The 72,089-nt window shown below is 43.6% G+C and overlaps 2 protein-coding genes across 3 annotated transcripts in view; one reads left to right on the top strand and one right to left on the bottom strand.

The window, feature by feature from the left end:
- The window catches only part of LOC119176286 (clotting factor B), a 9,502-nt gene extending 4,815 nt beyond the window's left edge, over positions 1-4,687 (top strand). For both annotated transcript variants that reach the window (XM_037427493.2, XM_037427492.2), the window contains exons 5-7: positions 1,485-1,726; positions 2,789-2,949; positions 4,424-4,687. In XM_037427493.2, coding sequence (XP_037283390.1) covers positions 1,485-1,726; positions 2,789-2,949; positions 4,424-4,588 — 568 coding nt within the window. In that variant the 3' untranslated portion in view covers positions 4,589-4,687. The remainder of the gene's footprint in view (positions 1-1,484; positions 1,727-2,788; positions 2,950-4,423) is intronic.
- A 7,599-nt stretch (positions 4,688-12,286) lies between these two features.
- Positions 12,287-65,640, bottom strand: LOC119176776 (neural cell adhesion molecule 1). Its single transcript, XM_075877348.1, has 9 exons — positions 64,948-65,640; positions 32,962-33,312; positions 31,214-31,336; positions 25,876-26,061; positions 24,125-24,409; positions 22,718-23,020; positions 17,527-17,820; positions 13,391-13,519; positions 12,287-12,915 (listed from the first exon to the last, which is right to left on the bottom strand). Exons 1-9 carry the CDS (start codon positions 64,994-64,996, stop codon positions 12,836-12,838), a joined length of 1,800 nt encoding a protein of 599 aa, XP_075733463.1. The 5' UTR covers positions 64,997-65,640; the 3' UTR covers positions 12,287-12,835.
- Between the last annotated feature and the right edge of the window lie 6,449 nt (positions 65,641-72,089).

Here is a 72,089-nt window from a genome sequence, read left to right as displayed (position 1 = left end):
CAATTCTAGCGGTAGTCTTTGCTTCCAAGTACAGTGCTTTCAGTGTGGTCGGACCATAGTTTATATCAGTCCACATTAACGCTGGTAATCCACTGGTGAAGATGTGAAAGACATTTGTCAAAAAAGATGGAAAGGTGGGAAAATATTTCTCATTTTTTTAGCATCACTAAGCTGCGTAATGAATCTTACATACTGCAGTTGTTCTTTCAGAAATAATAATAATAATAATAATAATAATAATAATAATAATAATAATAATAATAATAATAATAATAATAATAATAATAATAATAATAATAATAATAATAATAATAATAATAATAATAATAATAATAATAATAATAATAATAATAATAATAATAATAATAATAATAATAATATTAATAATAATAATAATAATAATAATAATAATAATAATAAACTACACATGAACACTGAGCGTGCCGGGTGCGCTGGAAATGCCGTCGCTGTTTTACGTCAGACCTGAGTTTTCACGTGAGGTATACTTTGAAAAATGGCGCGTTGCAGCAGAACCTGGCCAGTAAAAACGGTAAGTACTCTGAAACACATGAGTGGGCCGCTTATTGATTGCGTGTGTAGTGTTGCGTGCTTATGTTATTTTTTTTTGTGGTGTACCTATGTAAGCCGCAATTTTCATTTTTTTTCTTGTCTCTACACAGCGTAAAACTAAGGAAAAGCCATCTATGGAGCTTCGAGCAGACAAACGAAAGAGTTGTTTGCGCTTATTTATAGCTCAAGAAAGAAACAGATTACCATGCACTTCATGCCGAACGCAAAAAATAAGCAGTCCACTTGTATATTTGAGATGAATTGCCGCTGTTTTTGAACACAATCTCTTGCGACATGCCTTTCTTTTTTTTTTCAAAGTTCGTCTCTGGAAGTTCGGGTCTGAAGTAACACAGCGACAGCATCTCCTGCGCGCTCAGTACGCTAATTTTAGATGTCGCCTCGATCGGGGACCTTCAATTTGAGTTATTAATAGTTGAAAGCACACGTGCATTTTAGAATTTAGAAAAATGGGTGCGCCATGAGTTGTGATGTCCTACAGATTTTAATCGTATAAAAAGCCGTCCTAGAGTAAATTATTATAAGCTTAATTGACGACTTCGTGTACATTATTCCATGGCTTAAGGTGGAGCAAAGTGACTGCGTCTCGACGTAAAGTTTGAAAGTGAAAACAAGAGGTGCTTGAATGCGATAGCATTCTTAGTAAAATAATACGTACTGTTTGAAAAAACAAACAAAAAACACAGCCAGCATACTCTAGAGGTCGCATAAGCAAATGCAATCTGAGCATGGCAATTTCAAGAACGCATGCTGAGGCTTCTGCGTCTTTCAAAGGCTGGATTCAAATTTTCATTATTAGGTGAGTGCATGTTCCCCTCCTTTGCCTTCAACGAAAGATTCAAACACTTCATTCCGGCCTTAACGGTGGTTTTAAAAAACAATTGTGCCACCCTCAGGAACCCGCGGCTGTACTCAGTTCAACTGGAGTCAGAGTCCACCGAATCCGGAGTGGAGTACAACGTGTACGACGTCGACGTGCATCCAGACTACCTGCCCGGGAGCAGCTACTACGACCTGGCTGTGATGACACTGCGCGCTAACGTGGCCAACGATACTATGCCCATTTGTCTGCCCACTCGTACTGACGCCTTCGACAAGAGGCTGTCTTACGTGCTCGAGTGGTCACCCAAGTATTACGGTAACATTGAACTTTCTCACGCGATCAGAACAATAATTAGGGGTAGCATGAATCGATTAGGATGTAAGTCAGGGCTGCTACGCTCCGAGGCGAAAATATGGGTGCATATGCGTCATAGGGGGCATTCAACAGCATCCGCTTAAACAAAAGGCAAAAACTACTCTACAATCCACAAGGCATTGTTCTGTTTGGTTATCACGCAAATATACGGGGTTCTGTCCTTGCGCCATGGTGAGTTGCATGCAAATATATCATCTCACTGTTCAAGTTCTACAGCCCTTCATTACGGCGTTTCTCACAATACTAAAGGGGCTCTGTGACGTTAAACCTCAATAATTATAATGTTTTATGACTTTTCTTGCGGGGTTCTCGCTAAGCGGAGGTTTTAACTCGAGTATAACGGTATTTTTCCTTTTCAAGTGCGTGTAAATAGAAGAAAAGCTGTTATCCGGTAACCTCTGGATTATTTTTAATGAAACATGAAACACATAAGACTGAATTTAAGAGCTAAGTTGTGACTTTTGTAGGAAGCCTAAGTGAATTTTTGTAATACTTTCTGGAGTTATTTTAAGATGATTTCCGCCTTTAAAAACAAAACAAATAAATAAGACAGATTAAGGGATTTCGTAAATCTGCCTTTAGCCCCGCCGCGATGGTCTAGTGGCTAAGGTACGTGGCTGCTGACCCGCAGGTCGCGGGATCGATTCCCGGCTGCGGTGGTTGCATTTCCGATGGAGGCGGAAATGTTGCAGGCCCGTGTGCTCACATTTGGGTGAACGTTAAAGAACCCCAGGTGATCGAAACTTCCGGAGCCCTCCACCACGGCGTCTATCAAAATCATATGGTGGTTTTGGGACGTTAAACCCCACACATCAATCAATCAAATCAGCCTTTCTATACGTTAAAAGCAAGTATGTCAGTTACGTGCATCATTTAGAGCACGTCAAGCGTATAAATTTAACGTACGAGTTCGCAGCGCACATGAAATTCTTGGAGTGTTGTTAGACGGTGTGTTACAAGGTTGTTAGACAGTGCGTAAGATGAAACCTCACCCTTTTTTAGGGAACAAGTCCCCCATGGCACTTCGTGCTCGTCGAGCCCTCGTGGCAAACAACGCAGACTGCAGCGAGTTTTTCAGCAATGTGAGGATGCGCGAACTTCCGAGGGGCATCATCGCTGGCCAGATGTGCACCGACATCCAGGAAATCCAAGGCGGTTGTGATGTAAGAGATTATACGAATAGTTCGTGCATTTCAAACAAAGCCAATATGAGTTACAGGCTTGGTTGGGGGCGGCGGCACAGTTCGAGAAAAAACCGGGGCCGGCCATGTACAGCCGTAATAGTGCACACACATAAGCGAACGCTATAAGTATGATAAATCCATGAGCACACCATACCATGCACTTCTTTCGATGAAAGTGCCGACTTCAGTGCTTTAAGTTGAGTGGTGACGTTACCTCTGGCTGTAAGCTGCTCGTTAAACACCAGTGTACTATAAATGCATGGTAAGCCCACGATGGGCCCGTACCTACTTCCTTTGCACAGACACGACACGTCGATCCACCCGGAACACTCGTCCCAAAGCTGTAGTGTGCAGCGTACGCACCTATATACTCGCTGGCTGTTTCTCATGATACCGATTCCTACAAAGCTTAGCATCTGCTGGCATTTTTTCTCGCTTCCAGTGGGATAGTTCACTTATAGATAACGCCCCTACGTCGCGGTCCCGTATTTTTTTTTAACACAGGTTCCTTACGCTGTCGCATGAAGATTTCCAAGGTCTGGCCTGATATAGATTGTGCATCGCTTGTGGCAAATACCCCCTCACCACGGGCAGGGGTGTGTCTTATTGAAAGGGCTTCATGACGTACGTAACGGGGAAGACACGTTATTCATGTAAAATGACCTGCGAATAGTGTTTTTTCGTCAGACAGTCACGCCCACTCGTGCCATTTTTGATGAATACGAAGCTAAGAAGACGACCACGACGCGCCGAGACGTAGGCGGCTAGATAAAAATAGGTAAAAAGAAATGGTCAATGTTTCTTAGGCTCGCTAAAAATAATTTGAAGCTAAAAAAACATTACGTCAGGCGCGCACACATCAAGTTTCTCCTGCCCTAATTTTTCTTACGGAAGACGGAAAACAATTCTAATTTTTTCGAGGAGCTTGTTTATTTATTATAGATACAATGAAATGAATCCAACAGACGATTAAGCCAAAGAAAGCATAGAAAACGTGGTTTGTTGTTTATTCAACTGTAGTGCAGTGATTACTACATGAACAGAAATGAATCAAAGTGGACGAATGGCTTCCTTTCCGTCATTGGTATGCGCAATTCGAATGTTGTGACCCAATATAAAAATGACAGAAAGGGCACTTTTTCATCCACTTTAGTTCATTTCAATTGAAGGGTGACCATAAAAGCGTCAGATAAAAATGTCAGTATTGGTGTACTATACATGTTATCCCTTCTAGTTAACGTTTGCAACAAAAGGTACTGATCGTATCTTTGTGACCACTTATTTGTGCATAGTAATGAAATTATATGCCTTACCTGTGTAAAACTTCTCAGGTGAACAGCAAGCTGGACTTCTATGGTGACTGTGAAGGGCGGGGTAACAAATGATTTGTAAAGACATGAAACTTAGCTTGACTATACCATGACATAGAACATTCTGTTTGCCTTCTTTGCAGCGCTACATGGGTTCGCCGATGATCGTACCGGATCGAAGTTACCGCTGGTCGGCGGTCGGAGTGGCCACATTCGGGGAGAAATGCGGCGACCACAATTTCCCTGGAGTGTACACCAAGGTCACACACTATTTGCCTTGGATACAACGCATAATGAAAAGCGCTTAATCGTTGTTTTCACTCCCCACTTGGCTCAACCATCTAAATGACTATGTATTCGCACCTTCTAGCCATTATTGCTGCAATAAAGTTGCGGTAGCAGTCGAATCACGCTGAAAGTTATAGACTTGATTGCCTAGAAGTAGCTCTCGATGATGACTTTTCCTTTCAAAAAGCAACCGAACATGATGCCGAAATTGAGGTGCTGCTTGAACGCGATATGCGATGGAGAAGCACCATACTGTTTGGCACCAGTACGTACATAATAATGGCACAAAGTTTTGATGGTGTCTCGGGTAAGCGCCGCGTTGCAGTGTTTTTTTATGTCATTGTCCCTCGCGCTAATACACTGCCACACTGATTCAGCCCTGTGCAATGACTAGGCGAATTAAAACAAAAAAAATACTGAGTGTACAAATGTACACATGAGGGATGAATTCTTCTGTTCATCTGCGTACGTACGACCAATCTGTATACGCCTTACCTGAAACCCATAGCTAGCCTGGTGCGTTGGTGATATGCAAATTTCGTGTTAGTACATGAAATCAAGCGGCCAGGATATGTATTTCATTCATGTGATTGTTGTACTTTATTTCATTTATTCATTTACATCAAACTGCAGGTTTCGTAATACAGTAGCGTCAGAAAAAAAAAGACTGAGTTGTCATATTATACAATTTTCAACTGCCCGTAAACTATGTATAATACATATGTATATATAAAGACCCACTTTCACTGATTTCACGTCAACCCAGAGGTCAGTCGTTTTCCTTCTTTAGCACTCGTTACACACCAACAAATCAACTAGTGTCGCATAGCTTCGCTAGGAGAATCATTCTGGCATTTATGTGGAGGGCAATCATTCGTTTAGCCCACACAAGATAATGAAATGATACCATCTCGGGACGTCTGGGAAACAAACTTCGTAGTCTTCAAAACAAAAACAATTCTTCGAGTATGTGCACAAATAAAGGACTGCGTGAAATAATGTTTGTTGCGCTCAGAAAATAACTTCGCATTGGTTTGAAAACTCTTCGAACTGTCGTTGCAACAGAGGATGGCAACCCAAAACAATGGGCAACCCAAAACAATGGGCAAACCATCCAAAGGCCTGAGATTGTCGCTTTTAACCGATAAATACTTTGCGACGTGTAAATGTACTATGTGGCACTTTTACGCCTAGCAGAGCCCTTCGAATATTACCTCACCGACTAATCGATAAGAAAACAAGAGGAGCCTCGGCAGGTTTTCTTCCATAAAAAATGTCTTTGGAATTAAGCAGATAAGTATTATTATGTGGATAGATGTTAGGAGCAGACAAAAAAAAAGCGGTAATAGTAAACAGCAGGGTGGTAAACTTAAACCAAGTTGCAACGAATTTATTGACCACGTATAAGGTACCGTGAAGAGGCACGTCTTATTGGCGAGGCTGTTACTTTCGCGGTACTATAAAAAAACCTTAACCAATTACGGCCTGATGTTGCGAATTCGCGACATACTGAAAAACTTTGAGCGGCTAGGCGACTCACGGAATGCTGCACCGCCTTTAATGCCAGCTGTCAAGTACTCGCGGGAAACGTAGCTTTCAGCATGAAAAATCTATCGCCATCTTGTGTACTGCATTTTATGCTAGAACCAATTGTTTTGTAGCTGATGGCTGAGAGTGCGAAGCGCGTGCAAGAGCGCTCACTTCTGCGACCTTTCTCGCCTGGTTGACTCAACTTCTATTTTTAATAATTTTGTTTATTTTGGTGTGTACACGCTGAAGACGTGGCACCCGACATGTTGCGAAGGTCTGAAGTACGTTTTTCATTGCATGGTCCTCGCATCTGTGGCACGTGGAGAATTTGTGACATACATAAATGTATGCAATGAAGGTGCATTTTTTATTGAATTGAAAGTTTATTGTAGATAATTTAACTGTGGAATCATTTAAAGGATGCTATGTGAAGCTGGCAAATGAAAACAATTTCTATTTTCTTTGGTAGTTTCATAATTCAGGCAATAAAGGGTTAAGTTATGCTTAATATGGTTACGTGAACGCTTGTACATTTATCAGCCGAACTTCTCACTCGGAAGTTCAAGATAAGTTCGCTGCTGCGTGCAGCTTCATAATATTTCACTTTTTCATATCCTGCTCACTCTTTCGTACCTCCACTAAATGTAAGAAGCTGAAGAAGTACATCTCCAATTTAAAAAAAAACAGAAAGAAACGATCATGGGTTTGATTCCCGGTTGTGGCGACCATTTTCCAAGGAATGAAATATGCACAAACGTCTGCGTACGCTTACATTGTTCAGAGTACGGCATGTCTTCAAATTTGATTAGCACTGATATGGTATTCCATAATGGTGCCTTCAATAGCTTATAGGCGCAGATTTGATAAAATTGACACCTCCAACTGATGACTCACTTTTTTCAAAAAGACGTTACCAGGCAAACAGCAAAACACATTTTTAATGGAATTCTCAAAGTACTCCTCAACGATACCAAACCACATTAATCTCTTGTGGCGCTGGAGGACACAAAGGAGCATGACAAGTTAACAGCTAAAATATCGAACACATTTTATCAAAAGAAGAAAGGGCTGCACGTTTTGGTAATTATATCTGTACCTAATGACGAGCACGTAAAGTTTGACTTGAACTGAAGGCCTCACTGTTTTCGTCTCGTTTACTAATACAGTGTCACATAGAAGTGACGGTGCTGCTGGTTTTCAATGTGCTTGCACACACACACACACACACACACACACACACACACACACACACGCACACACACACACACACACACACACACACACACACACACACACACGCACGCACACGCACACGCACACACACACACACACACACACACACACACACAGACAGACAGACAGACAGACACGCGCGCACAAAATGAAGCTGTACAACCTTACCGACTAAAATATATCTGGTGCTTTCATGTGAAACACCGCAAGAGTACATCACGCGACATTAGGTCTACACTCATCGGCTTCAAATACATGCTAGTTGTGTATAGTTAACAATTATTATGCTAACAAACCTAATACAACCTAACGATTTATAGAGACCTGGAACATATTTCGTTGTTATTTACTGTATATCAACCTGCCACGTTCTACGAATAGCGTATACACACTGACACTCTAGGCGAATATGTGTAAATGCTCCGGCCTACATGGCCGTGCGCTACCATTATATATACACTACAACTTTCGCCTGATATTTGCTACTTCGGGGGTTTCTTTTTAAAATAAATTCGAACAACATTCTCACCTTTAGAGCTCAACTGCTCGGTGAATTGGAATTCGTGCTAGTTAAGATTCATACTCTCTAAATGTTTGCTTCAAACGTATACATGCTCAATTCGACCAAAATTATTTGAGTGAGCCTCTATAGGTAGCGCAATACGAACTGCGCAGATATTCGTCGTGTCATGTGTGAGTAAAAAGTTCGGAGTTGAGTGATTTGCAGGACAATTTAACATGTAAGTACCAGAAACCTGCCGGTACCACGACTGTCATTTTTACAGCAAAACACCGTAGGCGCTTTGTTTCACTTTTTTTCCCTGAAACTTACTGCAATTGAATTTGGAGCATAGTGCTTCACATGCAGTCAAACAAGTCCGCCGGCTTTTATTTTGTGATGTAAATATCCGGAGCCCTCCACTACGGCGTCTTTCATAATCATATGGTGGTTTTGGGACGTTTAACCCCACATACAAATCAATCTATTGATCAATCAATCAATAAATCAATCAATCAATCAATTATTTTGTGATGTGTTCAAACTGTCGATAATTATATAGGCTGTATCCTTAAATGTGTTTCGCGTTTTTAGTTTACAATGGTACGTCAAAATACTGCTAACAATCATGCCATTAGGAAGTGTCCTAATAGATACTGACGAAACTAACAATACCGCTTTGAATTTTGTCATTAAGCTGAAACTAAAGAGCATACCGACAGCAGCCTTTACATTCTTCGCTATTTTTTTTTTTGTGTGTGTGTGTGTGTGTGTTCGGCGTGGCTAAATGTCATTGACTACACATTCGGATGTTAGTGTCGGGTTGAAACACGGGTTAACAAATTACTAATTGAAGAAATAAAGAAAAACAGTCCGCGACTTGGCATTGGCCAAGAAGCCGTATACAGCACGCGTTGTGCAAGTAAGGAAGTTAAGGAGTTGCGCAAGAGATCTTTAGCGTAGGACAGTGTGACGATTTATGAGTGAGACCTGCACAAGAGAGAGCTCTTACGCAACCGAGGGTCATGTAAAGCTGTCCAGAGAGCATTCTCCTGATGACTTTATACGTATGAGAACCTTGAACTGATTTGTACGTGCTGTTAAGATATCACCAAACTGGAACAGTTAACCTTTCGCATCTCCGTCTCAGTTGTAGTGGATGGCATGAAGAAGTGTCTAGTGAAACGTCTCACGCAAACTGGTGTGGGGAATTCTGCTGCAACCCGCTACGGCACTTTTATGGGACGTGGCAATTGTGAAATGAATAAATAAAATAAATAAATAAACAAATAAATAAATACCACTTCAGACAGCATCACTTTAGCTGCTAGATGGACGTTTTCCACATTGCTTCCGGGGTTGGTTGTTTTTTCTTAAACAAAGCAGAAAAAAAAATACAGATGCCAGAAAGTTGGCGAGGGAATTTGTGTAGTCACATAAATATGTGCGCATAAACGTGTATTTGCGTCGAATTATACGAAACCTGACACGTGAAAAAAAAAAAGAGTGTAGCTAGTGCGGGTAGTTCAACCCCCGCGACTTAACTTGGAGATTGTTAAGTGGAAAAATCTTTGGTGAATAACAGAAACCATGCTGTGGGCTGTCACGGGTGCACGTGACGCCAGTTTGATTCCTCTCCCAATCTTCCTTCCGTTTGTTCAGTTCTTCCCCATCTTCTAAAGTAGGGTAGCAAACCGAGAGTTCATCTCGTTAATTTACCTAATTTTCATTCCCTTGTTTTCATTTTAAAAAGTTGTCTGAAGCTACGCCGAAACATGACAGCGTTCTGTTCGTAACGTTGACCTAAGTTGAACGTTGGCGTCACCACAACTCTATTGGCAGTTCATTAAGGAGCCCTATCTTGGAGTTTTAACCATGTCATCAATTCTTGTGTCGCAGCTTCAGTAAAGTCATGAATATTTTCGTTATTGTGGTCGATGGCAGAGTGCATCAGAGACATGAAAATGAACACAATTAGTAGGAATAAAAAATCAGGACCCGAGTTAACATACCTTTCTGTTCGTAACTGAATTAGGTCATTGGCCGGCTGCCTTCACTAATAAAGTGTTCAACATCAGGATTGACTTGAATTTGCCCTTATACGAAAGAATCTAGCATGCGAGCTTTTTCCTCATACAAGCACACAAACCATATTCATAAAAGCGCATTAAACTGATATTGTTGTTTTCAGTAAATTTCAACCAATCGTGAGGCCAGACATAATATCAAAGCAGTTGGTCAGTGACGAGAGGCATTTACGAAAGAAATTCATGCGAATTGTCTCTCATAACAGTGCTTTGCAACCAGTGGTGTAAGTCAGAAACCTGGCATAGACATGTATGCGTTGAATTCGCTTTTTTTATGTGTACAAACCTAGTTTAGATCAAGGATGCTCGATACGTATATAAGTAGCTACGATGAGTGATAGCCAAGCAACAACATACTTAACTTGCGACAAGATTGTGCGATTCAACCACGTTGGGAAATTTGCGAGTACTACGCAAATCAAAAACCTTTTCGCCGCAAGTCAAAGGTTGATTTCATGCAGCCGTAACAACGACAGATCGAGCAAAGAAAACAAAAAAGATCACAGTGTAATCACACTTAATAAAGTCACCTGTGCCACATCCCCCTCCCCCCTCCATATTCGCCTCGCTCCCCACATTCCTGACGCAACAAATACAATCACCACTAACTATACACAATTTTACATGGTGAACTGAATGCTACTCGATTAATTAAATTGTCACTTCCGTATGAGTTTGATCACAAGCACTTTAGACACTTCGATAACATATTTGAGTGATGTAGACTCACGGCTCCGAAACACTGTACAATATAAAGCCCGGTGGCGTCTGGGCGTCGTGGCAAAAGCATACTCGTGGTGCCCACAAGCTTTCTAGAGTAGTTAGAGCACATGCAAAAATAATGAAATACGAGAGGTTTAAATCAGTAAAATAATTTTATTTTAAGCTAATTCAACCTATTGGGTGTACTTTTGCCTTGATTATCGTCTTCTGACAATAAAGTCGCTAACATTATTGGACATTGAGGAAGCGTAGCACCTTAGAGAATGTTTAGAAAAAAAAAACACACTTTTTCGCGTTGTTGTTGCTGAGGGACACTGTCCATAAAAGTAAAGATTATTAATCAAGATGTTTCTATCTCATGTTATATTTTTCAATCTTCTATAGAAGCACTTGAAGTGCAAGGAGAACTTGATAGTACTACAGTATCTGAAGTCTATTGATATCGATCAGTACAGGCGCACGCTTACGCGCGCTAATACGCTGATAAACGCCATGTAAAAAAACAATGTTATTACTAGAACCTTGAGGTGTAAATAAAGTGAATGTGAACTTTAGCTCATAATTAAAAAAAACAAGGGGTACTTGAACCTAGCCTGAGAAAGGCGCATCGCTGGAACTAAGAAATAAAAAAAACGCAAATCGTTAAAAACAATACGCTTACCTCAAGCTGTGGAAAGTTTAGTAACAATATAAGCTCGACACATTACCAATGGTATAACCTAATAATTTAAGTAAATCGAAATTTCTTTCAATGAGTAACGACGCCCACCACTAAAAGTTTGTACAATATTTAGTTGCCAACTAGTCTGTCCACACGTGATCGACAATGAGAAACATTAGCACGCAATGGTTAACGCGTTGATGGTAAAATATTTGCGACCACTTATATTTTCTCTTTTTGACGCTTCATATTGTTTCCGTTAACGGTCCCAGTTGAAACAGCGCTTCTCCCATCTGTTCTCTTATACGCCTCGAATGTTTCGCTGTATGCTGCGGATCCATCTATCGTGTTTCGTCATCCATCCGTAGCTTCTTTTCGTGCACCACGCTCATTCTATTTAAACTGGACGAGGTCATGCTGATATGTGATCTGTGAATATATATATATATATATATATATATATATATATATATATATATATATATATATATATATATATAAGGGAAAGAAGTGTATACCTAAGGGCTCGTTTTTCCGTGTTTTTAACACAATAATAATGAGATATAACAGACAGTAATGCCAAGGAATGTACAGGGGAAGTTATTAACATTAATGGAATGTAAATAAGAAGAAAGAAAAGTGGATGAAAAAATTACCAACTGTAAGCATATATATATATATATATATATATATATATATATATATATATATATATATAAACAAAGAGAGAAAGGAGGGAAGATGATTGCCTCTTCTGAACGGCTAAGGGAGAGTGAAAATACTATATATATATATATATATATATATATATATATATATATATATATATATATATATATATATATATATAGTATTTTCACTCTCCCTTAGCCGTTCAGAAGAGGCAATTATCTTCCCTCCTTTCTCTCTTTGTTTCTCTCGCTCGCTTCGATCTGCCGCAGCGTGTCACTTGTGTGGCTGCTCGCCATCCACACTTTTATCCACACATTGAAATATTCAGAGGAGCCATTCATCACGCTCTCCTCGTTAAGGACAAGGCGAAATTGTTTAAAGAAATGGAAATCGATTAAAACATTTCGACAAGTGTAAGTGAGAACGACGATCCACTTCATCTTGAAGTAAATATGCCTTAAACCTTTCAGATTGCCCGACCAGATGCCTTATGGCAAGTGCTGCAACCACTGCTGAACTTCTAGGTGTGATTTTCATTTAAGATACGCTCTCATTTTCTTCTAAGCGCTGATAGGCAGAAGAGTGCGATTATAAGCAACAGCATTGCCCGATACAATCGAACACGAGATCAACCTCTCCCATTCTGCATTATCCGACTTTTCTCAATGCGGAGCACTTAAGACATCTCTGCTCAGGTGAGCACGTAAACGTGAATGTTGGCAGTTACCTAATCTTTGAGCCATTAAACAGACACCTTTCACATCACGGCGTCACATACTAATATTTAGAAAACCAACGTCTGAATGCAGCTAACGAGCAAAATGCGAAATGTCACGCAGAGGCCATACATGCACACAGCAGTTCATACACTATGATCCCCGTACATGGACTTTGGCAGAGTGTGATCCTTCGGTGTCACCGCCGGTAGTGATGCATTCTGACCTGAAATGAATATGAGTTTTTTTTTTTATGAACAGAAATGAAAACGGCAACAGGCACGTGTGATCGACAAGCTTACAGCCGGTTTTCCGATTTACGAGATGATACAAATGCCAACCGTTTCACAGGAAGCAAGTTAGAACAGAACAGAGCATATAACATCAGAACAGAAAAAAAACGAGTCTCGGTCAATTGAAGGATCCGCAGCTAATGCCAAAGTGAGAATTGCAACCGCCAGTACAAGGATGAAAGATATACCTAGTATGTGGCTATTCAGTGTCTGTATGCGGTATTGCAGCTGCAACAAAGTCACTTTCTCACACAACTCTGAACAGGTGGCAATTCCCTTTTCAGAGCATACCCTATTGCTGTGTGTGCGGTGTGTTAGGACAAGCTGTACTGTTAACTGTATGTAGCATATTCAGTGACTCTTGTTGTAGCAAGAGAGCAGTGAAATGGCCCGATAATCTGTTCTTACCTTTTTTTCGTACGTCTCGCTCTCTTGTTTGCACGACGATGACAATGACAACTGGTACCAGGATAAGCACGAACAAAAATGTTATGATGACTGCAAGAAGAACGTATGATGTCATCGTGTCCTCCGGTTCTGCGAAAGTCGACATCAAAAAAAGGAAGAAGAGCAGGAAGAGTGCCTTGGTGGAGGCAATCACACGTGAAAAGAAAGAGATAGAGAGAAAGGAAATGACATGAAAATAAGAGGACTTTCATTTTTGGACATAGGCTCCATCATTATAACATCAGACGTTTACAGCCTCTGTTGAAGAGCCCGGTGTTCAACATCATGTGTGCTTTATAGGTATTGCTCCGCAATGCTCAGTGAGTGAAGAAAGTTCATACTGAAGGCTTGAGGACAGGGGAACGAAAGTGACTTATGGACAGTTAGTGTGGGAAGTGAATTATTGCAGTTCTCTCCTCACTATATCATCATCATCATCATCATCATCATCATCATCATCATCATCATCATCATCATAAGCCTGACTACGTTCACTGCAGGACAAAGGCCTCTCCCACGTTCCGCCAGTTAACCCGGTCCTGTGCTTGCTGCTGCCAATTTATACCGGCAAACTTCTTAATCTAATCTGCCCACCTAACCTTCTGTCTCCCCCTAACCCGCTTGCCTTCTCTTGGAATCCAGTTAGTTACCCTTAACGACCAGCGGTTATCCTGTCTACGCGCTACATGCCCGGCCCATGTCCATTTCTTCTTCTTGATTTCAGCTATGATATCCTTAACCCCCGTTTGTTCCCTAATCCACTCTGCTCTCTTCTTGTCTCTTAACGTTACACCTACCATTTTTCTTTCCATTGCTCGCTGCGTCGTCCTCAATTTAGCTGAACCCTCTTTGTAAGTCTCCAGGTTTCTGCTCCATAGCTAAGTACCGGCAAGATACAGCTGTTATATACCTTCCTCTTGAGGGATAGTGGCAATCTACCCGTCATAACTTGAGAGTGCTTGCCAAATGTGCTCCACCCCATTCTTATTCTTCTAGTTACTTCAATCTCGTGGTTCGGCTCCGCGGTTATTACCTGCCCTAAGTAGACAGAGTCTTTTACAACTTGAAGGTGCAGTGATGGCATAGTGGTTAGAGCATCCGCCTCGCATGCAAAAGGTCCGTGGTTCAAATCCCGGTGCCGCGCAGTTCCCAACCGGATTTAAAAAAAAAATCCGCGTGGTGATGGAACTGCATTACGAGGCCTGGGATGCGGCCTCACCGGTAACCACCGCCGGGAACGCACTCCCTCACAAGAGAAGGATTGGCCACCCTGGTGCAGTATCTGGCCACTACCTCCCACATGCATACGTCCAATAACTCATGGCCCTCAGTCCCCAGCAGCTGCGAAGCAACTGACCACGGCGGCGGTCAGATCTGCAACGCAGCAGAGGGTGTTAAGAATCTCTGGATCCGGACAGGCCGCCATTGGAACCGGAACTTGGCAACGTTTAACGCTAGAACCTTATCTAGTGAGGGAAGTCTAGCTGTACTGTTCGAGGAGCTAGAAGGTGTTAAATGGGATATAATAGGGCTCAGTGAGGTTAGGAGGACAGATGAGGCCTATACGGTGCTACAGAATGGGCATGTCCTTTGCTATCGGGGCTTGGCTGACAGAAGAGAACTGGGAGTGGGGCTCCTAATTCACAGAAACATAGCTGGCAACATAGAGGAATACTATATAATTAATGAAAGGGTGGTAGGTATCGTAATTAAACTGAATAAAAGATACAAGATGAAGGTGGTACAGGCCTACGCGCCTACATCCAGCCACGATGACGCTCCAGTTGAAAGCTTCTATGAAGACGTGGAATCGGCAATGAGTAAGGTCAAAACAGAGTATACAATACTGATGGGAGACTTTAATGCAAAGGTAGGGAAGAAGCAGGCGGCAGACTAGGCAGTAGGAGATTATGGCATCGGTACTAAAAACGCCTGAAGAGAGCTACTAGTAGAATTCGCAGAACGCAATAATTTACGGATTTTGAATACCTTCTACCGAAAACGAGGAAACCGCAAGTGGACATGGAGGAGCCCTAATGGCGAAAATAAGGACGAAGTAGACTTCATAATGAGTGCACACCCAGGCATCGTGCAGGATGAGGAAGTGGCTGGCAAGGTACGATGCAGTGACCATAGAATGGTACGGTCTCGAATTCGCCTAGATTTGAGGAAGGAACGACAGAAACTGATACGCAAGAAGCCAATCAATGAGCTAGCACTGAAAGGGAAAGTACAGGATTTAGGAGTCTTGCTTCGGAACAAGTACTCAGCTCTTATTGAGGAAATCAACCTTAGCATAGATACAATGAATGATAATCTGACGAGTATCATTACGGAGTGTGCAGTGGAAGTTGGAGGCAGGGTAGTTAGACAGGACACTGGCAAGCTTTCCCAGGAAACAAATAATCTCATTAAGAAGCGTCAAATCATAAAAGTCTCAAGCACAACAGACAAAATAGAACTGGCAGAGCTTTCGAAGTTGAATAATAGGCGTAAGGTATCCGATGTAAAAAGGTATAACATGGAGAGAATTGAGCACGCTCTGAAAAACGGAGGAAGCGTCAAAGCAGTGAAGAGGAAACTTGGGATAGGCGAAAATCGGATGTATGCACTAAGGGACAAAGAAGGCAAAATAACTACCAATATGAATAGGATAGTTAAAATAGCGGAGGAGTTTTACAGAGATCTGTACAGTAGCCAGGACAACCACGACTTTATTACTATCAGAACTAGCAGTAACCCAGATGACACCCCACCAGTAATGATAGAAGTCAGAAAAGCTTTGGAGAGCATGCGAAGAGGCAAAGCTGCTGGTGAGGATCAGGTAACATCAGATCTGCTGAAAGATGGAGGACAAATTGTGTTAGAAAAACTAACCACTCTGTTTACGAGGTGTCTCCTGACGGGAAAGGTACCAGAGTCTTGGAAGAACGCTAACATCATCCTAATACTTAAGAAAGGAGATGACAAGGACTTGAAGAATTACAGGCCGATTAGCTTGCTCTCTGTAGTATACAAGCTATTTACAAAGGTAATTGCTAACAGAGTAAAGAAAACATTAGAATTCAATCAACCAAAGGAACAAGTAGGATTTCGAACAGGCTACTCAACAATTGACCACATTCATACTATCAATCAGGTAATAGAGAAATGCTCAGAGTATAACCAACCACTATACATAGCCTTCATAGATTACGAGAAGGCGTTTGATTCAGTAAAAATATCAGCTGTCATGCAGACACTTCGGAATCAGGGCGTAGATATATAAACATTCTGGAAGAAATCTACAGGGGATCAACTGCTACCATAGTGCTTCATAAAGAAAGCAACAGAATACCAATCAAGAAGTGTGTAAGGCAGGGGGACACAATTTCCCCAGTGCTATTTACCGCGTGCTTACAGGAGGTTTTCAGAAGCCTAGAATGAGAACAGTTAGGAATAAGAGTTAATGGAGAGTACCTTAGTAACCTGCGCTTCGCCGATGACATTGCATTGCTGAGTAACTCAGGGGACGAATTGCAACTCATGATTACGGAGTTAGACAAGGAGAGCAGAAAGGTGGGTCTTAAAATGAATCTTCAGAAAATGAAAGTAATGTACAACAACCTCGGTAAAGTGCAGCGCATGGAGATAGGTAATAGTGCACCTCACTATATAGAGCGCCACTATTTGGTTTCGTCTGTATATATACTTTGATATTTGAAATAATAACAGTAAAATACTTTCTACCTGTTTTTTTTGTTGTCCTCCGTTTTGGCACTGTTTTTATGTGAAAAAATACTAAGCTTCCAATAATTATACTTTGTTCGTGACATACGATGTTCCTTTATTTTTAGGAGCAGCCTTTCTTATCTCAAGTCTCTAGTATAAAATTAGGAATTAATTTTGTTGAGTGTGAGGCGCTATTGGTTGGTTAGGAACGTAAACAAATGTTCGTTAAGCATGCGTACTGCTCTCGCCTACACAGTATACTTCGCTTATCGCAAAACGTGCAGGGGGAGGGGGGTTGGAACTAGGAAGTTCCCAGGCCCCTATCCCATGTATTTATATGAAAGTGTGGCCTGGGAACTTTTGACCAGGACGTTGCTCCTCTGTACCTTTGAGCACCACATGGAAGATGCAAGGCTTGGTCATAGGGCCGATGTCGTTCTGTGCCCAGCAGTAGACGGTGCCAAAGTCGGCAGCAACTTTGGGCTGGTAGAATAACAGACCACCACTGCCATTTCTAGGGGTGGTCAGGTTTCTGGTGGCCGTGTCGTCCAGGCTGCTTCGGAAGGACCACGAGTATGACACGTGAGAAGGGTCCGCGGCCACCCGGCACGGGATGCGGACCGTTTCGTCCAGGGCGGCCGTCACGTAGGTGTCCGTGACGCCAAGGCATTCGGGCTCATCTGCAGGCACCACATTTTGTTGGGTTCCCGTCAACGCAGCCTAACATCGCGCTCTATGGTACTGGGGGAACGACAAAAAAAAAAAGAGGGACAATACACACAAAATGCTAGAAGGAGAACCCAAAATTGCCGCTTTGTATTTCTTGAATTTCTTTTTGGCGTCGTCTCCCCTTTGCAATACAACATGATGATCACAAACCGGCAAGCCTAAGTTCCCATCTACTTAGCACAGCCTACGTAACAGCACAGTGAAGCGCAGTTACGACATGAGAGCTTGATGAAATGTACATTTCATCAGCACTTCTTTTAATGCGGCCTTAGTTCAAACAAAAATACAGACACGTTTGACAATAAAAATAAACACTAATTATAAAATGTGCAAAGCGGCAATTAGCGCAAGAGTCGCAGAGTACACGATTTCACCATATATTTAAACCAGAGGTTATAGGTATGCGCTTGGTTTCGTATAAGGAGTTTGGTGTAAGGGCGAAAGAGGAGAGGGGGAGAGTTCCGTATAGTGACGGCGATATCCTGACTCCTGGCATAACGGATATTTGGAAAATTTGGTATGTGTGTTCTTCTCAATGAAAAAAAAAACTATACCGGGTGTTTAAAATATGTCCAAAATACTCAAAAATTGAGCAAATGTGAGAATTGTTAGATCGCTTCATAATTACTTCTTATGTAGCCACAGGCATCCCAAGATGACTAAAGACATCATTTGAGACAAAAATTAAGACACTTAGAATAATTAACTCTTTAAATAGGGGAGTTGGACAGGGATGTCAAACGGGAGAATCGAAGAGCTTCGTGCGAAGAAACCATTGCAGCTTTGACATTACAAAAAAAATCCTATGGTAATAACTGCGAACTAATAGAATTCGCCCAAATTCAGGGGCTAAACCGAAACCAAAATACAGAAGAGCGCAACTGCCACATTTTTTTTTAGACGTCCAGAATGAGTGAGCACCGTTGTATCAACCATAAACCGACTTATTTTTGTTGGTGTGTTCTGCGCTTGTAGTTACAGCACGCATGCCGCACATACATTAACAAACGCGGAAGAGTCACACTCACCATTGGGCGTATTGCAGTGCAGTCTCATGGCTGCTGAGATGCAGTTGAAACGCTATACAGAGAAACTACAACAGAGCCCTTTCCTCAGCTAGTATTTATAACTTCAAAGTTTTCGAATTTATTCATTGCCGGCTGAGATGCATGAGCTTCCATCTGTTGATTGCGACATAAAAAAAGGTAACAAGGGTGACTTTGCGCTCTTCTCTGACCTATTAAAAAAATGACAAAAAAATATTTGCCGGAATTCCCTTTTGTGAGGCCCCGCCGCGGTGGTCTAGTGGCTAAGGTACTCGGCTGCTGACCCGCAGGGCGCGGGTTCGAATCCCGGCTGCGGCGGCTGCATTTCCGATGGAGGCGGAAATGTTGTAGGCCCGTGTGCTCAGATTTGGGTGCACGTTAAAGAACCCCAGGTGGCCTAAATTTCCGGAGCCCTCCACTACGGCGTCTCTCATAATCATATAGTGGTTTTGGGACGTTAAACCCCACATATCAATCAATCATCAATCCCTTTTGCGAGTAAGACTCGCGTAGTATCGTGAAGCAGTGCACAATGAACACAATGACGCACGCATAAGCAAACGCAAACACAAGCGCTGGACGGCAACTAATATTAGCTTCATTGCCGATATACCTGTCTGATATAAAGAATGCCGCGCACATGCGCAGAGGCAGCAGTGAAGTGTGTGCAAGATTACACACACAAAAATGCACAAATATGACGTGTTCTTGATCGAAATTCCGAAGTATATGTAATTACAGCCTCGTGTATTATCACGCTTTTTAGGGGCGAAGCTCCTTATGGCGTTGTTCGCTCCCTTCTCTGCAGTAGTAGAAGGAGTAGTAGAAGTAGTAGTAGTAGTAGATAGTAGTAGTGCCAGCGTTGGTGCAAGTAGTAGTATGACTAAACTAACCACCACTGGCATGAATAAGTAGTAGTAGTAGTAGTAGTAGCAGTAGAGTAGTAGTAGTAGTAGTAGTAGTTATTGTTGTTGTACTATGTAGCTACCTCTAGTTTATGAATTGCTCAATAGATGACGTTGTTTGTATATGTTCTTGGAAATAATATTACTAGACGGTGTTAGTCGTTTTCGTATAGTTCACGGACACTCTAGGGTGGGAGGCAGCTCTGTCCAGCTCGGATCCGACGACCGAAGATGCCCTCGTGAGACGAGCGAGGACAGCGGCCCGTGCCAATGGAATCCCGGACTAAGGAGCCCACTCACCGACACTCCTTCCTCGGTCGCAAATAAATGTTTTATTCTCTCTCTCTCTCAAGGACAGGCACACAGACAGACGGACGGACGGATGAACAGACAGACAGACGGACCAATGAATGGACAGACAGACAGACAGACAGACAGACAGACAGACAGACAGACAGACAGACAGACAGGCAGGCAGGCAGGCAGGCAGGCAGGCAGGCAGGCAGGCAGGCAGATAGACAGGCAGGCAGATAGGCAGGCAGGCAGATAGACAGGCAGGCAAGCAGGCAGGCAGGCAGGCAGGCAGGCAGGCAGGCAGGCAGACAGACGGACCAACTGGCGGACGCTTCGCCCCACTCATCATCTTCAGTCTGTGGATATGCTGTGATTTTTCCGACAATGATCCGGAGGGACAAGTGATACATCTTTATCCCCATTTATTGATTTCCGTTGCCTCGAGCATTTTTCTTTTCTCTTTCTTGTGCTCCTTGTGCACAACCTCCGTTCCTGCCAAAGTGGGAGCATGACCACAATCCCTGCAATGAAAGGCTAAGTGACCAGAATCCTTATAACCGAGAAGAAGAAAGAGAAAACTTTATTTGGGCAAAAGACAGCGTTGCCGCTAAAACAGGGCAACGCCGCGTGGTCGGGCCTCTATTCCAAGGCACCGCTGGCTCTCGCCATTCTTTCAGACCCCCCCCCCCCTCCGAACAACCTCAGCTGAAGGCAGGGCTGGACAACACTGCCTCCCATTTCAATGGGCTGTTATCCTTTTCCTGTTCTTCGCTGCGGAACATGCAGTCGCACGCGATGTGGTAGGGCGTCGGTGTGTTCGCATACCATGGTCTTTGTGTGCTGTGGAAAAGTACGTACGTAATCTGCGGATGTTTATATACGTGTTTGTTTCGAAGCGGCGTAACGCCGCAGAATCCACGGCCGACAGGTTCTTGTGCGGTGCTGGGTAGAGTCTCCGCAAATATCTGTAATATTGCAGGATCACTTTGTAGCTGGTATTGATGAGTATCGGTTCCTTCATGGTGTTTCCATCGGCAGCTCGGTAACTAGTAAAACCTCCAGCCAACTCATTTGCCAAGAGGTGCCCCATGTGAACGTGGTGCCGTGGATACCTGAGAAATATTAATAATTATTTTTGGGGTTTAACGTCCCGAAACAACCATATGATTATGAGAGACGCCATAGCGGAGGGCTTTAGAAATTTCGGCCACCTGGGTCTTTTTACCGTGCGCCTAAGTCTATATGTACACTGGCCTCCTAAATTTTATTCCCCATCAAAAATACGGCCGCCGCGGCCAGGATACATTCCCCCTACCTGCGGGTTGCCAGTCGACCGCCATAATCACTAGACCACCGTGGCGGGTGCTCGAGTGGTCACCTGCAGCCGAAATGTGACGGTTGTGTTCCATTGACCACGTGCCACCTACCCACCTGACCATGGTAAACCCTGTTAACCGCGGCTAACGGAACACAACCCTCACTTTACGGCTAAGGATTCTGGTCATTTAGCTTTTCATGTGCTTCCACTCTGGCACGAATGAATGTTGAACACAACGAGAACAAGAAGGAAACGAAGAATGTAATCGAGGCAATAAGAATGATGAATGGAAATGAAGTTGTATACCAATTGCCCCTGGGAGTCATTCATTAAAAAAAAACAGCCAGGCCTGCGCTGGACACGCAGCACTGCCATAGCGAAAACTAGAAGAGCGGCATTTAAAAGCTTTTATGAGCCCCAAAAAAACTCTTTGGGTAGCTGCTGCAAGCAAACTTATAGGGTTCCTACTACGCCATTAATTGTTGTGTGGTATATAGGCAGGCATTGACTATGCCATCTTTCGTCATTATTCGGACAAGCGTGGTACCTTCTGCGCACTTGCAAGGAACTTTGTGCAATTTTTGTGTGCTGTGGCTGACGACAATGAATAATTGCGCCAGAAGCTTTTGTAATCCCCACAGTCCCCCACAGTGGGTGTGCGCCGAAGTTAATAGGTGAACATGATCAAATTTTTGTAAAGGGTTAGAGCATTCGACGACCCCCTCGTTGCGCAATTCGCGTTGTCTGACACCTGGTTGTTCCTTTGCGGTTTTGTAACGCGCTATTACTCATATCAACGCGATTCCTTTCCCGACATCAAGCCTGCCTAGGGCCAATTTGCATGACATGTCCTTTTGTGCGCTGCCTCATCAAATATCGAGGCTCACCAGCTGGCCCATCAGTAAATATTGAGTAAAATTGTGTAAAAGCCAAGTTTTCCTTATGCCCCGCCGCGGTTGTCTAGTGGCTAAGGTACTCGGCTGCTGACACGCAGGTAACGCGCTCGAATCCCGGCTGCGGCGGCTGCATTTCAGATGGAGGCGGAAATGTTGTAGGCCCGTGTGCTCAGATTTGGGTGCACGTTAAAGAACCCCAGGTGGTCGAAATTTCCGGAGCCCTCCACTACGGCGTCTCATATAATCATATGGTGGTTTTGGGACGTTAAGCCCCACATATCAATCACTAAGTTTTCTTTAACATAGGCTCGGATTCGCAACTCTTGTGAGCTTGCCAATGTGCGTAGAATAGACGCACGGATGCATGAAACTTCAAAAGCTATACTTACACAGTACTCGAAGGTACACCTCGTTGCTGGTTGTGCTACCCACAGCGTTGGATCCGGAGCAGGAGTAGCTGCCACTGTGGTTACGGTTGGCGTTCACGATGTCAACCACTGTTGTGTCCCTGAAGAAGACGCCCTTCGGTGGCGATGTCTTTCGTGGTAACCGTTGTTTGTTGAGAAGCCACGTGATATTTCCAGTGCGAGGGTTCCCAGATGTCCGACACTCCAAGGAGACTGTCGCTCCTCTCGTGACGTTCACGAACTGCTTTCGCACGCCCTTGAACAGCAGCGTTATCTGTGGCTTAACTGCAGCGGAAATAAAGCAGATTAAAAAATTGTAATTGTATACGCGAACAAAACTCGTACAGTAGCTTGTGAGAACGTGCGTTTACGGGTGTTAACTTATCTCAATTAGATTACGAGAATTGAGAATTGCGCTTGACAGACCGGTATTACAAAACCGAGAAAATAATAAAAAGGAACACTTTCTATTGCTTTCTAACCTTCCAACATGCCTGAATTAACATTGCTCAGCGCCCATATTTCGAAGTGTAAAGATCAATGTCAACTACGGAAATGTGGCGTAAACAGAAGAAAATATCACGAAATATAGTTATAACATAAAGGTTTAAACTGACAAACACTTGTGCTTCCGAGTAAACTAACTTTCACACTTCGGTATTACAGTTGTTGATGCGCACTGTATTTTAAGCTGTAGTTAAGTTAAATTTATTTTTTCTTATAGTTGGCCGATCAAAGAATAACCAAAGAATTTCTCACATCTGCATATACACTAGTGCACAAAGAAATGATCGAAGGATTAAACTTGCCCTACAAATTTTAAAATAATTACGTTGTCTGGAATTACTGCCGCGATGTCTAACAGATGGTTTGAAATCACTTTTGTGTTACTTGGCTTCACCGCATGTGAAGTCGGAACAATAACGACGATTAATGTTTTCTAACATCCATAAGTTTCATTGCTGACTACGAGAAAATCAATTTTTTTAAATGTACCAGCAATTATTTACGAATACATAAGTACATAACAGATTTATTCGTAGGCGCACGTTTGAAGCTCCCACAACAATATCTCGAACCGGCGATCTATCGTTCAACAAAAGCAGAACTCATGTAGAGGGCCAACGATGTGGTAGGTTTCGTGTAATGGCTGAAAGCATCACCTTCGTGTACTGTTCAATATTTAACCCCACAGAAGTACAAAACGAAAACACGCCATCTAAACACACCAGTTTCATGGAGAAAAAAAAGAACATGAAGATATACCACATTAGCAGAAACAACAGAAAGTAGGTCACAAGAAAAATAACTTTACTGTATCAAATGCACTGTAAGCATGTACATTAGCAAGTTATGTGGGAAGCAACGTGGCACGGAAGTCAAGCTTACAATGTACATCGAGCGTCCAAATGTCCACGCAGTCATTGTCCTTTATGAGCGGGTTCCTAGATATGCATGTGAGCTTCTGACCGTTGTTTTTTATGGTTGGCTCGAAGTATAAAACGGAGAGGTCATTCTCGACGCTTCGTGAGTTGTTTACGAGCTCTTTGCCGTCCAGCCACCAGGAGAACTGAGGCGCCGGTCGGGAGCCGTAGGACTCGCACTCCACGTGAGCAAGGACGCCAGCCTTAAGCGGAGTGTCCTTGTTGCGGATGCTCACGTTCACAGGTTTCACTGTTGGAACAAGAACAGGGATGATGCTATACGTATGAGTATACCCGATAGTCCTAATGCAAGCGAGTTTGCATTAGGAGTGTACATGTACATGGTAGTCTGAGGCACTCAAAGAGAGGACGAAAGAATAGCTATTTCACTTCTATTCAGAAGTGGTCTTTTTTCAAATACCCCCCCCCCCCCCTAAAAAAAGCAAAAAAAAAAAAAACACTCGTACAATGACAAGAGTCTGAGCGCTGACAAAAACGCAATATATGTGATTAGTTAAGAAGACGCATGTTTTGACAAGTTACAGTTCTTCTGTTAATGGGCCTTGTCTTTTACGCAAAAAAAGAGATACCAATACCACGAACGCGCACAATGTACGGAATATCGACCCTTACTTATAACAGATACCCACCGTAATAAATAGTGTGTCTTCCCTAATCAACTTTGACGTTCCACTACCTTAATTTAAAGAACAAATAAGAATTTTCTTGATAATGATTCTTCACCTAATTCAACATAGGCTCATTTACACATACAACGTTGTTTTTTGCATTGCTTTATTTTTTATGCAATCGGAGTGACGTACGTTTACATTACCTGAACGTGTATTATTACTTCTTTATTGTATGTATTTTTTCATTTTCTCCGGTTTAGTATTCTCAGCTATGTTCATAATGAACTTATTATGATTGCCTTTTTATGTGACTATTCGTAACTGCGTCCCTCAACTCTCTTGAAGCTGTTTTTGACAGCTTTTTGCCTGGAGGGCACCTCTAACATTTTGTGTTGGAAATAAAGCCTTAAAGTGCAATCTGCCATTCTGCTCGTACTACCATGGGGCCTTTTCTACTAGTTGCGTCTGTTGTCTTCACGGCTTGCAACACTCAATCGCGCTTGTTCTGTCTTCAGCTCCACGCTTCACGTTGCGTCATAACCCTTTTGATCGTGAATGGAACACATTTTAGATAGCATAAATGTGAGAATGAATTCTCCTGGTACGTTACATATACTTAAACATTTAGCGAAAGCATTCATATGCAGAAACCACCACCACCAGAACGTAAAAGAAAAAAGACTGAAATAAACATCGAAATCTGGGACATTGCGTCAACGCACACTCACTGTAGTTTAAATATGAAATTAGGTGCAATTCAACTTCTGAATATGATTTACTTTCGCAGAATCTATTAATCAAGTTTTCAATCGACATCATGTCAGCCAAAACTGCCATAATGTTTCCCTTCAGCGTTTAACTAAAACACTTATACCGTGCAGAGCCCTCAAATTGTGCAAAGAAGCACTGATTGGTGCAACAAGTCGCCACCTCTGATAACAAACCCCAGAGGACCAACCGAGTACATATTGCGCCATCTCCAAGATCGGCCAACACGCCGTGCGTGATCGGCTTATGGCATTATTAGGCAAGCCAACGGTCGATTGGCTAAGCGTTGACAGAAGAAGCAGCAGCATGGACTCACGGTTCAACAGAACGGTCACCGATGTGCTCAGAGGCTCTGTAATGTTGTTGTTAGATGCCTCGCAGGTGTAGCTCGTGTTATCCAAGCGTCGCGGAACTCGAGGCAGCTTCAGCACCCTCTCGTCGCCACGCGACACGCTGTCCTTTCGGTCACTTTCGAGCCACCGAATACGAGGCTCTGGCTTACCTGCGTTAAGCGTAACCCATATGTGTTATATGTTGTTGAACCCAACGTTCAAAGCCAGCTAAAAGAACGTGCATTTAAAAACCAGCATATTATTTTAAAAAAATTTCACATCTCACCAAAGAAAACTTAAACTCAGGAAACTGCGCTTTAGAACAACGTGTAGTGGTGAGCAATAAAGAGCAATGAAGATAATAAATCGAACTTGAGAATGAACGGCCATATAACATGAATTTTGAAGAATAACGGCGTCTAGGACTCATATTCATAGCTTGATGGTGTCTAATGGGCTATGGCCGGATACAACTTTAGAAGTCCACAGGATTTCCTCCTCAAATGCGAATGCACACAATCCTGTATCAATGCGCGCGCACTTATCACTGACTTCATGAGCCAGACGGGTGGTGACTCCGCCTTCGGCAAACATTGCGGGGTGTATGGACGGCACTATTTCTTTGGTCGGGGAGGCAACTGGTTGTCACACTTCTGTCATCTGGCGCCTCTTCGGAGTTCTCAAGTTGTATCTGACTATAGATGTAAGAAGTTAGGCAACAATAGTTTGCATTTTATTCAACTGTAAGATGCGCAAATGATGAACTGAAACTTTAATGAAGAATTCCTAATTAGAGTACCTTATCTGAAGCCATTGCAGAAAAATATCTTAATTGAGGTATCATTGATACGAAAGTGTTAGTAATGTCTCAAACCCACCCACAAGTCACACCGCGCCCTCTGCTGTATTTTCCTGAGGACGCTCAAAGACAGATTTTCCGGTAAAACGAAAGCCTCTGACGTAACACATGGGCTTTTATACCACCGTGTGAACTATTCTTTATTCGTTAAAAGAAAAAGAACACAATGTAAAAAGAAGGAAATAAGAACAAGAATGTTAGCAGGAAAAAGTCCAGAAATAGGAGAGGAGCAAGGAACAACTGTATCAGGGAGGACACCTGAAGACCTCCTTGCATGGTGATTTAACCAGCCTAGAGAAAATTACGTTGCGGAGGCTTTGTGTCGGGGTTGCGCTTACCCTATTTGTGACCACCCTTTAGGCGCAAAAGTGCCACGACCCGTGTGGTACGTCTTGCCCATCTTGTGACTTAGCAATCCGCGACGTAACTGCCACAGACGTATTGTGGACTTGCACAAGTCTACATTTAAGCCATCGCCGTCACCTCTGTGTAACAGGCCTCAGGCCTGATGGCCGACTACCCTACCTCGACCGCTGAATTCGTGGACCTCACCACAACTTATTATTTGACTTTATACACGAATTTGCATGTGTATTTTGGAATAAGAAATATTATACCTAGGGGCACACTTTCGAAACAAACAAATTAGTAGTATGTCAAGCTTTAGTTCAGCAAATTAATTAATAATGACAAACAGATGACCCCTCACTGGTAGATTGCCCTAGAAGTAGTACATAGAATACACAACAAGCACGGCTACCGTGAGGGTAGCACAGTTTTTAACATGGACAAGAATAATCAGAAGAATACGACACTTGCTACGGGTGTCATGTCCTTCTTATCCCACTTTTGCATATTAAAAACTGGGCTACTTAGCCTTACGGTAAAATTATCATTTACCAGCTAACGTAGTTATAAACCTTATTGAAGCACGGCTAAGAGTCGTAAGAAAAAAAATTCTCTTGACTAGGTAGAGCCAACTACGGCATGCTTTGCAACATTTAGACCAGTAGCCATGCCATATTATTGCCGACATCACAGTTGTCACAAATAGTCAGTCTACAACAACTTTTCATTCTGTCAACGCAGTACAGTGCAAGAGATGATTTAGTCACCTATAGTCCAACATCCTTACGTCCTGGACCAGAACTTTTTCTTCCATTAAAGGAACCGACAACCGTTTTTTTACCCAGTTTTTTTCCGGTGCGACAGAAAGCTTATCTTTCGTAGTGTTCGTAGCTGCAGTAGTTAATTCCAAATCCACGTAGTTATTGTATAAGCGGTATTTTTCACCATAAAGGCCCCTAACACGAATGTCCCTTCTCGTCCAGTAACGCTGAGAATTGTTAGAGATGCCGGTAGCCCTTCTAGCGACTTGTACGTAATGTCGTTGGTCTGCTTTCGCAGCAGTTCCTGTAACTATGTTTAACCATATTTATTCTGAGCTTTACAGTTATTATTAAAAACAATAAGCCGTTTCATTGAGACGATGTGCCTTTGCACAGCTTCCCGGTATTGCTACCATGTTGCGCGCGCGCCTGCGCCTATAGGTTGTTAATTGCCCCCGTGTCGCGGAGAACTTGTCCCATCGTCGTTCTTCTTTGGACTCACAAGCCAAGCCTAGTCATCGAAAACGTCACTGCGCATATGCGCGGTCGTGCCTAGTAGCAGTACACGTCATATATGAGACAAAGTGTAGGTAGAGAAAACCACGTCGCTCAAAAATTTTGGTGACCTGGAACCTATCACGATTTCATGAGCACACATAACAGTTGCTCAAGACGTGCTAATGAACATGAGGTCATTGCGTCACGCGAAGGCAGCGCCACCTCTATGCGTGATACTAACGCAGGCCTATACGTAATTATTTATGAAGTAATATTTTTACTTCAAAAGAAGCGAACAATATTTCAATACTAACAAAGAAATTGTTGACTGCGAACACTAACCTATGGCCACGTGACAGGATACATAGAAAAATTTAAGTTTTTGCCACTAGAGGCACCACACGTCATTTTTCGCAATCCTTAATGAAAAAGCAAACGAATGTATAAATCCACTTCTCCGAGAAAAACAAGGTTGGTTTGAGTCACTATGTGGGACAGTCTTTCCATCTCTGCAGTCATCTCATTTCATGTTCTGGGCAGTTGTCGGTCCCTCTAACAACCTCGCGTCCTGAACTATATAGGATGTTAATGAAACAAAAAGTGCTGAGGCTGTCAGGCCTCAGCTGGTAAAATGTTTTCGGTAGAAACTCTACAGAATAGACTCCACGTTAAAGTGGTTAGTGCTCGCGCATAAAATAACAAAGGAAAGCACAAGTCGTACCTTCGTGCGCACCTATTAAAGTTTTTGTTTTTGTTTACTTTGGTATAATACACACATATTCTGCAATTTAAATAACGACCAGAGCATTATTTTTCGGCTGAGAACTTTGCTTTGCCGGAATTACGCAGGAATGCTCACTGAACCTCTAGCGTTCTATAGTGAAAGAAACGTGAATTTTATAAAAAGTAACAACAGTATTAATTTGTAGAGCTTCACGAGCCGAATTAACGATGTGATTATGAGGCATGTCATTCTGGGGGACTCCTGAAATAAATTTTGGTCACCCGAGGTTTTTTTTAAAATGCAACTAGATCTATAAAAACTGCTCTATTTCTAGCAGTTGTGCTGGAGAAAAATCTCTTTCTGAAGCAGACACTTTTGTGACTTATCGCAAGCAACAAGTCGTGCTGCAGGACAGCGTCGCTTACGTTGTGCTTCCGTTCATCACGCCATGAACGACTCGTTTCTCGTCACCGTCATCTCAGCTCCACGAAAACCGATCGACCTAACCGAGAGCTTAAAGTCTGAGAATATGTCTATCTTGGATGAGCATGTTCCCTTGTGGTGGCTGCAAGTGCTGAAACCGATCATTCGAACGCTCTGCACGCACCAAACGCGTCGTCCTATTCTGTTATGCATATTGATCACTCTATGCTGGCAACATTTCACAGATGTGAGGCTCGTGTCAGTGCTACAAACTTGCATTCCCAAACGCCACTATTGTATTTCTTGTACTGAAGCCTTCTCGGTGACTGATGACATCCTTTATTATTTCTCAAGTTCTTGGCTCTAAAGCCGTGCACAAATAATAACCCAATGATGTCCAAATTTCAGACACATTCGCCAGTGAACAAGTGCAAGCAAATATGCTAGATAATCAAAGCTAGTGGGTTATCGAGTGAAAACGTTAGACCCATATGCTTCCAGCTAATTTACGTTCACGTTTTAAGGCGAAGGCACCTGAAGTGACGCATGTCGATAATAAAAAATAATTTGCTGAAGAACAGCCGAAAACAAGAAGTGCCTTCTTTGCCAATGAATCCATTGTGCGATGCAGCTACTTTTTACGTTTCTAAATATAAAAAGAAAATGGAATTGTTTGTCTCGCAGAAGACCACCAGCACAAGTCTAACTTCATGTTCCACCACCTATAGCATTTTGTACCCAAAGTTGATGCGGCTGCAGTTGGTTGATTAACTTAGAGGTGGAATCCCTACAGTAATGACAACTTAGTCAGCCGTCATCAAACAGAATTACGTTTTTTACTTCAAAGCAGTCTTTCTTCTACGGTGATGGTTTATTACTTTGCTACGCAATTAAAAAGTGTTGACGCTTGCTCTTGCACACCCTCGTGGTCATCACGACAGTCTACAGTTCTGTCAAGCCATATAACAGGCACGGTGTTGAACAAACCTCTCTTTAGCCATACAATAATTTGGCCCAAGTGAATTGATTTGTAGGGTTTAACGTCCCAAAACCACTATTTGATTATGAGAGATGCCGTAGTGGAGGGCTCTGGAAATTTCGACCACCTGGGGTTCTTTAACGTGCACCCAAATCTGAGCACACGGGCCTACAACATTTCCGCCTCCATCGGAAATGCAGCCGCCGAAGCCGGGATTTGAACCCGCGACCTGCGGGTCAGCAGCCGAGCACCTTAGCCACTAGACCACCGCGGCGGGGCATGGCCCAAGTGAAGTACATTCAAATAGGTGGGCGCAAAACAGCTCCTTTGCGCAACAAAAATGCCTGGTGTTCAGTGGCGAACCGTCAGAATATAACATTGTACAAGTAACTGTTTCGTAGTAGTTCCCGTCCAAATGAACAAGCCGATTTGTCTCTGACACCGTTGACAAGCAAAAGATTTAGTAATGCGTCTAATTTGTCCTTCACTTTATGTTTTCGCAGAGTACTATAAAACGTATAATTGTGCTCATTGCATCTACAAAGTATATATACAACATGTGCACGTTATCACGCAAATATATGCACATTATTAGTATAGAACGTACAAATGTGTGCATTTTATTCAACGTGCACTGTTGCATCTTTGACTTCATATTGTATGGCTGGTTGTAATAATTCGTTGCCCAAGAGCAATGAGGAAAGTAGAAGTTCCGAAATCATGAACTCACCTCCGATGACGTGGCATTCAAGATACAAATCTTCACCTTCATTCTGTCTCACTTTTTGGTTTGGAGACAGGCGAATTTCACGGGGTCTGGTACCAAATATGATCACCAAATTCTCGGGAGGTTCTAAAACGAAAGTACAGGAGAGATTCTTAGTGTTTGCCCATACAGGCGACTTTCAGTGAGTGATCAAAGCTACTTTAGCAAGTAACAAAAATATGGTTAGTCACTAAATGGTTAAACCTTTTGTACTCCTCCAATGACAAAAACAAGGCACTATTACTGACCTAATTATGTACAAGTAATAAAAATATTATAGTTCTTGGCAATCTAGCGGGGAAGACGCTAGGAGGCAACACCTTCAAGCTGACACCTAGGCGGGTGCCCAGTTCACTAACACGCCGAATAAAATATAATGTTTTGGTCTGTCTGTCTTTCTGACTGTCTGTCACACGACTAAGCAGCCCGACCAAAGTTTAAGCAATTGCTGAACGCCCAGCCATCTTGAACTGGTGATTGCGTTCATTGTTGTGAACATTGTCGATCAAAAAGCAAATAGTACGCATAGCTGAGGTGCAACATATATACGCAAGTATTAGTTGGTGCATTCATTTACTAGAAAATACATACATACGAAATTATAAAGATCATATAGTGCTCTTTACGCTGCGCTGAAAATGTGACGCTGTGCACGAAAAAAACTCTCTGTGATTATATAGTGCTGCCACCTGGCAGTACGGTAATGGTACGATAATAGCATGACGGGTTGGGTGGGTGCGGATAAAACCAGGACTCATGCAGTACGACCGGCAGAAGGCTATCGCCTTTTGACGATATTTGCAGCGAGGCATGCAGATAGGCGGCCAGTTTTTTTCCATCCATCCACTATGTTGATCAAGGTCCCACTAAGAACAACGTGAACGGAAAAATTACAGCATGCCGACACTTGATAAGCAGAGTAACGGTTTCACTGTCCAAGGCTATACAGTCGGCCATCTTCTGAATATTGAACGTGCTAGAAGGGCCAAGAGTAAATGCGAATAATTTACTAGAAATCGGTTAAGGCCTTGACCGAGAGGTGCCAAAGGGACCACTTAAGAAAGGGTTGTGTTTTTCCAGCTTTGATAAACATCCCTTTCCCCACTTGGGCTCCTCCATGGCACACTGTCTTCACAGCTTTTTTTCAAGTGCGTAGCATGCAGTTTGTGGGACCGGCTTGCCATTCATCCGTAGCTCTGATGTGGCAATATCCTGCTCAAGATCAAGAAGTCAAATTGGACCTAAAACAATGCTAGGAATGCTCAAAACCAGACTCAAATGAACAAACAAGTTCTAAACTAATGAATTGAGCAGAAATTGCGATAACTAAAATTATTATCTCTCAAACTCTTCGGAAACATGCGGCTGACACTTGTGCCGTGCATGAGAGGGCGGCTGCACCTCGCCAAGCATTCGACTTTTCCTCCCACCGGCACTTTTCCGGCGCCGTTGTTACTAACTCCTGCGACAACAGCGCCACGGGATTCAATAACAGTGCAACGGGAATGGCTTAGTGACTGTGTATATGCAGTTCCTTGGGTTTCACAGCCGTAGAGATGCATTTAGCGCAAGATTTAGAACTACACCAATCGCTATACATGAACAACATTATCGCTGAATTTCAAATACATTTAGCGCTGGATGCGAACAATTCGTTTTAATGACGCGCCTCTGTCAGAACATGTAAAGTGCATATCAGCGCTGTTACAAACCTATGACGCGCAGAAAGTGACTGACGTTCCTCTTGACATCGTTGCCGTAGTAGACGCGGCACTGGTAGAAGCCCTGATCGTGAAGCATTACCGGATCAATGCTGAGCCAAATGGGCAGCCTCGTGGTGCGCACTTGCAGTCTGTCCCGCCAGGAGGCACTCGGCCGGTGCGTCATCTGTCTGATCGGCACATTGCGGCCTTCCGATGTGAGCATGTAGATGAGCTCGGCACCCTTGTACCAGCGTATCTGTGTCGGGTTCTCGTCGCCCACACCGCCACCTGTCGGCAGTGTGACGTTGCAGTAGAGTTTGCCCGTCTGGTTTTTGATGACTGTAATCTCGTTAGTGGCCCCTAAGCAAAACGAAGAAAAGACAAAGCTGATGCAGTTGTTACCCATAAATGTAATTTGCATTTTGTTTTCACTGTGTTTTCATTGTAATGGCCCTGAGGTGACAATGAGAGCGTGAACAACGATTTAAAGCCGAGACGTATCACTACGCAAAAAGTATAAATCGTGAGCCAGCCTTCTAAATAGTTTTCTAACAGCGTTACATCGTCTCACTCTGAGAAGTTTATTGAATATCGCTGCCGCTGCTAGCACCAAGTAACATCGTTACCAACTGGAGGCGACATCACCCTTTACCTCGTTCGGAACTCCTCTCCTTGCAAGTCAACCAATACAACGGTACGAACAAGAATCAATGAGCACAGCCTACTCGGCATTTTCATCATTCGCTCACTGGAAGAGGAATCCCCTCTAAAGTAATATCATCGCTGATTACGAGCAAGCGACCTTAGCGTTTACAAATTAAAGGCTTTCCAGTATCTACTAATCAGTGAAGGCTACTAATTTATACCGTAGTGCTAAAACCAAGCGAAAATCACCGATTAAAAATGGCCTATTGAAAATAACCAATCGAAATGAAAACTTGTTTCTAATAATTTCTCCTCCATTCCATCATTTTTAACTAGTACTCCAAGGAGTGCAAGTAAAATTAAATCCTAATAATAAGCAGAGGCGACTATTTCATCATCACAAGAACGCTCAATCGATATTTATATTATAACCGTAGCAAGGAACGGCACAGAATAAAAAAGAAGATTCGCCACGAGAATGAGAATGGGATGAAGCGAGACAGCTTTTTGGATGGCGCTGATTTGAGCGTCCACTTAATGAAGTATTTCCTAGCCATAGGTTTCGCTCGTGCCGTTACAATAAGTATTAATGACACCAGATAACCACCCCGGTATAACTCACCTACTGCAAGGTTTCCAACTCACCATAAACAAAATAAAGTGTTCGCACTGACCCATCCTATAAACCAATCAACATCATTCCCTATTTTCAGATTGAAACAATGCGCACGTACATACCATAGCATACAACCTAATGAACCAGCTGCGAACTCGAACAACAGTTATGGACAACCGTCACACAGCAGAGCGACTCCATATTTATGTTTCGACGTGGAAGCGGCTCGCCACGTTGTTTGACTGATATGTGGGGTTTAACGTCCCAAAACCGCCATATGATTATGAGGGACGCCATAGTGGAGGACTCCGGTAATTTCGACCTCCTGGGGTTCTTTAACGTGCACCCAAATCTGAGCACACGGGCCTACGACATTTTCGCCTGCATTGAAAATGCAGCCACCGCAGCCGTATTCGATCCCACGACCTGCGGGTCACCAGCCGAGTACCTTAGCCACTAGACCACCATGGTGGGGCTGGCCGGCCGCGTGCTAAAGCGCGTTCGGAAGAACCTAATAAAGTTAATTTATTCACCAATCGCATTTGCAATACTTAGCAAGCTGATTTCGGCGGTAGTCTAGCTGGCATAATTTTCTACAACTTTTTTCAGCTGTTGGAAGTTCAGCAGTAAAGTTACTCGACCTCCTTATAGATATTTCCAATGCCTTTCATCACGTTTCTGACAATCTGTTGATGCTAAAGCTTTCATGACTTGGTTTAACTACGAACTTAACGAGCTAGATTGGCCGTCTCGCTAGCATTCTCACCTATTTAGCTTAATGTGCCGTCAAAAACCCTATACATGCGAGACAAGTATTACACGTATTGCAAGCGCTACGGTATTAAATTTCCTCCCAGATATTACCGACACATGCCGCGGTAAAATTTCGCTTTGAAAGAAAGTGATATGCTAAACTTAATAGCCTGCCCACGCTCTGTTTGCATGACTTAGTTTATGGTATAACCTATTTACAGTCATCGTTTAAAATGCTTGATAGTTGTACGCACCCTTTTTACGTAAGTTAAACAGCAGTTGTGTAATAACTTCGTGCCTACATTTTTAACACCACTTTCTCATAGAAGACCCTTGAGTTATCTCTGAAATGGCGTGCCACGCCTTTGCTGCAAAGCTAAGAAAGTTGCGCTTGCGTGATGGATGGGCAGGTGGAAAAAAGATTGCGGCGTAATCAATCTAAACGATGATCTTCAAAGTCAAGCTCGACGCGAGCACACATGCTATACGAACCGCACGAATTGTTTTTTTACTGCACGATATCACACATAACGTACGTGGTATTGGTGGCATAAATACATGTTAACTTTCATTTATTTGCCATTCGTTGCATGCATGACGATGGACCGAGCACTACAAATAACATTTTTTAGGCGTGACAGGCTTTCGAGACCCCTGGCGAAGATGAAACGAAGGGCATCTCTTTTTGGAGCGGTAGGCTTTAAATTTGTTGGAAACGTGTCCTTGTAAATGTAATAATCGTCGAGGTTCCAAAAATTACGATATGATAAGGGCTACGGAATTTTAGACAATTTTGAGCACCTGGAGTTCTTTAACGGGAAACCAAATCAACGCGCATTTGCCTCAAGCATCAAATTTGTGCTTGGCGTCCAGTTTATATAATAGCGCAATGTGAATGACATCACTATAACGCGACCCGATACGTTTGTCCATCTGAGCTATGGCTCTGTCATACGGTCCTACGACACATCACGGATGGACGTTCAACACTGCACCCGGCCTAAGACATTGTTGAGGGGGTAGTGAGTTTTTCTAGTACCGGATTATAAATATCTAATCCGGCCTATGACACGCTCTCTCGTTAATAGAGCACCGCATTCAGGCGTCTTTCCAGAAGGGAATCTGATAGTCCGCAATAAAGTATCACACATTCTTGAGACATTTCTGTGAAAACTGAGCTGAGTAAATTAAAGTGAATACACTTGATTATGAAAGAATCGCTCAGGCAAAGCAACTGCCTGAGTCTGACGGACAAGCGCCACCCGTAGCAACATCACCATCCCGAACACCACCACCACGTGGTCGAACCTATCGAAGATACCGTGATTTTACTGGCTAACAGGTCTTTGCGAAAAAAAACAAACATGCCGCATATTGCAATCTCCAGTCGTATGATGGTACACATTCGAGATGCTTATAGACAACTGGAAATTTTTGGCTTGCTTCGTCATCTCGTTTATCTAAGCGAGTTGTAATGGGTTATCCCGCTGCAATACCACGCATATTACTAATTAATTTCACAGTAAGCCTAAATAAAAGTCATGTGATGAGGATGTGACAATTGGCTTGACTTCATGAGCAATAAACGTCGTTTGAAACCTTTGAGAGTCGCCTGCGTGGGCGTTTTTTTTTTTCGAGAATGTTGGAATAAATGCTTAAAAAAGACTAATAAAACGGTTGTCAAGACGAGAGAAGACAAAGTACCCTTAGATACTGGTCCTGATAACGTCATCCGGAGTCAGCGAGCAAGAGTTTCTAAATGTGGAAGCTGCGTGCACACATCAATGCGGACACTCAGCTCGGCATATTGACGCAGGTCCTAAAGGCGCAGGCGCTTTAAAAAAAAAAGAGCCGAGTTGAAAAACTTATATTGTAAGAATAAATATGCAGCACGATTACGCACTACACCTCAGGTTTGAGAACAGAGTTTGCCATGCAAATACGAAAGAATGCCCATTCTCTAAAAAATACAAAAAACATTGCAGCCCCGTCAAAATTTGAAATGCCTAAAAAAAGAATAACGAGGGGAAGAAGGAATAAAGCGGACATATTGTTTTTAATCAGGCTGGCACAGGGCACGAGACGCTTGGTTTACGACACCTTCTTTCAGTGGTGTTTTGCTAGCACCACTTTTGCGTGGTGTCTACGAGAAGACGCAAAAGTGGTTGAGGAAAAAAAATCTCATCGCAGGCGACGACTGGGTCGCCCTCATGTCGGGGGGGGGGGGGGGGGTGTACGTGGCTACAGCACTTTTCATTGTTTCGCGTTGTCTTCATTTTTTTTTTATCACCATCGACTTTTCCTTGTATATATTGGCCAACCAGGTTAGTACAGGCGCGCATGCAATCTGCTTGAACACGCCCGCGTAAAACGAGAGAGAGCAATGAAATACAAGTATTTACGAAGCGTAAAATTGGAGGCCGCCCGCTCCTGGGCTCGGTAATACTTTTTTGGGAAAAAAGCTCCAAAACGACCTCGACAACTCGCCTGAAATACGACTCTAAAAACACGTCACCGGCCGGTTGTTCCCGCCGCGCGTCTTCCCTCTTTTACATCATTAAATACGGCTCGAGAACGGGCCTGGACGGCACGGGAAGTATTGGCAGGCACCCGATAGCGTATGCACAGGAGCGGTCTAGCCACCTCAGAAGTTTGCATAGATATAGGCAAACACCGTCGTTCTAGTTTTTTCAAAGCACCGGCGGGTTATCCTTTATGAGCATCCCCCTTTTGTTTTGCAGTACGGCCTGTATGCCCCTGCATGGGTATAACACTGGCTACAGCTCTCAACGTCGCGCAAACGCATTCTAGCGGCATACCGTTTTTTTTTACATCAACGGTCGGAGATGACGAGCATTCGTGCTGGCGACGAACACAGACCGATGCTGGATTTAGAATATACATGTCCATAATTGACCATTTTGCCAAGTAAGACAACTGTTGCCTGTTGTTGATGTGACAAAAGAAAGGAACTCGCAAGCGCCTATCTTGTCCAGTGTCGACTAAGACGTCTTCGTGGAAAACGCTCGTCTTTTGCAGAAGATGCTTTTCAGGCCATGGCCCATGTTTTTTGTCTGTAATGTGAAAGGACGTCTGTCCGAACTTACTGCTCTCTTAGTTTTTTTTCTTTCATTGGCACACTTTAGACATTCTTAAAGAATATGCCCAACATTCTCATCTTCATGACCCCAGCAATGCTCCACTGAGCTGGTGCAGTGTATCTCGTGCACGAAGCTGTTTGTACACTTCCAGGTGAAGTCTCTGAAGTAACGCTCTATGTGTTCTGAGAGATAAACATCTATGACTTGCTATATATGAAATGATGGCTTGGTTCGTATACTGAGGGCAGAACTAAAGATGTGTGCGTGGGAACTACCGCAAGCAAACTGTATACATTCTCATGATATATTTTACTTGTTCCAGTTTTCTATGTGTTTTTTTCTTTACTTGTCCTTTTTTAAATTTTGAGTAACCACTTGATTCCTTTTTTCGCTGCAGAACTTCTAAAGATGGAGTAGCCGAGGTGATATACACATTGACTCCCACAGCAAGCCAGTTAAAACAGAACAGTACAGAAGGAAACACAAACAGCGTAAGAAACTGCCGCAGCGACGAACGAAAACGCAGCTGTATAGAAAAAACAACACTTTTGGTTTTCGTGGTCTCATAGAAATGTCCTGAAGAAATTCATAGTGACTGTTTATCTATCGGGCATTTCAGTTCTGTAATGAAGCCTATTATAATTTCGCACCCTATGTTTCGAGGGAAATATATCGCAGCAATACATCGCCACCATAATCCAGCCACCCATCTCTTGCCTTTTATTTGTATCAACCATAGTTCGTTTTCAAGTTTTAGTTTTTGAGTATATGCTCTTAAACATGTTTACCACCCCGTTTAAATTTAGTAGTGGTCTCATGTGCTGTGAGCCTGTCGATGGTCATCCGCTAATTTTGGAGGCCAAAATTAGGGAACATTTTTCTGCCTCACACATTTTTAGATAACACATTTTCGATAATACATTTTTATATGATACATACAGATACTTTTAGATAATACAGATTACCTATAAAAATGTATGACAGCCAGACACCTATCGTCTTCGTACATAATCGCATACGTCGAGGTTGAGACAATTTGCCGCACCCAAAGTGAGGCGGAAACTATCAAGTTGCGAAAACTGTCAACTTTTTAGTTATTAAGGTGAGAATCGTTCGAAAAGAAAAAAGTTCAAGAATATGACAATTCATAGAATACCATTTTTTTAATTAAAAACGATAAACCAGTAACAAAACGTGATTTCAGACATCAGTGATCGAAACTGAAGACCTTTATTGAGGTGATATCGAAACTGAGCGCGCCAGGTGCAGAGGAAATCCCACCGCTGTGTTACATCAGAGTGGAATTCCACATAACGACTTCTAAAAAAAAAGGCGCGTCACAGCAATATCTGGTCAGAAAAAATGGCAAGTAGTGTAAAATATACAAGTAGAGAATTTATTCCTTGCGTGCTATGTGCAGTGTTTTCCTTTTTAAGCAATAAGAAGCTGGAAAAAAACTCTTTCCGAAGCAACATCGACAAGCCGTATGCGGTTATTTCTTGTTTTTGTTCAACCATATACTATACTTCTCAGCTTGGCTACATCTTTGTACAGAAATGGCAAAGATGACGAAGCTCTCCAGCCCCTTAGCTGCTTGGTTGATGAGTTGGCGCGAATGACTCAGTCACTCGACAAGATCTGCTAGCGTCGCTTGGTGAACCCGAGACCCTTCAATCAGGAACGAGCAACGCGACTGGTACAGTATGTGCAGACGAATCATCTAAGCTATTTGTCCATCCAACTAATGGGAGTCAATCATCAAGCAGATCCCAAGGGCTGACCTACTGCCGCCCGAAACGCACTACAGCACGAGCAAGCATACCAGCCAACGCCATTTATTGTCCATTAAGGCAGCAAATACATGTCACATGCGTGCACCACTTGGTTGGTTGACTCACAATACTACTCAGATTGATTAAATGGCAATGGGTAACAATTCACCAATCAAACTCAAATGCAAGCGCTCGAGAGAATTCCAGAACACTTTGTTGTTCCATATTCACCGCTTGTGGAGTCCCTCCACGTGGAGTGCAAAATTGACCAGCCGTTCCGTTCGGCCGGCGGTGATCACTTGTGACGTCTCCTCTCTGCGACCCGGCCTACATAACTCTTCTTCACTGCTCGAATGGCGTCATCTCTCAGCACAATTCTTCCAAAACCACCTGACTGACGGCACTACACCATAACGCAACACGTCTTCTATGGCCGAGCGAACCATATACCCTTCTACATCACAACTTCTTTCACTGAAGCTCGAAGTACCATCACCATGCGCTTATATCGGGTTGGGCCCCGGTTCCCGAATATTTGACATGGCTCATCTACTCGCAGCGCAGTGGAGACTTTGGGAAAGAGTGAGTTCCTTCTCGCACCTTCGTCACGCGGTGGCGTCGCTCGCCGTGCTAGCTGCGTTGATTTCTAGTTGTTTTCCGACCATGCCTGGGCACTGGTGTCGACGGACGTCATCTTCGTAGGGGGTGAGAGAGTGCGCATTGAAGAAGCGACCGGTGCTGGCTGCTGGCGTCGTTGCACAGACTCTGTTGGCACCGTGGCGCGCTTCCGAATGTGGCTTAAACGCTCGTTTGTGACACTTTTCAATTTGCGTATTAAACAATTTTCCATACTTTGTCCATAATAACTTTCCACCGCTATCGTAAAGGGTGTGCAGCATGAAAGGGAAAATTCTTTTCGGAACATAAATGCTACCCAGTGCACGAGCACGTGTGATTTTAGGCTTTTAGGAGGAAAGAGAAAACACTGCCAGGTAAACACGCTGTCTCCAACGCAGCTCAGGTATGATGGGTTATTACATCTTTTCGTATACTGATAGAATGATTGAAGAAAAAATCAAAAACGAAAAAACAGACGCTTTTGTCAGTGAGAATGTAATCAACTAGCGGCATTCCTAACTTTTTAAAGGCGTTCAATTATTTACAGATGAACACAGCACACAGGGATGCTAGAAACAGAAGAGAAAAAGCTCTGTATAAAAACACAAATAATGGCGGAATATTGAATATTATGCATATTTTGGGACTGCACAAATCTAACTAGTGGGCAGCATGCTACTAACCATGGTGAGGGATAGTAACAAGAAAAAAAAAACGATATAACTCGCTAGCACAGATAGCAGTATACTTACTGCGTGCAAACATGCATACAAGAGAAGCAAGCCATGAGAGCACACAAACGAAGATCAGTTTCGTGTGCGCTCTTTGTGTTGAGAATTAGTGTTTTCTTGCTCTTTCTTTCGTGCTATCTGCATTTCCTCTAGGTGTTTCCGTATTCTCACCACATTATTAATAATAATAATAATAATAATAATAATAATAATAATAATAATAGCTGCCGTATTTGCATGCCTTACTTTCTTAAAGCAATCCCTGCCGAATATATAAACATTCTATCGTTAAAGGCTCCTATTGTCGGAAATCCCGCGTCGTATATGACTGACGTGAGAGGAGGCCGGTAAAACAATCTAAAGCCACGTATAGATTTCTACTGCAGTTTTCGAGCAGAAAAGCAGTGTAGATGCAGAACAAGAAGAGATGACATCGAGTTTTGTTCGTCTTCTAAGTGCCTCGACACTGTTTGTCTTTATAATAAACGTTTCGAAAACGAAGAAACAGTGATGATGATATGTGAGGTTTTATGAAGAAACAGCCGGAACACAATGTCATAAAAGAGAGGAGAAAAAGAAAGACGCTTTGCCAGTGTGTTCGACAACTGAAATGACATTCTCGCCAAAACCCGGATTGTGGGCGAGAAGCTTTCCCTCCGACTCTACCCTCACCAGCCTTGAGGAAAACTCCGATAGGGGAAAAAAGGTGGAAGCCGAGTGAAATAGAAGCAGCACCTAGAGAAAATAATAATAACAAGGACGCCGTACAATTACTGGCGTTCGCCATGTAATACGGCAAATGTGGGCGCGCCTCTGCATCGCGCTTCCAGCCACGGAATTATGGATCACCACAAGAGAGCCGAAAGTATTCCAAGCTCGCGCAAATTAGTTGAGCTTAATGATGCAAAATAGGCCACTTGAAGCAATAGCAGTAGAGCGCGCGGACGGGTTGCAGTGTTGTCTGGGGATGGGGAGCCGGCGCGCCGGGAAACGTGCTGGCCAGCCTCTTCTCGCGGGACGGCAATCTGCACGCAGCCGCTCTCGCCCCCGACTGCTAACCAAATTAGGAACCGTTATGCTGTTTCTGATAGCAATAATGGTCAGCAGAGTCGCCGTGGCAGGCGCCTGAGAATTAAACCGGTCCTATCGTAGGCAGTACTTCGTGTACGCTTGTGCTTTTCACGAAAGTGTTCACGCGTTTTCTGTTCCCTATTGTGCGTGTTTATCAACTTCTGGATGCGTGCCGCCTTCGCACTTCCGCCTCACATTCTGGTTCGGTGTTCTGGTGGCTGGGTGGAGTACTTTTGTTGGAAAATTTTTGAAGAAACGAAGCAAAATACGCGCGTCCGAGTCAAGAAGTAGTCGCAAAGCGGGCGAGTATCGCAACACATGTACTCGTAATCATGAAATGAGCGTCGTGTAACAGTCGGAGCAAGAAGAGTGAGAGAAAGACCAACATATTCGTAGTGTCTTTTATTTTGAAAAGAAAAACAGCGCTCCATAGCATCGTTTCATGAAAAAAAAAAATAAAAGTATATTTTCCTTCATGTATGCCGTCGACTTTTCTGAGAACATATTGCTTTTGATCATGTAACTTCATTTATGCTATTGCTTGAGCCGATACGGAGGCTGGAAGGTGGAACCGTCTGAATCTGCGTGTTTTCTTGTAATGGAGCCTAACTGAAGGAACAACCCGCCACTGAGAAGAAAGCAATGTGCGGCAGCAGACACGAATACATTCGCTTTGTATTGGCATGTTTTGCTTGCCATTTTATTCCACTTTCGAACTGATGGTGTTACACTATGTTCCGTTAGGAATACTTCAAAGAACAAGAGTTGTGAACGCGATCAGTGCCAACAACACGGAGATGATGTGACCACTGCTGAAAACAGATGCCCCGGCCATTATAGAGAAGATGATCTATAGACACCCGGATGTGTCTAACAAAATGCAACACCCTGGTTTTAGAATATGGAACCCGTCAATATTTCCGCGGCATTTATTATTCGTTAGGCGATCATTCAAGGCTGATACTTCAAGGATCAGCGACAGTGCACTTAAAGGCCTAAATATATTAGCATAACAGAATTGTCGGTTAACCAAACCACAGTGACAATACGAAGATTTTAAAAACTTCTCCCCGAGTGGGCGTTTTTTCAAACTCAGATAGTTCAGCTGAGGTGCCACATTCATAATTTAATATACCAAAAGCACTTTTCAACTGATGATTAAGTGGTCTGAAGGAGTATCAATTGTGGTCAAATCAAGATATAGATTTCTCAGCAGAGATAATACTATTTGTACCAAAAATATTCCTATTCCAAAGAACTGGTTGAGTGGTGGTCAGTCCATAATAGCGGATACCTCAGAAGGGGTACAACATGTGCGTGCAGCCGCTAAGAAAGACCTCAGCTGCACAAAAGCCTACAGGTTCCTTCAGCTCCACACATGCGCCTGTAGAAATCAATTCGCAGATGTTGGGGTGGGCAACAACAACAACAACAACAACAACAACAACAACAACAACAACCAGAATTATTATTATTATTATTATTATTATTATTATTATTATTATTATTATTATTATTATTATTATTATTATTATTATTATTATTATTATTATTATTATTATTATTATTATTATTATTATTAATTGGGGTTTCACGTCCCAAAATCATCATAGACGCCATAGCAAAGGGCTCCGGAAATTTCGACCACCTGGGCCTTAAGTCTTCCTGACTCTATCGAGAATGCAGCTGCCGCGCCCATGCTTCGATCCCGCGACCTGCGGATCAGCAGAAGAGTACCTCAGCCACTAGTGGGAGTGGCTAGTGAGCAATATTCATTGTCTTCACATCAATCCTCTGAATATATGGCCTGCTGCCTGATTTTGAACTTTCATAGCCATATTCGTATCAGCCAAGCCCATAGCCAGCAATTATTTTCGGGGAGGACGCAGTTGCTGATGACCTTCACCATTAAAAAAAACAGAAAACCTATTTTCACTACTCATTTTTCGTGAAACTACCCCCTCTCTCACAGTTTAGAGGGAGGGGGAGACTAGGGCCCCTTTTTTGGTTACGGGCCTGGCGTCAGCCTCTAAGTTGCCGAAGTGGCAAGACGGGAGTTAAGAACGTTGCTTATAGAAAGTGGTCAATGTATAAGGTTGAAAGGAGAGGACGAAAGAGGATGCTTTGGGTGTGTGTGTGTTTTGATTAAGACAAGAGTGCTGTCTTGGCTTATACCAGCAAGTTGTGAAGATACGAAAGCTCCCACGCGGCTACACGATACAAATTATTGCTATATATTTCGTGCCCTATAGCCTGTGCTCGCAACACATCATTCCTGAATATTTTCCCGAGCTTATGGTGAATGATATAATAATAAAATGTTGTGTTTCACGTCTCAAAACCCCGGTATGTTCCAAACCCGCTTATGTTCAGACGTAGCCGATCAATCAATTGAATTCTATTTGTAACTTCTGTAGAAAGTATGTGGATGTTTTTTTTTTTTCAAAGCATCCTCACCATAACTAAGTTTTCTTTGCTATTAAGGGGCTCAGTTACGTCATGCCGTCAAAGGTAGCTGCCGCTAATCATAGCATGTGATGTTTAAAAAATATCCTCGAGAAAAAGAAAGAAAGACACTTTAAAATCGATTTACGACACTGTCACATTGACGGAAAGTCCCACGTGTATCACAAAGCTGTAAATTATAAAACCTCCATTTTTCTTGAATCCATCTGACCATCAAGCCTCGCGAGCTGTCTTTGCAAGGTAATGAAGAATATGGGGGACATTCCACATCAATGGTGGTGAGAAGACAAGCTCCCATAAACACTACAGCGCCATAGTTCCCTCTATAGTTTATATATTTATGGGAAACTATGATATGTTCAATTCAAACTAGATGACTCTACCGCACCGTGGCCGTCTCTATACCGACACGAACGGCAGCGCTTCTCAACGTGTTTCCATCAGCGCCTCGTTGGTTTCCATCCGCGTGGTGTCGTCTGTGCACGAGAGTAAAGCGGCAGTGCCGGGAAAGCCGACAAGGCGGCAATCCCTGGATGCAGTTTCCTTCCCCTTCGAGCTTATCACGTCGTCGTTCTGCACTGTGTGGCCCGTAAGTTCGCAACTAACGCATTTATTGGCTTTCTATTTGCGTCCGAAAGCTTCGAGAGCAATGTGCTCACCAGTATTTCGCAGTGTTTTCAAGATTCATTCCAAAATTGTCGGAGACAAGGCTCAGCAGATATGGCTGAATAAACACAACTAATGTCAGCAATAAAGACAGAGCATACCCGATCATTTGTCCCCAGCATGAAATGACTCGAAGAGATGGCTGATTTCACAATTTATTAATTGCTGTGAAGACAGTGGGCGAGTAGCAAGCGCGAGTTCGCATCTAAGCGGGTGGTCGCGTCTACGTGGGTGCTGCCATGTTGTCTTCTTACCCCACATTTACGGCCACGGCCGCTTTGCTGGCCCAATGCATTGGTTGGGGCTGTGCAACTGGCTGGGAGAAGGCCAGCTAAGATAACGCGATCAAACAAGGCAGCACCCGTGCACCACCGCGAAAGTGGTCTATGTTATCCAGTGTATAAGCGGCTGCCTCCGAGGGCCGGGTTCGTTGCACAACGCGGCCCCACTTCATTAGGCATATTAGGTCTCATTTCATACGTCGCATGGTTCATTGCACTGCGTTTATCACGCTCATGCACTCGCTCACGCTGGGACAGACAGCACCTCGCATACGCAGTCCACTTGACCCAAGTCGCGTGAATTAGGCCCAAGCAAACGCGGCGGCAACCCTGGCTTTGTCCAAGGAAAACGTGACGTCGCAAATCTTCTTACCGCTTTCTTTCCCGTCAGAGACGTTCCCATGGAGATTTCACCTTTAAATATTCACCAGCAACTAGGGCGATCTCGAAAAAAAAAACAAAGCCAATGAGACCAAAATTTTCCGCATAAAATATTACATCGCGTTGGGTACAAGCGGCTGCTATGAGCGGCGTGATTCGAACACCGAAGACTATTGCTGACAGATGCGAAAGAAAGAAATTGAAACGTACAGAACAAGCAAAATCAAACTTACGGGAAAGCTTTGAACTCTCTCGGCCCCTGTAGGTACAAGAACGCCTGGCAGGATAAAGCAATCGCGAATGTCCTGGTGGTCGCCGAGGGCTACGATGGAGAGAAGCCGAAGGTCTTGAGGTGCCTCAAGGCATATCAATGACCTTTAGCCTCGCGATCACGAAGTTCCATAGCTCGCACTGTTTAAATGATATTCGGCTTTCTGGGAATGATCCCAGCCGAGCGCAATAAACACATAAAGTGACGCAAAATAATACACGCTTATTTCTTCATCCCTTTGATTTGGATACAGCTATGGGGGCGTCTAAAATTTTACAAAGCGTGGTAGACGTTTTCCAGGAAGGCCTATTCTGATTACTTTTTACATTCACCAGATTGTGGCACTCAACTGCGAGGATTCTTTGCGAACACCATTGACAGCTGCTACGATGATTGGTTACTGAGCACGAGGTCGTGGTTCCCATTCGATGCTGTGGGGGCTGCTTTACGATGTAGACAAAATATGAGCGTTCGAAGGGCTCCCCTATGATATCCCATGTTTAAAGAATGCCACCACGACCCCCTGCACCCATGATTCTGTATATAGCTGACGCATGAGCTATTAATGTTTGCGTGCATGCACGCGCCTTGACATCACACGAACGAGTTCATTTCAAAGCCACACATAACGTGGTTTGTCAACGCACAGGAAAAGAAGTGGAGTCTTTTACCATTCTATGATGATGATGATGATGATGGTGGTGGTGGTGGTGGTGGTTGTGGTAATGGTTGTGGTGGTTGTTGTCATATACTTATCATAGGCATGCGCAAGGTTGCGACCCCCCCCCCCCCCCCCTCGATTTTTCCATTTTGGTCAAGTCCAAAATAATGACGCGCGCTTTGCAAAAGCTATTTTTGATCCAGGGGATTCCGGGAGTGAAGTTGGAAAGTAAGCAGTTCTTTCAATGAAAAATTATATGGTCTTCGGTCGTAATTATCGTCAAAAACCTGCATAGCCATAACCCCACGCGTAACAATGGTGGCACAGGTCGAACTGAGTGTGCGGAGCGGTCTTGGAGCGCCGTTTGGACAAACAGGTGGCATCCTCCTCCCCTTTCCACCTCCCCCGGGCGTACGCCTTTCTATCTTATGGATATTGACCTCTACAGTGCCCGTTCACCTTTTGCGACGGGCTCCCCCTTTATGTAAAGCATAACAATCTACTTTCAAAATACATACCAACTCGTACCTGAACAATACAATCGCCATGCATTTGTGTAAAACTTCAGTGAAACTTAAGCCGTAAAAGGTAGAAACTATATCTTCTATTTTTGTTTGAATGACAACCATCATTACAATGTTAAAGAGACAAAAAACATGGCATTCACCTTTGTTTTTTAGGCCAGTAGTAAATTATTAGAACAGCTTAGGGCAACGTAATATATACCAAGGAATAGAAACACAGCCGAGGAAGGCAAGGGATAAGGTGGAGTGATGAAAATAAGAAATTGGCAAGTATATGAAACGAAACAAACTCGTGCAAGACAAGGTAAATTGTAAGTCATCGGCAGGAACCTTCGCCTTGTGGCAGAAATGAGGACGTAGACTCCGCATGATGACGATTATAAGCTTATGAGAAATTGGCCAGAAGACAATAGCATAAGCTAGAATAATGCAGATTTCACACGAATCTCTGCGTACTTGTTCACGCATATGTCCGTCCCCTTACTGTCCTTTTCAAAGATGCTATAGTGGTGACACTGATTTTGCAAACTCGGGTTTTTCCGTCACTCTCTCCAAACAGCCGCCCGTAGTGGATCGCCATTATACCGATGAGTGAGCACCGCCCGCAAACAACAAAGAGGCATTATTCACGCAATGTGCAGCGACGCTCTATATACACGTACACAAGGGAAAAAAATGATGGCACTCTCGGCGCCCACACGTTGGCGCGCATCAACGCTGCCAGGAGTGCATAGGGAAGACTGGCAGCGAGAGGGGTGTACAGTGGGGAGAGAACCAGAGTGTGAAAGGGAACTGGTACAATTGTGGGCCCCGCCGCAGTGTAAGCGATACGGGCGGGCGCAGAGCTTGTTTTCTGGTCAGCTGACAGCCACTGAAACGACCAAAAGGAGCGCCCGCCAGCGCACGGCCCTAATTGAATCAGCCAGCTAAAGACAGAAGGCAACTTGAGCACGCTGGGCTGGTCCGCCGGGCTGCAGATCATGCTTCGCTTTATAACGGGATCGCCTAATCCTCCTAAGTGGGAGCCGTTCACAGATCCACCGACATCAGTACGCAGTAGATTGCGCGCTGCCACAGCAGCCGAGACGACGAGGCCACCGGCACGGGCCACGCTGCAGCTTGTCGACACGAAACGTATACCAGGCGACGAGGCTGCAACAAAACCACGCTCACCTTTTCTGTTTTCAAAGCCAATTGAAGCCGCAATCCGGATGAAAGGCTGCCCGGCAGTTGGCGCCCCAAGCGCGAGTAGCGCAGGTCGTTAATGAAATTAACGTCTACGAATTAGAGCGTCTTCCACCACACGTGCGCGGCTTTCCCCGTAAAATATTCATTTGTGCATTAATATTCACCGGGTAAGGAGTGAAAGGCTGCGGTGTAGGTTCAAACCGCGCGGCTGCCATTGTCATGGGCGCGTCGTTCTCGTTGGTCGGTCTGTCGGTCGGGGCTGCTGCGCCTACAGAGCCGAAAAGAAAAGAACAGAAAGAAAAAAGAGATGCACCGATTATTTTGGGAGGCATTGCGAGCGCGTCTGGGTACCCGTAATAGTGTTAAGGGACAAGTGCTTTGCACGCAATCACACCGCAGCGCCAGTGTCTGAAAAGGGTGCCCATTGTGCCCCCGATGGCCAACGGTCTACAGGCGACCGCCGATGAATTCAGCGTCCGAGCCGCAGCTGCCGTGGCGGAAGTGGATTGCTTGTAAGCTGTTTCTTTCGGCACCTCGTCGCTGCAATAGCCATCCGACCAAAGAGGCTTCCGCATATAAGAGGAGAGCCCGTTGAACGAAAGTTGTCGTTTTAATTCGCCGCTCCCATGGAGCGTATATACTGGGTCATATATTGCCATAAATTCGAATAACAGCGTTAAACCTGTTGCGAATACTACGCCTCCTTTTTCTTGGCGCTGATCAGGAAACTTTCATCATATCGACTGTGCCATGCACGAACGACTACATGAAGAACTCGTCAATCTATAATTCAAGCATGCTTGACTCTGCTTTCAGCCTTCAAATGAATACCGTCTAATTCCTGTGTTTAACCTTTTCCAATGCTGTAAACGTGTCTTGATAGTACCCGTTATTGTTGTTATGGAAGATACAATTGAGGTTTCTTTTTTCAGCAATAATTTCAAGTGTACAGTAACAGTGGCAAGGACCAATACTGTATACTGTTAGGACTACCTTAGTTAGAATTGATAATTACTTTTACCTCGTCGCAAGGAAAATGAAAAATAGGAGGAAAAGAACGGCAGGGAGGTTAAGCAGCCTATGGGCAGCCGGGTCGCTACCCTGGTCATGGGAGGGGGATGGGGGAGATTAAAGATAGAGAGGAGAGAGGACAGACAGATAAACATAGCACATTCGGCAGCACATGCGCGCACACTAAGTCATAGACCTCATCGCAAAGTTTAGAATAGACATATCATCATAATAAACTAGACTGAGTTTCGATCAAGCGAGCGATGTAGCGTGACAAGGAATGACAATAGCACGGAATCGACTCGAGGGTATACTAAAAAGCAGAATATATATATATATATATATATATATATATATATATATATATATATATATATATATATATATATATATATATATATATATATATATATATATACGTTATTCAGGCGCTGGTGTTTCTATACACACATGCTGTCCTAAAGGTCACTCTATGGCACAGTATAATTTATGCTTAATTCAGTGCACTGGGTGGGCTTCAGTGGACGGTTATTATCGAAAGCCTAATGTGTACAATGAATTGCGTATTAACGCGATAGCGTTAGAGAGCTCGTGTGGCAGAAATCCCGCCGTCAGCGTTGGCCCCATCGGTTGTGAGCGAAAAATCGCCTGTGCGTCTGTGAGCGAAAATGCAAGTTAGAGAGATCACCGTGGGAGGCCGCTACTTGTCCACGCGTGCGCACGCAATCGCACTAAAAAAGCTGCTTATTAGAAGAAAAAAAAAATGCTCAAGGTCCCGAGGCGTGGTAGCTTCTTCGCCCCTGCCACCCCTCCCTGCTTAGCTTCCAGCGCTTTCGTCGGGACGAGAGAAGAGATCGTGCAATTGCAGCATGCGTCAAAACTTTGTAACTCCACTCGCACTGAACGAATTCTTAAAACTTTTGCGGCATTGAATTCGTGAGGCAATAAGCTCTTATAGTGAATTCATTCCATGGTTACTTGAAAAAGTGTTTCAGGGCCCCTTTAACGCGTTTTGTTCGACAGGTGTCACGACGAAAACGAACCCATTCGTGATTTGTAGGCGCATTCGGGAAGACTCAAACTACACCGAAAAAGGCCGGGATAGTGCAGCCATCACCGCTAAATACACACATGAACTTTCAAACAGTTCTGAAAATGGACAAATATGTCCACCTAGCGGAAAACATATCATGCCTTTCCAGAGGCGTTGATCAAGCAAATAGGAAACCCTAGATGATGTGCTGCTACCTGTGAGGCATTGTAAGACTTTTTATGGAATCCGAGATGGCGAGCGCGCGGTGTGTATCTTGGAGGCCACGCGACTCTTGCTTTAGATAAAAAACCTGTCTGTACCATTCGCGCGGGCGCGATGGTACGATCTACTGTGTGTGTGTGTGTGGGAGCGTGTGTGTGTATGCAACAGAACATATTAATAAGTATGCTCTTAGCGGTTGAAGGGCGCACTAGGGGCCGGATTTCGCTATCACCTTCAACTCTCAAAGGCGATGCTTAAGGGTCCTCCAACTTTTCCGTATGCCTTCTTATTGGTGTTACCGTGTATTTATGTGAACATGATGAACTCACTCACTTATAGTTTGTGCTGCCATGAAAGATGAAGCTAGTGCGTGAGTTGACCATAAATATGTATTCCATGTGTGCAGACAGGCTTTCACAAATATTTGGCGAAAAGTATTTGAACGAACAAGCACAGGTCAGTATTCATGAAAGGCTCATACAATAAAATATTTGTATTTAAAAAACGAAGCCAATCGTTATGATGTAAATATTATTAGCGAGTGCAACCGGCCAATGACTAAGAAATATTTGTTATATAGAGGCTCAGATTCAGCCATATATACGGAAACTTGAAAGTGTATAGCACGTAAAGATGTCAAGACTTCCAACCCTAAAAACTTTTATAACAACCTAACCTTTCATATAAATATCCTCGCTCAGGAATGTCGCGAGTCCTGTGCGAAATTAAGGGCCACTTTAGGACGTAAGCTATATCGTCATAAACAAAAATTTATTTTCATTCGGTTTCCTCAGAACAAGAATGACATTGCAACAATATGTTGTGTTCATTGCACCGAGAAACAGCGTCGATCATTAGACAAAAAAATAGGGATTTCAGTTCTGCTCGAAATTTGACGAAAGCGACATGAATTCAAGATGCCCTTTTCTGTGCGAGCAGCGAAGTCGTTCACGAAATTAAGAGCTTTGCTGCACTTGAGTGTACCATAACGCTTATAACATTTTGGAGAGGAATGCACAAAACTTATGCATAATCCAAGAGATTATCGCTATCATCAAGACCATCACTAGAAGAAATTCAGCTACTATAGAGATCTCCTGCTTATATAGGAAGTGACAGGTCACATTACAAATAACATGAAAGTGTGGAAACTGCAGTGATGAAAACTTTTATGGTCTATATAGGTGATATTGACAAGATGGTGCGTATTGATCTATAATGTAGGTTATGAACTCCTAAGGACAGAAAAAAAACTGAAGCTTTGTTTTATTACAAAGTGGGATAACACTGCTCTCTCCAACTTTGTGACATCCAAGCTGGACTGCGAAGTGCCGAATTGTTACACGTGAGGTTTCTTAGGCTAAGCAAGGTATACTCTGGCTATGAACAGGTGTGTATAGCAAAGACAAGGCCAGCAAATTCACTGACATAATATAGGTACTGATGCTCCTTTTAAGCTATACCATCAAATTAAACGTTACACGGCATAAGAGCGACAAAGTGAAATGTAGTCGATGTTACCAACACGAAATGATAATTTGAGAGCGTAATTTCAATTTTTATCCGCTGCAGAAACATGGGAATCCGTAGGATCCTAAAGATAAAAGATTGTGTGGCTGAGACGTGGGCTGCAGTGTTGAAGAACTGTCAGGGTAAAAAAAAAATCCTTCGATCGTGCATTGCAAGTCGCTTTCTGCCATTCTGCTCCAGCTGTTAATTCTACTTGAAATGACTATTAGACACGAGTTAGCCGAAATTGGCAATGCTTTTGCGTGAATGCTATTGAGTGCATTCATTGAGATTTGTTTCAAGGTTATGTTTTTGTGTGGGCTGTTGACTGTTGAAGTGTTCTCGGGACAACCTGTCTTAGTAGCATGTGCTCCAATATGATTCTAATAAAAAAAACAACTTGCGTCAAGCAACACTATGCAGTATGCACGAGCTGATCCCGTGGCGTCCAGTAGGTATGCCACACCACAGAGCACGGCAAGGTGGTTTATTTGTTCAGAGCCTTTATTGTCTGATGTATGAAGGGCTCCGCTGACACTAAAGCAAAGAGAGTAGCAATTATGTGCTCTAACGTAGGTAATGTTTCTGATAGCAGTCTCTATAGTAACTTCGTTGTTTAGAAAACATGAAGTGAGTCCTCTATGGACCTTACTGAAGTTTACTCATCATCATCATCATCATCATCGTCGTCGTCGTCGTCGTCTAGTGGTACTGGTTGCAATCACTTCAGCAGCAGCTCTATAGTAATTGAAAACCGCTGGTTCTAGGGAAGACATGTCGCACGTTACCTTTGATTAATTGGCTTTTGTCTTCTGGTATGCACTTTATGCAAAATTGCTGCCATCTGTCGGTCGTTGGGTGCATAGCCGCCATGTTAGAGGCTCCGCGTGTGTTTACGTACACGTATATGTAAGGCGTATCGAGACGAGGCGTGTATTGGCTGATAATCGCAATGCCGACGTATGCTGCGTCTCTTGCAGCACACAGAGAGGGACTCGGAATGCTGAAGGAAAGAAGGTAAGCCGTAAAGTTTGTCCATTGTTTTTTTTTTTTTTCAGGCTGATGGCGTTTACAGCATGAGCTCCGGCTATATACTGCTCCCGAAAAACGCGTTGGCGTTCTCCCTTCTATGCAAGTAAGACGTGCAATAGCATTTGTATTCATGTTCCTATAAATAGCTCCGCGCCAAAGCAAGGCAGTTTTTGCAACGTTTTCGCTATATAGCAACCATTTACCAAGTGAAGGCGACTCACACGTTCTACGCTGAAGTCACGTTCACGCAACGAACTTTATCGCAGGTGATTGCGTGTGCCTACATTTCATTGAATGCGTTTTGTTTATTAGGTCTGGGTAACAGACCACGCTGAATTAGAAGCAAGTGCGCGTCATCGGTTCATTCTGAGAAGGGAGCAACGGTGCTAAAGCGTCTTTGATTCGTGCCGTTCCGTTCTCTCTTCTAGAGCGTTACAAGGAGCCGTTCAGTGGGATGACTTGCGCATGCGTACGCACGCTTTTCAAGCATTAGATGTGCTCGGCACATGCAACGAAGTGCAGGCACGTGCAATTAGCCGCGATAAAGTTCATTGCATGAAGATGGCTTCTGCGTTAAGCGTATGAGTCGCCTTCACTTGGTAAACGGCTACTAGCGAAAGCATTGCAAAAACTGCCTTGATTAGACACGCAGAAATTTGTGGGAACGCAAGTACGATTGTATTGCTCGTCTTATTTGCTTAGAAAAACGAACGCAAGGACGTCTTCCGGGAGCAGTAGCCTGAGTACATTCTGGAAACGTCGTCAGCTTGCAAATATGAGAAGCAATATGTTTACGGCTTATACTTTTTTTATTTAAGCACTTCGAGTTCCTTTCCGTGTGCAGGAAAGGGCGCAGCAATAGGTTGGCATTGCGATATAAGCCGATACACACCTCACGTTTATACGTATTACGTATACGTAAACACACGTGGCCTCTGCGTAATGCACATGCCTTAGCCTCCAACACGGCGGTGTGCACACGGCGGCCGGCAGATGGCAGCAATTTTGCATAAGGTCTATACACCACATTTACAGACGTGTCTGCCGGCCAGGGTGCTTATGCAGCACTGCAGCACGGTGTGGCTGGGGAATTGTTACTTTCCACATGGAGCATACAATTGTGTGCGTTGTTCATTCAAAACTACTCCCAGACCATGTGAAGTCAGTGCGAACGAGCTTACCCCTGTTCGCCGTTATTCCAAACAATTGTGAATGTTGCCGATTTGCCCCGCGTACATGCATTGGTAGCGGGCCTATTCAATTTGTCTCCGCACTTCGACCCTGTAACTGTGCACTTTTCTAAACCCCGAACTTCCAGCGACTCTTGAAAACATGCTGCGACCGCGTGGCGCAGCTCTTTAAGTACGTGCGGACAACATTCGAGCACCAAAAAGCTGAGGCTTGTTTACCCCAAATCGCCACTTCCTGAACGGAGCGCCGGGCCGCGTCCTGTAGAGAGTGCGGCCTAATTTCGCAAACGACGTTGAAGAGCGCGTGGCGTTGGGTCTGCCGAGGAGGGACTTATGCACACTTGAATGAAAATTCTGCATGTCTCTACTGCTGGGGTCGGGCGAACAAGCGGTGGCTCGGGGGGCATGCGGTTGTGCCATCTTTAATTGCCGCACGCGGAACGCTACAATTCCCTGGTTCAACTGGCTTTAATCTCTTGGCCTGTTCCCCGGCCAGAGACGTGCTGTCGGTCGCGCTGCAGCGAAAGTCAATTAACTTCAGTAACTAATACGGCCGCGTACAGGAAGTGGAGATGCGGGGGGAGGCAATCGCCAACGGACGTTCGTATGCATTCATCTAATGAACTGCTACCGTATCATTAAATCTAAGCACGTTCGGCCCGGCTGACTTGCATGATATGCATAAATTAGTGCGCAAGAGGAGTCGCAATTATCGCTACGGCCCTAAGAGCATCGGGCTCTTCTCTACGCGCCGGGGCATCAGGATCTTGGGCGTCCTCCTGTTTACCCCCATGATAATGGGGAGGCTCTTTCGTGCCTGCATCCTCCCTTTTCGCGGCGACCAAAGGCCGCGCGCGTCGACGCCGCTCGTTCATTTTGAACCGACGACTGGCAGCAGCGCCGCCGCCGTGTCAACACCGGTCCCGTCCAACTCCGCCATTGTGACCGATGGCGCACGTCGAGCGAAATTTCTCCGCTTCTCCCCAGGAAACCTGGTTGTGCGCGCTGCGTCGCTCTAAAAACTTGCCCCACTTCATCGCGGTCTCTCCTGCCCCCTCAGCTCACTGCTGTTCCCGCCGGGGGTGCGCGGTGATTACGCTCTCTCGCGCGCACCAGGGGGAGTTGTAGGAGACGTGTGCGCGACTACACTCACCGAGCGCGTTGCGAAAACGCGTCTCACTCACGCCGCTCCGAAGCGTCAAGCGCTATAGGGTGTCAAACTGAATACCGTATTCAAATGCATCGTCGTTTTCATTTTCTTTGGAAACGGTTCCGTGGTACAAGCATCAGACGACACTATGAATTGTCGCCTTCTGAAAAGTATTTGTCGATCTTTTCTTCTCCGAGTTTTTTTTTCAATCGTTTGTCAATTTGACAGTTCATATATGTGGGCAGCAATGTTATAAAAGAAATTTGTTGCAGCCATCCAAACCGGGTGCTAAAAAAAAACATGAACATTTTATGCGAACGTAATCTTGTCATTTCCTTTTCTACTGTTGTCTCCGGACATTTGACGGGCCTCTGTGTGGTTACTACATTTTCAGGTGCTGTTGAAGAAACTGGTAATTGCATTGTTAGGCACAATAAAGGAGTACACGTACAAAGCACACTGAAAAGTTCTATCAGGACCCAGAAAAACTGAGAACACAAATCATGCTGTTTATCACATATGCTGTGAACGAACGCACTGCCTTGGTTTAGAGACTCTACACGAGCAGCGTAACGATCGCATACGTCAGCGAAACATAACGTGACCTGATTGGACGCACTAAAGATATTATAACGCTTGCGTTCAATAACCGCTGTGGTGCCGCAGAACTTTAAATACGTGATTTCCCTTATAGATGCTATTTTTTCTCATTAGACAAGTTACATGTTTCGAAACAGCATTATTTATGTGTTTACGTTATGAATATCTCGAGTCTGTCTTAGACCACTGAGAACAAGCAGTTCTCCAAGTGGAAAGAACAGAGCGTTGGACTAGTTGGTAATTCATCGTGAAGGACATTTCGCGTAAACAATTCAGGACAAGAAATGAAGGAAAACACGAGGTAAAAAAGAGTTTTTGTTTTTTTACGCGAAACGTTGCTAAAAATTCTCGAAGTTACGTAAGTCATGTGCATAGCTGGATAAAGGACGTCTTCGGAGGAATAATCAAGCATAGCATACTCAAAGTTGAGGGCTCACACACAAAAAAAGAAACCGTAATACCACCTGAAGTGCAAATGAGAATTAACAGACAATGGTGCGAAGCAATGTATAGGGGATGTTATTAGAAATAATTGTAATCTAAATATGAAGAAAGGAAAGGGGACGAAAACATAATTTACCGCCGGCAGGCACTGTACCTACGACCTTCGCATAACACATCTGGTGCTCTAGCACTGAGCTACGGTGGCGGTCAGGCCACCGTCCACTTTATACGGCATATATGTGCATTTGAACATGGGAGGGTCAGTCAGTGTCGCCAGTTGTCATCACGGTGAGTGTGAAACTCTTTTTGCCTGTCGGTGTCATGTAGCTCGTAATCTTATTACGAGCTGAGAGCTGACCAATTATTCCTCGCGCACTGTGTCGAAGCATCAAGTCTGCCACAACGAGATCCTCGCTATGAAAGAGGGAAAGAAGTGCAAAGTGAAGGGCTTGTTTTTTTTCTTTGTTAGACACAATAACAATGAAAACAGACAATGTGGCCAAAAAAGTATAGGGGATTTTAATTAAAGCGAAGCCGACGTAAACGTGGAGCATTGGTCAGTTTGGTTAACTGAACATATATATCCCATAAAGTGGACGGGGGAATGACCACCACTGTAGGTTCTTTGGTAGAGCACCGGCCGCGTTATTGGAAGGTTGGAGGTTTGGTGCCTGCCAGCAGTAAGTAATAGTTTAGGCCACTTTACTTTCATCACATTTATATTACACACACACACACACACACACACACACACACACACACACACACACACACACACACACACACACACACACACACACACACACACACACACACACACACACACACACACACACACACACATGCCAAAGAAGTATAGGGGAAATTATTAGACCGCATTGTAATGTAAATGTGAAGAAAGAAAAGTGGGTGAAAAGATAACTTGCCTTTGGCAGGAACTGAACCTTTGACCATGAAACAACGCGTTCGATGTTCTACCACTAAGCTTGATTCATAGATATGTGGGGTTTAACGTCCCAAAACCACCAAATGGTTATGAGAGACGCCGTAGTGGAGGGCTCCAGAAATTTTGATCACCTGGGTATCTTTAACCTGCAACCAAATCTGAGCACACGGGCCTACAACATTTCCGCCTCCATTGGAAATGCAGCCGCCGCAGCCGGGATTCGATCCCGCGACCTGCGGGTGAGCAGCCGAGTACCTTAGCCACTAGACCACCACGGCGGGGTGCCCACTAAGCTACCACGTCGGCTACACTCCCAGCCACTTTTTTGGGTATATATGTGTATTTAAACATGGGAGTGTCAGTCAGCGCCATCAGTAGCCATGACGGCGAGTGTGGCACACTCTTTATGAGCCTGTATGGCGTCACGTGGTAGGTCAGTGGTACAGCATCAAACGCATTGTTCGAAGGTCACAGGTTTGGTTCCTGCTCACGGCAAGTTATCGTTTCACGCACTTTTCTTTCTTCACATTTACATTACAATTCGGTCTAATAAATTCCCGTATACTTTCCTTGGCATTATTATCTGTTAGATCTCATTATATTGTGTCAAAACACGGAAAAACGAGCCCTTAATTATACACTTTCTTCCCTTATTCATTAATGAGGGTATCGTACTTGCAGACTTGGTGCTTTAGGTTGTATACGACGGACTATTGATCAGCTGCCAGCTTGTAATAAGTTCACGAGCTACGTGACGCCATACAGGCTCATAAAGAGTGTGCCACACTCGGCGCCATGGCTAATGATAGCGCTGACTGACACTCCCATCTCTCTCTCTCTCTCTCTCTCTATATATATATATATATATATATATATATATATATATATATATATATATTTATATATATATATATACCCAAAAAGTGGCCTGGAGAACAGTCGCCGCGGTAGCTCAGTGGCAGAGCATCAAACGCGTTATTCGAAGGTCACAGGTTCGGTTCCTGCCCACGGCAGGTTATTTTTTCACACACACTACTTTCTTCACATGTACATTTTAATTCGGTCTAATAACTTCCCCTATAGTTTCCTTGGCAGTATTGTCTGTTAGATCTCGCTCTCACACACACACCTATATATATATATATATATATATATATATATATATATATATATATATATATATATATATATATATATATATGGGCCATTTCATATCAAGTATAGCGTTTCGAACATCTCCGATCATGCTGAAAAAATTGTGCAAGTATATGTGCATGTGAGAAGTAGTCATTGAGGCATTATATCCCGCCAAAAAATTTGTGTTGCCGATAGGACGCTTCAAACTTTGGCCCCGCACGTGAGACTAAGTCACGCCAAATAATTTATGTAATATAAATGGTTTGAGTAATTGTTATAAACACATTTTCAATAATCTCAAGGCGCTATCGATTCTGTCATAACAATGACAGTTTATTCATTTGTGTTTTGATTTTTCTTCTTCGCAATCGCGAAAAAGTGTAATATGCTGCTTGTTGACCTTTTTAATATAAACTACAAATTTTTTCCGCTAGTATTATATAGACGATTTCTGCTTTATATTAACTTATAATGAATGATTAAAATATTTTGGGAGCAAATTAAGTAAAAATGTTGCCAATATACTGTGACAAATTTAGGGAAAAAAGCATTTTGACTCATATTGCGGCTTAGTTTTTGCAATGGAGCGTCCGAAATAAAGATATAGCTTCTATATTGTTGCATAGTACAATTTGTCTGTAAGATAAGCAGAAAGTTTCAAAAGAGTAGATTTTGTTTTAAGTGAGAAAGATATTTTCCACCTGTGCAACCACAAGGTAATACGAAGCTTGCCTTTGCTTCACTTTCACTGCATAGCTCGTCAGCGCAAGGTTCCAGCGGCGGATTTTCAGTCGCGAATAATGCATGTCATACAACTCCTTGTCACTCCTTTTTTTTGTGATGGTATACAACTCCTTGGCACTCGTTTATTGTGTCTAACGAAAAAGAAAACGAGCCCTTAAACTTACACATCTTTCCTTGAAGATGGAACAGAAGAAAAGACCAATAAGCTTGACGAAAACGTATATGTAAATGAAAGTGCGAATCTATGTACAAGTTCCCAACCTAGAGGGACGTATAGTGCCAGCCATCATAGCTTGCTCGACAGAGTTTTGTACACTTTCTGTAGCGTCTTATATAGTGCTCAGCTTGTCTCTCGCCATCAAGGAGGTGTCTTTTGTATTTTTTCTCAGTTAAACAATTTCTTCATTATAATAAAATAAAGCCTTCATTTCTTAATGTTGCTATAGAGTGATTTGACTCTTCATATTACTTCTGCTCTCATCAATGCCATTTTCAAAGCCAATTTATTTCGCGTAAATGAAATTAGGCAGGTTGGTACATTCAATCTTCAAAATAGAAAATCATATATAATTTTTTTGAAAAGAAAATGTAAACTTTCTCGCTTCTATATTACTGTAGAGCAAGTGAAATACTTGCAATGCTTTCGTTTATATGTCTAGAAACATTTATTACGAGCACTTTCAACGAAGTTTTGTACCCGGATTTAGCAAGTTTATTAGGGCCCACGTCAAAGAAAAATATGTTACTTTAGAAGCTTCCGCGTTCATGTAACTGTCAAAACCATTTGGTGAAGTCGATCTGATAATCTTTTTTTTTTGCTACTGAATTTCATTTGTATCAACAATCTCGTGTGCCACATCTACACTACACACTTGGAAGATCGCAACAAAATGGTAGGCATTCCTGACGCCTCCGAAATGGCAAATGTGACTACTGCGTTTTTCGGACTATAGTTTATTTATTTATTTATTTATTTATTTATTTATTGGTACCCTCAGGGCTTACAAGAAGCATTGTAGAGGGGAGGGGCTGAAGTAAATGAAAACACTATAAGGAATACACAGAAAAAGTGGCACTAAGAGATAGAGCACAAAAGGAAACAAACTAGATAAGTTTATACATGAACTAACAAAAGAAAATAGGACGAAAAAATACACTTTGACGTCGCAATCACAGTGAATGTCAGTGCATGTTGCACAAAAAATAATCGACTGATGCCTTTTCAATACACATGTTCAAAAAAAAAAAAAATAAATAAATAAAATACACATGTTCAAAAAAAAAAAAAAAAAAAAAAGAAAAATGATACATGAAAAAGCAAATTTTATCGAGTTACACACACAAAAAGAAAACATCAGTGCAAGGCAAAAAAAAAAAAAAAAAAAAAAATTGTTGAGATCAAGACCTGTACAGAGATAGGTGGTAAAGAAGTAAATTGCAGTTTCAGTGTGTTGTAAATGCATTTGTGAACGTGATGCAGCTTTATAGCGTGTTCGTTAATGCTTTCCGGAAACGGTCAGGGTCTCTGATTGCGACTAGTGACGCAGGCAGGTGATTCCATTCATAAGATGTTTTTGGCAAGAATGAATATGAGTAGGTGACTGTGCGCTGTGATGGTACGTGAACTTTGAAAGGGTGGTCGACACGTGGGGAGATATAGGATGCGGATGTGATGTATCGGGACTTCAACTCATTGTTATGATAATATATTTTATGAAAAAGGCAAAGACGGGATAACCTCCTACGAGAAGAAAGAAGGGGAATGCCAAGTGTTCGTTTCATGTCAGTGACACTGGCAGTTCGATGGTAGTTGTGAAGGATGAAACGGACCGCTCGATTTTGCACATTTTCGATTATGTTTGTCAGACTAGCATGACCAGGATCCCATATGGAGCATGCGTATTCAAGGTTAGACCTAACATAAGTAATGTACAGCTGTTGCTTTAACTTCGGGGGAGCTAAGGAAAAATTACGTTTTAAATAACCAAGCATGCGGTTAGCTTTCGATGTAATGTATTCTATGTGTCTTTTCCATGAGAGATTGTTAGTAATATGCACACCAAGATATTTATAGGATATTACTTGATCAAGTGAAGTATTATTCAGTAAATAATTAGGGCATGCTGAAATACTACGGGAAATTCTCATTGTTTTGCATTTAGACGTGTTAAGGTCCATAACCCAGAGCTTACACCATGTCGAAATGTTATTAAGATCATTCTGCAGTGTTAGGGTATCATTAGGGCCTTCAATCTTGCGATATAAAACACAATCATCGGCAAATAAACAGATGGAACTTGTGATTTGGTTAGGAAGATCATTGATGTATATTAAAAAAAGTAATGGTGCTAAAACAGAGCCCTGAGGTACGCCTGAGTCAACCGGTACTTCAGGAGAGTTTTTATCATTAATGCTGACATATTGCGTTCGGTTGGATAGAAACTCTCGAATCCAATTGAAAACCAGGGGATCAATGCTTAACTGGCTGAGTTTAAATAAGAGTAAGCGGTGACTGACGCGGTCAAAAGCCTTGGCGAAATCTAAAAATATGCAGTCTACTGTAAAACCATTGTCTAGAAATGCGTGAAGATCATTGCAAAATGTTGCTAGCTGTGTTTCGCATGAGAATGTCTTACGAAACCCATGCTGACTACTATGAAAGAACTTATTCGATTCTAAAAAATTGACCAGATGGGAGAAAATGACGTGTTCGAATATCTTACAAGGAATTGAAGTCAGGGAAATAGGTCTATAGTTTTGAGGGTTGTGTGTGTCACCGGATTTATGAAGTGGTATCACCTTGCCTGTTTTCCAGTCTTTAGGTAAGGAACTACTGTTCAGTGATTTCGTGAAAATAAGGTTTAGTAGGATGGAACTATATTCGGCGGTAGCCTGCAAAAATTTCGACGTGATGCCATCAATACCGCACGAGGACGATCTCTTTAAATTGTTAATGATGGAGCGGATACCAGACGAGTCAAGTAAAATGGGTTCCATGGGAACGTAGCTAGGCGCAGTGAAACGTGGACAGATGTCAGGGTGAGTAGCACAAAATGAACGGGCAAAAACAGTGTTAAGTGTGGAAGCGCACTGGCTGCTTGGGATTGACTCGCCAGATTTATCAGTAAGAGCTATAGTTAGATTATCCCGGTTTCTCACGACATTCCAAAAGCGTTTTGGGTTGCTTTGGAGCAATGACGGAAGTGTATTATTATAAAATTTAAACTTAGTTTCTTTTAATGCACTGGAGTATGCTTTTGCCGCGGTTGTATAAGTGGACCACTTATCAGCAGATGACGATTTCTTGGCGGCACGAAAGAGCCTTTTTTTTTTGTTAGACAGCCGGTTGAGGTACCTTGAATACCATGGCGCGTTGGATGAATGATAAACCTTCCTTACAGGGATATGCTTTTTTATTAGATGCAGTGCTTTGTCTTTGAAACACGTCCATATTTTCTCGACCGTAGCATCATTGTAAGAAAGACAAAAGCTGTCGAGAAATGAGGAAAGCTCGGTGTTGATAGCCTCAAAGTTGGTCTTATTGTAATCCTTTATAAGTTTAAAGCGATTGCTCCTTCTATTCCTCGGTACAGAAATGGAAAAATGTAGCACGTCATGGTCACTCAACCCTGGCAAGTGAGTTATTTCAGATGCAATATCTGGTGATGAGGTGAGTATCAAATCTAGTAGGTGTGATGTGCTAGGAGTAACACGGGTGGGAATACGCACTAATTGAGATAGATTGTAATCCAAACAAGTGGTTAGGAAATAACTCGTTTCAGCTGAAGCAGGCTCTGCAAACGGGCATGGATGAGACCATTGGATTGATGGAAAATTAAAATCTCCTAGAAGAAAAACTGGAATACCGGGAGTTAATGCCGAAATATGACTTAGGCAATCATGTAATTCTTCGCAGAAAGAGCCGTTGGAATTAGGCGGGCGATAGCAAATGCCAAAAACAATTTTTTGAAAACAAATCGTCACGTAGCACCAGACAATTTCTAATCTACAAGGGATTTTCAGAAGTGTACATTGAAAACACTCATTCACAGCAATAAGGACCCCACCACCCCTTCTTTCGGAGCGATCACATCGATGTACAGTGAAAGTTTTGTGGCACTGAAAAAGCTCACTTGTTGCAATTTGATCGGAAAGCCAGGTTTCAGACAAAAGAATTATGTCAGCATCCGTGTCATTAATTAAAGCACTTAGGCGGTCTCTTTTCGGAATAAGGCTGCGAATATTAGCATACAGGATTGAAAGCTCCGATGGTGAAGATGAGCCACCACCCCTCACACTGTCCTAGCTAGTGTTAGAATAAGGACGACCTGATCTGGTCGCCCTAGGGCTAGAGGAAACGGCAACTTGTGGGGAAGGTGCCTCGCAGACGACGTTGGTGCGAGCATCATACACATAGCATTTATTTTGTGCATATAATTTTTTGTACCGCAACTTAAACGGTTTTTTTAAAGCAATGCCAAACTCTGTCAGCTTTTTACGAGCTTCACGAGTTGATACAGAGAAGTCTTCAGAAAGGCCAATGCCACTACCTCGTAAAATAGATTTCTTAGACAGTAGTAGCATTTTTGACTTGGAATTTGAAAATTTAGCAATGAGGGGTCTATTTTTACCTGCCAAGTATCTGCCTATTCGGTGTGCTCGTGCTATGTCATCGGGTGATAAGCGAACATCCAACCTGTCACGGGCCATCGTGATAATTTTTTCTTCTGACTGGTGCGCTTTCTCGTCTGGCACGTCAGGTAAGCCATAAAATAGCACATTATCACGTCGAGACCGATCTTCAGCCTCGTCAAGCCGGGCTTGTAGATCAATTGTCTCTTGTTCCACGCGAATTAGTGATTGGCGCGTGATAGATAGTTCTTGCTGTACATTTGGAAGATCGCTAATCCGTTTTTCTACTGTTTGTAGCCGTACGGTAATGTCAGCCACAGCAGTTGCAACTGTCTCATGGGAAACCTTAAGATCAGACAATGCCTGTGACATGCTCGATTGGTTAGTCTCGATTCTAATACAACGCTCATTTGTCTCTTTAACCAACTGAATTAGTTCCGTTAGGGTCTTGTCAGGCCCAGGGTTTTCCTCAATGTCCCCACAAAGCATAAGCAGCAAAGAAGAAAAAGGTTCAAGCAATGCTTCTGGGCACGGAAGCACAATCGCAAATCGGTCACTAGTCTTGTAACATTTGCAAGGCAAGAGAAAGGAATCACCAACCTGCACAACAAGAAAGATGTGCCGTAAGTTCTTCATTCTGTCTGTGCATCCGTGCCCACTGGCGGGGTGGCAAGTGGCGTGTGCTTTTAAACCATCCACTATCAGTCGTGACGATGTCACTGACGTTGTACTGCGTGGCTCATGGAAAGGGCAAGCCGTGGCGCTGTTGAGAAGACTGGGCGCGGCGCTTTCAAACACGCATGAAGAATCGGTGGCTGCGCAGATGACATCCACGTACGCCGAAGTCGAGCCGCAAAACGGAATTTCGACCGCGGGAAGCGATCGATGATCCAAGGGATGGCTTGCAAGAACGCCCACAATCTGCACAACAAGAAAGATGTGCCGTAAGTTCTTCATTCTGTCTGTGCATCCGTGCCCACTGGCGGGGTGGCAAGTGGCGTGTGCTTTTAAACCATCCACTATCAGTCGTGACGATGTCACTGACGTTGTACTGCGTGGCTCATGGAAAGGGCAAGCCGTGGCGCTGTTGAGAAGACTGGGCGCGGCGCTTTCAAACACGCATGAAGAATCGGTGGCTGCGCAGATGACATCCACGTACGCCGAAGTCGAGCCGCAAAACGGAATTTCGACCGCGGGAAGCGATCGATGATCCAAGGGATGGCTTGCAAGAACGCCCACAATCTGCACAACAAGAAAGATGTGCCGTAAGTTCTTCATTCTGTCTGTGCATCCGTGCCCAGTTGACTGCATGCTTAAGTCCACAAGGGCCGAATCTGTGGTTACAGTAATAATATTTGTCTTAGGTACATTGAACCTGCCATAGTCGACTGAGAGTAGGCTCTTTAGCTTGCCTACAGCCCATAAACAATAGGCAAGTAAATGTGTTTTCAGTCGGAAAGAAGCTGTTGTCTTTATACGATACACATAATGAACGAAATAAAGGAATTATTTACCACAGGCTCGCCTACTACTTGGACGGAATAAATAAATAAATAAATAAAATGATAAATAAATAAATAAATAAATAAATAAATAAATAAATAAAATGATAAATAAATAAATAAACAAATAAAGAAAACAGATAATGTGGCAATGAAAAGCACAGAGGGCATTATATATTGTTTTTAGCTTTAATGTGCGAAATGTGGTGTCGACTGAAATCAATTGAAGATGTTCAAAAATCACCATTTCCGTTGGTGGCATCCCATCGACGAAGAGGGTGATTTTCCGTCCGTTTTAATTCGTTCGAACTCACGCTTGAAGTGCTTTAACAGTCTTGATTGTCTGTTCGATTGATTTGGTTGTGTCTAGTGCGTATAGTAGTCATTCCTAAAAGCCGTCATAATCACTCTCGTCGTAGCTGTCAAATCGCTTAAGTGTCTACTTGGCTCGCTTCCCTTCTTGATTGGCATTAACGAGCTGCCTCATTGGCTCTCACTATGGGAATGTATAACGTACACTGACGACTCGTTCAACTCCGACAAATTGTGTCTCTGAACGCTTGCGTATGTCTGCTCTTTTCGCATCGGCCTGAATGGCAGCGGCTTGCGCGACTTTTGTGGTTGTTACGCATTTATCTGATGCATCTTATGCGGCAGATTTTCTTTTGAAGGTCCTCTGCCTGATAACGTAAGCCGATTTCACGACAGAGTGTACATACGTAAAGAAAAACGTTGGGATCCGGCACTGCACCTACAATAGCACATAATGCTGACCGTTTCCGTATTTTTCTGGAAGGGACTGGGCCCAGGACGGCCTTTCATTGTGCACTGAATGTTAGTGTGTACGCGCGTGTGTGCCTGTGCGAGCGTGCGTGTGTTTGTGTTTATCTGTGTGTGTGTTGCCACTTTATTAGGGCAGGACAGCGCTATCAGAGCACTATCACCACATTAGAGCAGGACAATATACTGGGTGCAATCTGATTAACTCAAATTTTTCATTTATTTGTTGCTCGGACCAACAACAACAACAAAACTTGGCAAAGCATCTCATATTATTTTTTTTTTTTTACTGCTAAGGCTCTATGCAGAATCGGCCGAGTTTCTCCCGAGTTGGTGAATCTCGGGATCTTCCCGAGCTCTGGCGACACCCCCTTATGATATGACCAACAGTACGAAAAAGTCAAATCCACCCCTCAGTGCGCTGCGTTTCTTTGGTTACGATGGGACCATTCATCGCGTCAAGGACTGTCAACTAAGTTGGGTGTTTTCAAACCAGAGGCATCTTCATTATTTGTTTGTCGTTCCACTGAGTGCAGAAGTGCACCCATGCAATACAAGTGTCAGAAAAGTTTCGTGATGATATGTTATTAAAGGCACAGAGTGTTTAAATTTATTTTGAAAATTTTAATGCCTGCACTAAGTCTGTTTTATAATAATCAGCATGATGGCCTCTGAGATCAGCACCATCCAAGCGTCTTACAACATCGCGACCGCAGCTAAATCCGAGGTCACGTGTTAATCATCATTGTCAGCCAGTACATTCTAGCATACTGCTCGGCCGGTGCCTGTCGTCTTTGTCGTCATAGCCCGCTAGCACCCGAGCACGTGCCGCCGGCTAATTAGCTATAGGGGCGAAGCCCCTAAAGCCATGGATCGGTCCCTTCTAGCTCGTGGTACGTGATCGCCCAGTTCGAAGACTGACTCCAGGTGTGAACAGACGGACAAACGGACAGACGGACGGACGGCGGACGAACAGACGTACGTACGTACGGACGTACGGACGTACGGACGGACGGACGGACAGACGGACGGACGACGGACAGACAGACAGACAGACAGACAGACAGACAAAGACAGACAGATGGATGGACGAATGATTCACGGTTTACCAAAGTTTAACAATAAAACCTTCTGAAGCTTCGCCCCACTCATCATTATTCACTCCGTGGATATGCTGTGATTTTTTTTTGGCTGGGCGGTATACTTCGCTAGTTAGGACAGGACATGCTATGACCAAGCTAACTACACCAAGTCTTGGTAAGGCCGAGGTAATTAAGTCACATCTTAAGAATACAGTTCAAATGAAACCATGTAAAGCTAGAACCAGGCTTGCTAAAGCATGCTAGTTGATAAGCTAACTAAACTAAATTAGTATCCTGCTGATCAGGAATACTTTTAATAACCCCATACTGATCATGACCTTGGTAATTGCGCCTGAGATAAATGCTTTTTAATTGAAGCCTTATTAATGAAGACAATACAGCTCAGTGTAATGGTCGTTAAGCCTCAGCCAATTAGCACAATAAAATTAAAACAGAACTGATGTGATCTTCACTTCGAAGCTGACCACGCATATTAGTAGACGACCAACTTAAGAAGCTGCAAGTATCTGGGTTATCACAAGATCCTCATTGCTCCAGCCTTGCACACGTAGTGTAAACTCACCAAATTGTTTTATATGCAAAGAAGCTGCCACGTAGCGTTCGCGGCATCAAACGCTTGACAGTCACACCGGCACCATCACAGTCACGAGTTGAACTCGGGCCTTCTCAGAATCAACGAGTTTGTATCCGAGTTCATGCGTCAATCAGTTTGATTGACCGACGCCCGCGGCGAAGTTCGGGTACGCCCTCCACGTTTGCTCTTGCCGAGGAGCAGTGCTCACGTCGAGCGGCCCGATTAATCTATCAGCTTTATCGCGAAGACTATGCACAGACGCACGCAGAAGTAGAAGTGATATCACAACGCGGCCGAATGTCGCCGTGCTCACGACGTATCTAAACACAGCCACGTAGCTGCCATGATGCGAGCGCCCCTAGTGACCACCTGTCCTTATATTTGTCTGCAATATTTGATAAAAGTGAAACGAGCAGCACGAGAGTGGTGCGTGTGCACCCTTTCTGCCTTCGAGAGTGGAAATTTCCATGCTGCAAGTGGGACGAAAGAACCTGTCCGAAAGAGACAAACACCTACGAACACGCCTGTGGGAGGTGCGTGTAGAGTTGGCAAAAAGATAGCGCGATAATCACACTGACGTCGCAGCAGTCTTAAAATGTTATCTGAGTGGTGGCACTGACGTGATCTAACGCGGTGTTTCTTTGATAACTGCCGTAGAAGTCCCACATGCGTTTCCAACGCACGCGCGTTCCTGCAGCCATTTTGATCAACACTGCTATCCCGCGCTCCACACTGTCTTCATGTCATGGCCACCGCGAGCGAGCTTGGAGCGAACTCGTCTGCCCGAGAAACTCAGGGCATTCTGCATAGCACCCCTAGTTTATTGCCCCGCCGCGGTGCTCTGATTGATTTATTGATATGTGGGGTTTAACGTCCAAAAACCACTATATGATTATGAGAGACGCCGTAGTGGAGGGCTCCGGAAATTTGAACCACCTGGGGTTCTTTAACGTGCACCCAAATCTGAGCACACGGGCCTACAACATTTCCGCCTCCATCGGAAATGCAGCCGCTGCAGCCGGGATTCGAACCCGCGCCCTGTGGGTCAGCAGCCGAGTACCTTAGCCACTAGACCACCGTGGCGGGGCGCCGCGGTGCTCTAGTGGCTAACGTACTCGGCTGCTGACCCGTATGTCGCGGTATGAAATCCCGGCTTCGGCGGCTGCATTCCGAATGGAGGCGGAAATGCTGTATATAGAACCGTGTGCTCCGATTTGGGTGCACGTTAAAGAACCCCAGGTTATCGAAATTTTCGGAGCCTTCCAATACGGCGTCTCGCATAATCATATGGTAGTTTTGGCACGTTAAACCCCACGTATCAATCAATTAGTTTGTTTGTTGGAATATGCCCATATACCTAGCATTCACGCAACACATCTGCCGATGCTCTTACATATATGCAACTGGCGCTGCCGCAGCCTTTACCGCATTATATAATATATACTGACAAATGTCTTGTCATAATTGTAGCATGTATCAGCACTTCCAGCGCAATGTGCCTTCACCAAATGTGTAGCTTTTTGGGAGCACCCTTATAGACGTGGTCAACTCTCATCTCTTGGTTCTTAAGGCGAAAGGCTTAGATGCCTGATGAGACGCCAAAAATGATCGTCGGCGTGAACACGAGTGGTGAACAAAAAAGTTATGTGATGGCAAAACCCTGTGGCGTCACAGGTCGTCTGTATTTCGGACATCATCATGGCGTCATCATGACGTCATAGGAGGACGCCACCACTCGGAAAAAGGCGTGCTGAACTACCGGAGACATCGCAACACCACGCGAGGTGCAGCAAGCCTTCGAACACGGGGGGGGGGGGGTTCAATAGAATCGGCTGAGGGGATAACAAGTAAGATGGGCGTCGAGTCCTTTTATGGCCACTGCATAGGCGACCCGGAGTGACTCTTCAGTTTTTTACGTGGTATGTACAGTACGACTAATACGAGCATAAGGGCTGCATCAAATCTGACTCTAGAAGTTATCAGGTGCAGTAGATAAGAAGCAACGTGCGCCCACCGCCCATTGTCCTTTTAGACATTGATCTCGTTAGGAATGGTAAACGACGGTGAACATTCTTTTTTTTTTACATTGCAGTACGCAAGCACACGCTTTGTGAGGGCCGACGTCTTGATTTGCATTTATCTAATATTTGCAATATTTAAAGTTTTGGGATACATATTTTTTTTTAAACAAGCGTCACCATCGTTTACGGCTTTACTTTGATCCTATGCAAGCCGTATAGCCTGAGTACATTGTTTATTTTTTCTTTGGTGCAGATTTATGTACACAGTATACGACTCTTAGTCTAACATCGACTTTAGTTGAATGAGACATAACGACTCATGACAGGGCTGTTTCGGCACTGATTTCTTTCGTTAGTATAGTCTACTTGCGTTCCACACTGCCTTGTACAGCTTTCCGTTTTGATCATCCTCTTAAGTTTGAATCCCTGCTTTTTATACCGAGAAAGAGTTTCGTAACGTACTTATTGGTTTACGTGCAACAATAACAAAATAACAACTGGCGAGAGCAGGAGAAGCCGAGTACAACTTAATAAATTGTAAGTTAATGTTATGAAATGTTACCGTCTTTGACGCACTCAAGCCAAAAATGGAAAAAAGAAATACAAAAAACAAGACGGGGTCTTTCTCCCCTCTCCCTTTTTTCAGGACCTACTTTTTGGCCAGGCCGTCTTCTTAAAAAGCCGGCACGTTCCTATACGCTCCGTTTTCCGAGTAATCATAATGCTAATACTCCTCAAAAGCGCGAAACAGGCTTCAATGGGATCGGTATTCAATGCAGGGTCCTCACACCAAGAACCACGCGTCAAAAAATTGGCTTTGTCTGCAGAGCAAGAGCGCAGGATCCGGTTCGAGAGACGCATGGGGACGTCAGGCTGACGTCGCTTTGCGATCAAAATTTTATCTTCGCAAGCGCCGCTAGCGTCTCCATGTTGCCCGCGCTACAGGGCTCGCCTTAGTTGGACTTCACGGCAAGGAATGGTGCTTGTTACCCCGCCTACGGCAAAAGTTTCCTTATTCGTGCTTTTAACGGGATCGCAGGGAGATAAGGCGCGCTTGGAATCTCACATGGACGATCTGCTGTGACGAGTGTGTTTTTTTTTTGAAAAAAAAAGACAACAAGACAAAGCAATGTGGGAGACGTTGGTGTTGAGGAGGCTCCGTCTCATTCTATTTTCTATATTGTGTTTTTATCTCCCCTCTCTCTGCGATTCCGTGCTGCTTTTCTGGCCCCGTCGTGGACACCAAGTAGCAAGTCGTTGGGTAAGAACAGGCGGCGGCGTGTGTCGAGGACGCACTCGAGGCATTTTCAGCTGCTATCCGACTGCTTCATATATAATGACGTTAGCCTGTCGGCTTCGTTGCTGGGAGAACTTGTCATGTAGCCTCAATGCGAGACTCGAACCATTGAATCGCGGGAATAACAAAATGTTCAGCGACCCAGCATGCACGGCGTTGTGAGGAACAGAATGTACAAGGAGAAGTGCCTATAGACTGCGTGGTTAAGCGGCAGTGTGTTCAGAAAGCAATTTCATAAAAGGGAAACACAAATAGCGACCATAATGTATCAGAGTAAAGGAGATTATTGCGACCTTTCTAAAGTTAACACCAATAGCCGCAACAGCGAAAGTCTGAAGACAACACACCACGTAAAATGAAAGAGCTCTTCTTTGGCAATGGAGACATGCAGCCCGGAATCGGTGCAAACAAGAGAACGAGAAGGAGAAAGGGGGAGGGATATGGACGCGTTTGAGCAATACATAC

The sequence above is a fragment of the Rhipicephalus microplus genome, chromosome X (genome assembly GCF_043290135.1).
Source record: "Rhipicephalus microplus isolate Deutch F79 chromosome X, USDA_Rmic, whole genome shotgun sequence".
Taxonomy (NCBI): domain Eukaryota; kingdom Metazoa; phylum Arthropoda; class Arachnida; order Ixodida; family Ixodidae; genus Rhipicephalus; species Rhipicephalus microplus.
This window is presented reverse-complemented; position numbering and strand designations above follow the sequence as displayed.

Excerpts from the sequence above, each read along its gene's own strand:
- LOC119176776 (XM_075877348.1), bottom strand. The coding sequence starts at position 64,996 with ATGCACAGACAGAATGAAGAACTTACGGCACATCTTTCTTGTTGTGCA. Across the intron at positions 31,337-32,961 it reads TCACTTTCTGCGCGTCATAG|AACCTCCCGAGAATTTGGTG; the intron begins GTTTGTAACAGC and ends CTTTCGTTTTAG. Across the intron at positions 26,062-31,213 it reads TGAATGCCACGTCATCGGAG|GTAAGCCAGAGCCTCGTATT; the intron begins GTGAGTTCATGA and ends CGCTTAACGCAG.